Source organism: Vicia villosa, unplaced genomic scaffold (assembly GCF_029867415.1).
Source record: "Vicia villosa cultivar HV-30 ecotype Madison, WI unplaced genomic scaffold, Vvil1.0 ctg.000052F_1_1, whole genome shotgun sequence".
NCBI lineage: Eukaryota > Viridiplantae > Streptophyta > Magnoliopsida > Fabales > Fabaceae > Vicia > Vicia villosa.
In genome coordinates this window covers 962,549-1,034,637 of record NW_026704981.1, presented here as the reverse complement: position 1 = coordinate 1,034,637, position 72,089 = coordinate 962,549, and the positions used below count along the sequence as shown (strand labels likewise).

Sequence of the window (72,089 nt, the reverse complement as noted above, 5' to 3'; positions counted from 1 at the left end):
GCCTTTCAAAATCCTAAATGGGAGACTTGATTGAAATTGAAATGAAATGTAATGTTTGTTTGTTTGAATGTGGTGAGATAGAGGAAAGATCTCTCTATAGAGATAAGCTATGTCTATCTACTGTTTGAAAGATTTGATTTTTTTAACTGGCTTGTATGAGGCCCAAGCTTGAGGCTTTTTGATTGATTGATTATTATTATGACTCTGGGAGAAAACTCCACTGGGGATTAATTACAAGGAATTTTGTGTTCTGTACAAGGCCCAGAATTGAGGCTGACTTTACTTAGGGAAAATCTATTTTGATGGGTTTTATTTGGTGTTCTGTACAAAGCCCAGAATTGAGGCTGACTCTAACTAGGGGAAATATTATTTTCTGCCTTGTATGAAACCCAAGGTTGTGGCGGACTCTTAAATAAACTGAGTATGGATGACTCTATGGGAAAAGATCCTAGATGTTAGGAATCTTTGACACACGACATATGGTTTATCTGCCTTTTACAAAGCCCAAGGTTGTGGCTACTGAACAATGAAGGACTCACTAGGGGAGACTCTATTATCTGCCTTGCACAATGCCCAAGGTTGAGGCTGACTATTAACAGGGGAGTTTATTGTTTTTTGGTGCCTTGTATGAAGCCCAAGGTTGAGGCTAACTGTTTTTGTTGGGTTTTGACTCTACTGAAGGATTTATTTATTAAAAGACTGATTTTTTTTGGAAGCTAACCCTTTCCAGGGATTTTGACTCAGCTGGTGAAATTGTCTGTTAAAAGACTGATTTTTGTCATGTTTTTGGAGGCTGACCCTTTCCAGGGGTTTTGACTCGTTTGGGGAAATTATCTCCTAAGAGAAATGAATCTTTGGTTTTTGAAGAAGTGATTTTGGAGGCTAACCCTTTCCAGGGGTTTTTGTTCTTTTAAACAGGTTTTTATTAATTGATTTTGGAGGCTAACCCTTTCCAGGGGTTTTTATTAAGATGAAAGAATGATTTGGAGGCTAACCCTTTCCAGGGGTTTTTATTGAGATGAAAGAATGATTTGGAGGCTAACCCTTTCCAGGGGTTTTTGTTCTTTTAAACAGGTTTTTATTAATTGATTTTGGAGGCTAACCCTTTCCAGGGGTTTTTTGTTAAAATGATTGGCAGAAAGATTATCTAGTGGAGACTTCTTGTTTAAAGCCCAAGATGAAGGCTGACACTTACTGAGGATAAGCAAACATGGATCCTAGACTCTGCTAAGGAAAATTGATGAAGATAAGGGTGACAGAGATTGTCCATGTCTCTCATTCCAAAAGGTGTACTCAATGTAAAATTGAGACAAACTTAGCTTGTTTAAAGTCTGGTTTAAATTGGAAGAAACTCACCAGGGTATGTTAAAAGGTGACTAAAGACCTGTTCCTATGTTTATAAGAAACCTGATGGGTCCTTGTATACAAGCTCAAGAGGAAGCTAGAAATGCTTTTAACAAGCCTGTGGGTCCTTGTACAAAGCCCAAGAGGAGGCTAATCGAGGGTCCTTGTTATAGCACAAGAGAAAGCTATGTGGTTTTGAACTTATTTTGGCTTTAAGCAAATGGGTAAGAGGTTTCACCGGGAATAATTCCTCTTTGGGTGGATGTGTCCTATTTTTTTGGATTCTAAGGTTTTTGCCAAGATGTTTCACCGGGAATAATTCATCTTGGGGGTTTGAACTACAGATCTCTAGTTAGGAAAGAGCCTTCACCGGAAAGACATTCTCAATCCTAGGTCATATTCCTATAATATATATATATATAGTTTAACTGTCCTAGGGTTTACACTCAAACGTAGTTCTAATATATATATATGCACAGTTTATATTTGACAGTAATTTAAACAAAGACTGTAAATTGAAAGCTTGTAAAGCCTAACCTGGATGGAGTGGAGGCCTTTGAAGAAGTATGTATAGAGCCTCAACAGTAATTGGTGGATAATAGTTGAATATATATATATGATAAACAGTTAATGGTTTCTGAAAACAGGAGAAGTGAAGATGGACATAGGTCACATAGGTATCTGAAGAGTTTCACCGGGAATAATGCCCTTCAAATACCAGAAGAATATTTTGAAAACAGAAAGAGGATTTTGTAAATACGGTTTTGAAAATTGACAAAAGTCAGCTTAGTTAAGGTAAAGATAAAATCTATACCTAAATAAGACTTAAATAATTAGGGTTTTATAATAAAATTACTTACAAGATAATTAGATTAAAACAAAATGAATATATATATATATATATATATATATATATATATATATATATATATATATATATATATATTTAAAGTATTTAAGAAAACACTTAAAACATACTATTTTAAACCTAATTAAAATATATGAAATAAATAATATTTTTTTTGCGATTTTTTGATTATTCATAAAATAGGTATATTAAATAACATGTGTGTGAAAAATGAAGTGAAAATGATCTAATTTGATAGGTGAATTAATTGTATGAAGTTGTGAGAAAAAATGAAGGGGATTAGTGGTAAAAAAAATGGTTTTGTCTCCTCCAAGGTTTGAACACACGCCCTCTAGGTCACACACCCAAAACAAACACCACTGAGCCAACGCGCGTGTGGTGATAGTAAGCTGGCTTCAATGCAATTCATATAGTGTTCAAGTGTATAGAAGCAAAAAAGAAAATAAAATCAAAAGGTCTGAGGCGAGGGGGATTCGAACCCCAGACCTTGGGCATGAGGAGACTAAGAGCGCATGTGTGGCCACTGGGGCAAGTTATTCATTCGTTTATGAAACGCATATCATTAAATATAAAATAAACTCTGCCCTGGGATTTGAAATTTGCGCGCCACCACCATTGTCATCTTCTTCCTCAAGCTCTCAAATTTTGAATTTTCAGAACTCTCTCAACTCTCAACCATTCGCAAAGATGTAAAGACCAAACTTGCTCTAAATTCACTCACGATTCCAGATATGTAACTAATATGAATTTATATTAACTACATCTACTGAATTATCTAAAATACGTGAAGAACCCTAAAATTTGAAAATTAAATTAAATGGCTATACTGAAGCATAAATGACTGATGATAGAGGGTTTTTAATCCTCTTATGATGTTGAATAGAATGGTGTTGAGTTTTATCCAAAAAGGTACACGAATTAAAGAGGTGGAGTTGAGAAACTTACCTCTGAAAATGAAGATCATGAGGATTTTAGAGAGCACCTGGGTTTGTATGAATGATCCTAAAAGCTTCCTTGGGACCCAGTGATGCTAACTGGATGCTTGTTGTGACCTCAAACCTTCTGAATTGCTCTACTCGACTCCTTCGATTTGAGCTTCAAGTGAACATGGAGGATGATGCATCTGCAGTTACAGATGAGCTGCGACCATCTGAATAGCTTCATTATACTCTAAGGAATGTGCCTGGATGCTTAACCTTGCTTGGAACCTCCTGAATTGTTCTGTGGTCCTCCAACTGCAAGTGCTCCAAATGAGAGGTGAAGATGATGATTCTCCACGCCCAGAAGTGTTCCAGAGGTTTGGATCACCTCTAAATGCCTCCCTCAATGTGTTTGAATACTTACTTTCAAAGAGAGAGCTTTGGTTTGAAGAATCCGAGTCTTCTTGCCAAAGGACCTTTGAAAAAACTAAGTATGAAGAAAGAAAAGAGAAAGCAAGAATTCTGTTGCTTTGGTGTGATTTTCTACTGAGGTATGCTCTCCTATTTATAGGCAAATGGTTCAGTATAGTTGCAGAGGAGTGAGCTTGCTTAGTGAGGTTGATTTGGTTTTCTTGGCCATGAAGGAAGTTTGCAAATATCTCTTATGCAATGATGAGAATTTTGATTCCATTTGATCAATCCCCTAGCCCTCGATTTTGCTTGATCTTAGGGGACAATTCTGAGACAGAAATGATCTCTAATTGGTTGGTGAGAATATTCCTTGGGTGATTCATCAATTTGCCATAAATTCCCAAATGTAATCATTAAATAATCACATGATCTTGTTTTGGGAATCTTCCTCAATTCTTATGCTATGGTGAAAATGAATGCATGGCATGTTTTCAGATGTGTTATGGGTCGTGTAGCATCCATAAGTGAGGTCATGTGCACAAAATTTCAAAGTTCAAAAATGAGGCATGACCTATAATTTCACTTCATGAGGCCAAATTTGAACAAGCATAACTCCTAGCTCAAAATGAATTTGGAGAAGGTTGAGCACAATTTGGAAAGCCCTAAACATCTACTTCAAATCATTAGTTTGGGGTTTCTTCAGAATCATTTGGGAAAATTGTGAAAAATGAGCTCAAAGTTGGATGAAAACTAGGTTAAAACACTTAGAAAAATTTCTAAGTTTTTATAACCTAAGGCTTCAAAATTCCAAATCTCTTAAATGGTTGATCTTTTGAAAAAAGTTCCTATTTAAGATGTTGTTTTATTTTGCAAGATCTACAACTTTCATGTTGGAAGTTTTTTGAGTTGTGTAGGTGAAATTTTAAGTTCCCACAATGCCCTCAAAAACCCTAATTCCTGACTTTTTGCTCCTTGATGATTATTCTTGAATTTCTTTGGTCAAATGACTTTAATATCCATATATTGATGATATTGATCTTTGAAAGTCATGGTTTGACCAAAAATCTTAAAAGTCAAAGGTGATCCCATACAGTTGACTTTTTCCAGATAAAGTGAGATTTTGGATTTTTGTGTGGAATTAAGATCTTCTCCTCAAATGAGTGATGTAAATGGGTTATATTGAGGTAGTAGAGGTTCTTGAATCATGTCTTGAGTTTTGGATCCATACCCTGATTAAAAGTCAACTATCCTGGTGAATTAGGTTAAAAACCCTAATTGTCGACCAGATGAAATTGGTGACTGTGGATCTTGAATTGAGGTGTGATGTCCAGTGGATCTTGTCATATGAGCTATTTGAATATGATTGATGTCTTTGAATGATGTCTTGGAGCTTTTTAGGGTTTCCCAAAGGTGATCCCTGATTTCAGTCCTTGATAGGCTCAAAAACCCTAGTCTGGTGACTTGAGTAAACCTGTACTCAGATGACTGGGTGTCTAATCAATCATAGGTGAATATAAAAGTGAAGCTTTTGAGTCCTATGATTGTGTTAGAGACCAATCCTTCTATTGATTGATCCTTTGCCTGAGTTTTCTTGTCTTTGAACATCCTTGATTAAATGCCAAATGAAGAAGTGACTGCTCCGGGTACTTGCTTTGACCTGATGAAAATCCTGAAGATATGTCATCTCAGGGGGGTCAAAAATTAGGGTATGACAATTATCTGGATAGGTTTGTGGTTGTGTTCATCGATGATATATTGATCTATTCTAAGGGTGAAGATGATCATGTAGAGCATTTGAGAATTGTTTTGTCAGTATTAAAAGAGAAGAAGTTGTTTGCTTAGCCTTCTAAGTGTGAATTCTGGTTGAAGGAAGTGAGTTTCCTTAGCCATGTGATTTCAAGTGGAGGTACTTTTTTGATCCGTCGAAGATTTGAGGCTGTATCTCAATGGGAGCTCCTAAGCCTGTTTCTGAGATTAGAAGTTTTCTTGGTTTGACTGGTTATTACAGGAAGTTCATTGAAGGATTTTCTAAGTTATCTTTTCTGTTGACGCAATTGACTAGGAAAGGTCAAGCTTTTATTTGGACTTCGCAATGTGAAGCGAATTTTCAAGAGCTTAAGAGAAGGTTGCCTACGACTCCTATTTTGATTTTGCTGGATCCATTGGAACCGTTCGTTGTGTATTGTGATGCTTCTTTGATGGGTTTGTGAGGTGTTTTGATGCAAAAAGGACAAGTGGTAGCTTATGCTTCAAGCAACTTCAAGTTCATGAGAGGAATTATCCGACGCATGATTTAGAGTTGGCAGCCGTTGTATTTGTTTTGAAGCTTTGGAGACATTATTTGTTTGGGTCCAAATTTGATGTGTATAGTGATCACTAGAGTGTGAAGTATTTGTTTGATCAGAAAAGTTGAATATGAGGAAAAGAAGATGGTTGGAATTCTTGAAAGATTATGATTTTGGTTTGAACTACCATCCTGGAAAAGCGGATTTTGTAGCCGATGCAAGCATTGAGTAGGAAATCATTGCATATGTCAATGTTGATGATGCGAGAGATGGAATTTTTGGAACAATTTCAGGATTTGAGTTTGGTTTGTGAAGCGACTACTTCGTGTGTTAAGCTTGGTATGTTAAAGCTTACTTGTGGTATTCTTGATGAGATTAGAGAGGGTCAAAAATTGGATTTGAAATTGGTTGACATTATGACATTGATTAATCAAGGAAAAGGTGGTGATTTTCGAATTGACGAAAATGGTGTCATGAGATGTCGTGATCGAGTTTGTATTTTGGATGTTGCAGATTTGAGAAAGAGGATTCTTGAAGAAGGGCATAGAAGTGGTTTGAGTATTCATCCTGGTGCTACTAATATGTATCAAGATTTGAGGAAATTATTTTGGTGGCAAGGTATGAAGAAAGATATAGCGGAATTTGTTTATTCATGTTTGACTTGTCAAAAGTCAAAGATTGAACATCAAAAGCCGTCCGGTTTGATGCAACCGTTATCTATTCCCGAGTGGAAGTGGAATAGTATTTCTATGGATTTTATTGCGGGTTGGCCGAGAACATCTAGTAATTATGAAGGGATTTGGGTCATTGTGGATAGATTGATGAAATATACTCATTTTATTTCGATGAGAATGGATTATTCGATGGAGAGACTTGCGAAGCTATACATGGAGAGAATTGATTGTTTGCATGGTATTCCGTCGAGTAATATTTCGGATAGAGATCCAGGTTTACTTCAAGATTTTGGGAAGGTTTGCAAAGTGCTTTGGGTACTAAGTTGTGTTTGAGTTTGGCGTATCATCCGCAAACTGATGGTCAAACGGAGAGGATGATTCAGTCACTTGAAGATCTTTTGAGGTCTTGTGTCTTGGAACAAAGAGGAGCTTGGGATAGTTTCTTGCCTTTAATTGAGTTTACTTATAAAAATAGTTTTCATTCGATTATTGGAATGACACCTTTTGAAGCTTTGTATGGATGAAGGTGTAGGACTCCTTTGTTTTGGTATGAATCTAGAGAAAGTGTTGTGGTTGGATCCAAGTTAGTTCAATGGACTACGGATAATATTAAGATGATTCAAGAGAAGATGAAGGCTTCTCAAAGTCTTCAGAAGAGTTACCATGATAAGAGTAGGAAAGCACTTGAGTTCGAGAAGGACGAACATGTGTTTCTTCGAGTTACTCCAGTAACGGGTGTTGGTAGGGCTTTGAAATCGCGTAACTTAACGCCGCGTTTTATTTGTCCTTATAAGATTTCCGAGATAGTAGGTGAAGTGGCATATCGGATTGAAATGCCACCGCCTCTTTCTAATTTGCATGATGTATTTCATGTGTCTCAATTGAGGAGGTACATTGCGGATCCATCGCATGTTGTTCAACTAGATGATGTTCAAGGGATAACTTGACGGTTGATACATCACTTATGCGAATTGAGGATCGAGAAGTGAAGAAGCTTCGTGGTAAGAAACTAGCTTTGGGAAACCTAATTTGGGGTGGAACGGCCGATGGCAATATCACTTGGGAACTCAAGGATAAGATGAAGGAATCGTATCTCGAGTTGTTCGTTTGAGGTAATTTTCGAGGACGAAAATATTTTAAGTGGGGAAGAATTGTAACTTCCCAATTTTATTAGTTATTTATTTAATTAGTGTTATTTGGTGTTTTTAATAATTATTTGTTTTAATTAATTATTATGTGGCATATTGATTATTTGAATGTCTAAATATATGTGTATTTGTGTTATTTGGTTAATACAACTATTAATGAGATAATGTGTTATTGGGCCTAATTAGTAAAATAAGGTGTTGGGTAATAAATTAGTTAAGCCCAAAATTAGAGAGAAGAGATAGTAAGAGTTAGGTCATTTCACTTCTCATAATTTTGGCAATAGGGATAGAAGAGAGTAGAAGAGAGAAGAGGAATTGTGAGATTTCTTGAAGATTGGAGGAGAATTAATTTGAGGTAAGGGTTAGAATCCAAGTTCTTATATGTTTATATGATTGGGTAATGTTGGGTATGCTTTGTGTGTGATTTCTTACTTGCTCAATTTCATGAAGTTTGAAAATGTTAGGGTTATGTTAAACCAATGAGATTTGGTGATTTGTTCATTTTCAATGTGTTGTATGGATGACCCATAACTAGAAACATGAATAGGAACCCATAATATGTGATAAATTGCTGTTGTATTGAGTTTTGTTGGGATAAAATCGGATTTGGTTTGGTGTTGGAATGCTGAATTCGCTTCAACAATATTTTGTTTCTGGTGCGGAGCACCGGGCGAGCGAGCTGTTTCGCCGGGCGAGCGAGTTGCTTCGCTAGGCAAGCCAGCGCCTACATGCCTTAGCCAGATGAGCGTAACGGGCGAAAGGGTGGCCAAGTTTCTGCCACAGATCCCCGGGCGAGCAATGCTTTCGCCGGGAGAATATGCCCTGTTTTGTGAAAATTCAAATGTTCATATCTTTTTATCCGTGACTTCTTTTTATGCGCCATTTGAAGCGTATTGACGCTAATTTGATATTCTATGTGATAGAATAGGATTGGGTAGCACTTATTGAATTTAATTATGATGTTAATATGTGGATAACATATAATTATGAAAGTGTGTGTTATGGATGGATGAAATTGTGGCTAATATTCATTGGTGTATTATATGATATGATAATCGTGATATATGTGGTTGAATTGCAATACGCTATTTGATGCTTGAGAATTGGTTTGATGTCATGATGTGTAATGTGGTGCAATGTTGGAAAGATATGATTGTGTAGTTTAAGAGGTAGAGATCATCTTAAATGCACGAGTCTTGTTTTGTTGCACACTTACAGAAGCATGAGTCTTTGAAAGTGGCAATGTCGGGTAATCTCGCGAAGATTATTTGCTTGTCCCAAATCTAACGTCGAATGAGATTTGAAAGCTTAACTAGAATGGGGCTTTGAGGTGGTTATCTAGTCTGTAGAGAATGACAATCGGCTTGCCATAAATGATAACAGAGGGATCCACATGCATATTGCATAGAGTCACACTTGAGTCGCACGTGTTTGTGTGAATTGTTGTTGTGTGTGATTATGTGATATGATTTTGGATTGATGTTCATATATGTGGAAATTTTTGAATTGGTGGTGTATGCTTGAGTGTATTTCATTGTTGAATTACAATTGTTGGAATTGATAATTGGATATGATTACTTGAGTTTGGAACTGGGTTGGATGAGCTAAACATGTAAACCTTAATATGTGGTGAATGAGTGCATGTTTTGAGAAGAGTGATGAATTGTGAAATGTATTCTTGTTGTGTTGCATTTCCCATTATTATGTTTATCTATAATAATTTGAATTCTCACCTTTCTGTTTGAATGATGTTCATCGTGACATCGTGCAGGTTCCAACGAGTAGTAGCTCGTCCGAGGATATAGCTGAGAAGCTTTGGTTTTGTCTTTGATTAGGTAGATAGTCAAATTCTCTAGTCATGTAACACTTGGGAGGGTATTTAAAACACATGTTTTGGATTATTTGGATGTTGTTATCTTATCTTATTTGATATGATGTTGGGATATGTTGTTAAAGGCTATGTTGCCTAGATTTTAATCTGTTTTAACGTAATTGGATATGTTATTTAAAGTTGGTAGATGAATATAGTATGAGATATATTCATTAAAATGTTTGAGTTATAATTTTTCCGCGTGTGATATGCATATTTTAAGAAAGCATGAGATTTTCAAATTGTGTTACAATATGATTAGTGCATGTTTGTTATATTTGTTTTAGGTTTTCATTGTGATGAAAATAACATGTGACGCCTCTTCGTTTGTATGCATTACTTTACTTTGTAATTAATATGTTATATTTGGGGTTAGAAAAGGGGTGTTACATTTGTCCTGAATATAGGGAACTGTTGACTAGGTCTTGACTAGTCGTGCCTGGGATACTAGCCGTTGTCGGGGACGGGATCCCCAGCGTGCTTGGTTAATCCTCAGTCGTGCCCATTTAAAGGGGAGATGTCTTCCCTATCGACTCTTTGTGGGTTGGGCCAATGCTTATTGTGTCGGTTTATGCCAAAGAGTGGATTGGTCAATTGCAACAACTGGGCAAGTACAGAACAATATTAATACAATTATTAAGAGAGTAGTGAATTATAGTTAAAATATGAAGAGTTTTATAAATATTAAATCCAATGAAAATTAAAGGGAGATAATGGTTGAAGAAGTTATAAAAATGATTTGAATTAAAACATATTAATGATAGATGAATGATTAATATTGATTTCTAGTTAAAAAAATATAAAAACATATGCCTCTTCTACATTCCAAATTTTAAAAAATATAATAAACATTGTAATTTTATAATTTAGAAACTTAAAAAAAAAAAAAAAAGGTAAATATTTTTAAGAATTTATATTTTAGTAATTTATAATTTTTTCAATAAACTTAAGATAATAGGAATAAAAATTATAAGAATAAATTATAGAAAATGTATAATTTTTTAAACACTCAATTCAGTAATTATTTAAGGGGAAAAAAATAAGGGAAAAATTTATATAAGTGATTTTTATTTTAAATTTATTAATGGTTAAAGAATTCTTATAATTAGTTTATATTTAATTATGAATTAAATTTTAGAAAATGAGTATTTTTATAAATAGTCAATTCAATGACCATTATTACGAATTAAATTTTAGAAAAGGGGTAGTTTTATAAACAACTTCAATGACAATTTGAGAGAAATTAATGAAAAAGTTATAAAAATAATTTATAATTAAAAAATTATATATACACACACATATATATATATATATATATATATATATATATATATATATATATATATATATAAATATATATATATGTATATATATACACATATATATATATATATATGTATATATATATATATATATATATATATATATATATATATATATATATATATATATATATATATGTATATATATATATATATATATATATATATATATATATATATATATATATATATATATAAATATATATATATATATATATATATATATATATATATATATATATATATTTATATATTTATATATTTATATATATATATATATATATATATATATATATATATATATATATTATATATATTATATATTTATATATATATATATATATATATATATATATATATATATATATATATTTATATATTTATATATATATATATATATATATATATATATATATATATATATTTATATATTTATATATATATATATATATATATATATATATATATATATATATATATTGAAAAGGCTTAAATACACTTTTCGTCCCTGTAAGTTAGCGTGTTTTTGATTTTCGTCCCTGTAAGTTATTTTTTTGGGTTTAGTCCTTATATTTCAATTTCGCGTTCGTTTTAGTCCCTAAAATCAAAATCCGTAGGAAATTTCACAAGAAAATCCGCAGGTAACCTGCAGATTTTCCTGCGGATTTTGGCTTTAGGGACTAAACCTCGAGCAAAAAGTAAGATATAGGGACTAAAACTCAAAAAAATAACTTACAGGGACGAAAATCAAAAACACGCTAACTTACAGGGACGAAAAGTGTATTTAAGCCTATTGAAAAATACAATTAAAATATATTAATGGTAAAGGAATTATTAAAATAATTTATAGTTATATTATTGTTATTAACTTTTATAATTTTTACATAATAAATAAAAAAATAATGATTCCCACCAAAAAAGACAAACACCCCTATTTTACATTTTAAAAAATATATAAACTTTAAAAAGAATAAAATAAAGAAATATGTTAGTATAAATGAAAAAAATATTATTTTATAGTAAAGTTACAAATATTTTTATTTTATATTATTAAATAATTAAAACAAAATACTATATTTAAACTATCATATCACTCAGTCTTTAGTTCCATTTATTAATTATAATTTTTATAATATTTTATCTACTTAGATTGTTTAACAAATACTTTTGAGTTTGGAAAAATAATTTTATTTTATATTATTAAATTATTAAAATAAAACTTTTATAATCTTTAAACTATCATATCACTTAATCTTTAGTTTCGTTTTGAAAATAATTATTGTTTTAATATTTTATCTACTTTAACTCTCTAAATTATATTTTTTGATTTGGGAATTTTTTTTAATAATAACTATATCAATATGACATGAAAAACTTTAAAATATTATGTATAAAAAACAATTTTGAAAAATATAAAGAAAAAATACTATAATAATTATAATTTTTATGAAAAAAATCGATTATACTTTTTATTTATTATTTAAATTTAGTTTTGAAATGTGGAAGAGAGAATTTTTTAACTTATATTTTAAAAATGATAAATATATATTTATATTATATTTATGTTTTTTATTTCATATCTATTATAAACTATTTATATAAATTTATTTATATATTTGGATATTATATTAAATAGATACACCTTTTTTGGTAATTTTTTATAGATAAAATTGAATATGAAAAAGTGAGAATTAAAGTAAGTTAGTTTTAAGAGCTAATAATGTAAAAACATTACATATTAAATTATTGAGGAGTTACATATGAAATTATTGAGTCCTAATACTTCAAAATCAAAAAATATTTTAACTATTTATTTCTAAATATTATATACAAATAAAATAAAAAGACATGTATTTTTTTATTTATATTATTAAGGTAGTAAAATATTTTTATGAATGTTCATTATGATATAAATTATAAAAATTAATAAAAAAAATTATTTGACAGTTTTTTGTAGGTTATTTTTATTTACCTATTAAATTATATAAAATATTATATTATATAAATTGTAAAGATATAATTATTGGTTACGATGTTTTCCTTTCCCGAAAAATGTGATTCACAAGATAGAATCCATATGCCGTATTTTCTTGTCGACAAGTGGTTTCGAAGGCAGTCGTAAGGCACCGGTAGCATGGAAGAAGATATGTAGTCCTAAAAGGTATGGAGGTGTGAATATAATTGATATCGACCTTTGGAACAAAACTAATATGATGAGACTACTTTGGGATTAAGTGGTAAAGTAGATTCCCTCTAGGTTAAATGGATTCAAGCCTACTACTTAAGGAGCAAGCAACTAATGGAAATAGATATCAAACCTAATTAGAGCTGGATCATAAAGGCGGTCCTCGATCAAAGAAACTGTGTCAATAATATTAATAATTGGGAAGACATCATGAATAATAACAAATTCAATATGAGTAGAGTATTTAAGAATCTACAAAGATGTGATCAAAAAGTGGAATGGAAAGGCTTGATGTATAGTAACACTACGAGACCGCGATCTTGATTTATATTGTGGCTTACCCGCCATAGAAGACTATCAACCAAGGACAAATTATATAAATTTGGCATGATTGATAATAAAAGTTGCTACTTCTGCCCCGAAGAAGAATTTGTCGATCATCTCTTTTTTTAATGTCCTCCACTAGGAGTATTTGGAAGAAGGTATTGGATTGGATTCAGGTTCAACATAATCCAAAAGTATGGCCATTGCGGAAACGATTTACGAAATATGGAGTCTCCGAAATCACAAAAGTTTTGGGAAGGATATGGATAACATGAATATAGGTGGAAAAATTATAGATACTGTGATATATAGAGGATGGAATAATAAGAAACTTAAAAAAAATATAGTTATTCTAATGCAACAATAGATATGTAATAGCTGTGGTTTTTTCTTGTCTTCTTGATCTTTAGTAGCTGGATCCCTTAGGATCGCATGTAATTAATGATATTTTTTATATGAATCAAAGTTATTTATCAAAATAAAATAAAATAAATTATATTATTTTTTATATTTATTATTATTTTTGTTGGTATCATTATTATTATCATTGTTATTGGTTATTAATATAGTGTCTATTTCATAAATTTAATAATTATATATATATAAATATATATATAATTATTAAATTTATGAAATTGATACTATATTAATAACCAATAACAATAATAATAATAATAATAATAATGAGTGTCAATTTCATAAATTTAATAATTATATATAACAGACTATTGTATAATAGATATATAATTATAATCTAGTATCTACTATCAAGCATTTACTCATCAATTGTCCAAACTACCCATTATGCCCTTCTATTCATTTTACACCAACACTAATAAAAGGACATACGCGTGTTTACGGTGATTTCCAGTAAACAACCGCTAGTCCTCCAAACTATAAATATATACTTTGGTTACTCGCAGGATCGACTAGATTGATCCTAGGACATAGTCAAATAGTTGTCTTTTGAGATAATTTGGTTCATGTTTGTTGGTCTTTTGCGTCGAAACTTGGTTATAGTATGAACATGTAAGTAACTTGCGAAATAAACTAACAAAGAATGTACACAACTGATACGTAAACTAGTTATAAAGGTAAGTGTCACTTCGACAAGAACGTAACAAAAATGTAAACTACAGAAATGTAAAATGCAGAAATTTAAAGTGCAGAAATGTAAAGATTAATCGAAGAACATAAGGAAACTTAAACTACAAGAAAGACTAGGCAAAAAAGTAAAGGAAATTTAAAGATACTTTAATTCTGTAAGCAAAAATACAAACATATTAAATCTGTGGTGTCATACGTACATTTCTCAACGAACTTTTTCTCTTAACACTTGATACTTGAGCGATTTGTGAGTGATTTGTACAAAATGAACACACTGGATCCTGATACTAAGACCATTATTTATACTAATTCGACCCTAACGGTCCTACGCTAACGAAATGCCACGTTGCTCACATGCATACGCTTCGAATCCCTAGGGCACCATCTGTCCTTGATCGGTTACACATAATATTTTGAAATTCAAATCCTCCCGCCCGAATCCTCTTTCAATACGTGGCAACGTGATCTTTAACGAGAATGCAACGAAATACTCTAAGCTTCAGTACTCTTTGTATTTCGAGAAACGCTTAAGTCTCAAAGAAAATCTATCTCGATTCAGCTTCGATTTCAATCATCTTCATCATAAATAACATCCTCGTACATGGCCATTTAAAAGCCACTTATTCTCGGGAATGGCCATCGGAAGCCATTTTTTCTTCGAACTCTAACTCTTCAAGAAACATTTTCTTCAATCGAAATCTCCAGCTAACAAATTGCCCCCAATAAATGTCTATTTCGACAAACAAGAGAAATAGGCATTTCTTGTCATGATGAGTTTTCGTTTTACTCGTATTTTTAGAGTTCCAAGACATCTAACTAATGTCATAATCATTTATGACTTATCTTTCAAAACGTCTTGTCATTTTTAAAATGTCTCTTCAAAACGTGTGTCCCCATGTTTTGTCATTAATTGTGATCATTGCTCCTAGATACTAGGAGTAAGGCTAATAGGTGTTCGACCGCCATTAGATTAAATCATCTCTCGCCGCGTGTCCTTTTGACCTTTATTCAAAAAGATTTGAAAAAGTTCTTACTAAACCTTTAAATACTCAAGCTTTAGCCTTCAGGGTTTTTTCCTTTGTCACACAAAAAACCCTTTTTGGTTTCTAACCTAATTCTTGAAGCAATTTCATCTATGGCGTCTTCTACCATCCAAACCTCCACATCGGAAACCTCAAATGCTCTCCAATCTGTTCAACAGTTTCAACTCCCTACACAAATAGGTAACCAACAATACATTCCAGACCCAAACGTAGCAGAAACTCGTGCTATTTACGCTTCTCAGGTAATCATCCCTTTTGCTCTTTCTGGAAAAACTCATGCTTTTATGGGTCCTTTACCTGGAGATAGTAGTTCTTCTCTGGGTAAATTCTTTCCTACTTATTATAAGACTAGGCCCTTAGTTAGCAAGAACCAAATAGACAAAGAGGGTAGGGTTAATGAACTTTTTGGTCCCTATAAATATTGCAGATTTCATTTTTAGTCCCTCCAAAATTTTCCTTTAAGAAATCGTCCCTTCAAAATTTTTCGTCTAAACTATTGGTCCCTAACGTCAAATTTGCTAGAGATTAGCTACGACTTTAGCCACCGATTAGCTACGAAATTTGACGTTAGGGACCAAAAGTTCAGGAGAAAAATTTTGAAGGGACGATTTCTTGAAGGAAAATTTTGGAGGGACTAAAAATGAAATTTGAAATATTTAAAGGGACGAAAAAGTTCATTAACCCAAGAGGGTAACCTAATCTTAGCTGAAACTGCCAATGTAGATGATTCTTCGACTGAAGCCACCGTAGCCTTAGAGAAAATTAGGTTGAATTATGCGACCAACTTCCTCAAAGTGTTTAGATCAATCCCTTTAGCAAAGGATCCTGAACTGTATTATGCTTGGTTGACTAAGGTAGAAAACAAAAAGGCTTCATTCTGGAAAGAATTAGGGATTTATGATCTAATTCAATTATCCAAAACAGGTTTAGAATACAACCAAACCATGTTAGTAGTGTCGCACGCTCGCGAAAAATGAATAGAGTCTCCACCAATATATTTATCCCATAAGGGAAAGGAATATCAGAAAACCTAGCAAAGGAAGGAACAGGGTCTTGCGACCAGAGAAACTAGGTACGGGAGTCGGTTACGCAAGGGGAAGGTAATAGCACTCCTCGTGCCCATCGTACTCGATGGTATCCACCTATGTTTGTTTCTATCTAAAGGGCGTGTACTATATCTATGTCTATATGCGAGGATGCAAAATGTAGGGAAAATAAAGAATTGTACTCGCACGGGCCCTACCCCGCTGCCTACGTATCCTTTTCAGGAATCAGAGTTACCGTAGCTCGGCTCAAGATTTTCTGTTTGTTTTTGTGTTTTTTAGTTGGGCGGAGTTAACGTTCGCGCTCTTGCATAAGGGATCGACCTACGATGCGTTCGAGAGGAAATAACATTGCCCTTAGAAAGAAGAAAAGCGATTGGTTTGTGTCTTTTAACATAGATGAGTGATGAACAGTTCCCAATACCGGGCCACTCACCACTTTCTCTACTTTGTTTTAATTTTGAACCTTTATTAGGTGTTTTAAGTGTTTTTTGTTGGGTATTTTTTAAGGGGAATTTGTTTGCGATTAGAATCACATAAAAGTGTATAACGGTAGAGAAACATATTAGGGAATGAATCTCACTCATCTCTCTTCCATTATATAGTGATCGAGAAACAGATTAGGGAATGAATCCCACTCGTTTCTCTCCCACTAAGTGATTGAGAAACAGATTAGGGAATAAATCCCACTCATTTCTCTCTCACTATTAGTAACGTGTGATTCACATCTTTTATTTATTAAGTATTTTAAAAATTGAAAAGAAGAAAGAATGAAATGGGGCACTAATTCTAAATTCTAATCTACGTTGTACAAAGGAATCAAAATAATCTAACCTATACAGTTTATTAAAAGAAAAAACTACACATGGAATAGGCAAAGGAAAATCAATATACGGCAAATAAAATTGAGAACTATAACAAATAAATGGTATTCACAAACACACATACATCAATTAAATCTACGGAAAAAATCGAGACTAGAATTAATTCTTAAGTCTATTAACAAGTTGTTTAAAAGGTTTAAAATGATTAAGAAAAATTAACAAAAATCGTGGCAATTATTTAATCAACCTAAAATATCTAAAAAAACAAATTTTATGTACTTTTTTATATTTGAGTCAAAAGGAATTATGAGCTAAAAGTAAAAGAAAACAAAATTAAAATAAAAGTCTAACATCTAAATTGCAGGGGGTGTAACAGGGATTTTATTATGAACTGAAATCAATTAACAGCAAGCATGGGCCAACAATTAGGGGGTGTGGAAAGCACGAGCGTGCTAAGGCCCAATCACGTTGTGGTGGTGTACTAGTAACAAGGGAGTGCAACTTCAGAAAATAGGGTAAAGCCCAAAGCAGGAGGCCCAGCGTGCACTTCCATTTGATCCATCTTTTATTATTTCACTTTCATTTATTTTGTCCAGCATTTATTTATTTGATTTTATCACATAGTTATTAAAACGTGACATAAAAAGAATTAACATGTATCAACTGGTGCACCTAGTTTAAGTTGAATAAGACAAAAATTCACTGCTGGCCCAATCACGTGCGTCCACCTCAATTTCCACTCTTTTTTAAAAACACAAAATACCAAGCAAGTGGGAAGGGAAACCAGTAACATGTTGCCACGTATGCCAAACGGAGGGAAGTCATGAGGAACATGCAGACGCCGGAGCTAGGGCTCCGGTCGTCTTCTCCGACGGTCTCACGGCGAAGTTGCGTACAAATTTTCCATAAATCAACAAAATTGACACCTTTCCACTCGGTTTTCAACGTTGAGTACGGATCTGGTCTTAGATTTTATTAATTCTTCTTCTATCTCTGAAACCGCGCCTATTTTACACACCCTAACATCAACTAAATTCACAAAAAACCACACTAAGCATAGAAGCAGGTTCGCACTCATTCATAGCATTCAAATGCATGGATTATACGAGCAAATACGAACCAAACATTCAAAACGAAGCATGCACAGAGATGAATACAAATGCATCGATATATGAACTTGATTATGTTTCTAACATGCTGAGAAGGATTAAGAAACATACCTGATGCAAATCTCGAATCGAAGCATAAGCAAAGAAGATCCTACGCATGAATCTTGCGGATGGAGATGGCGTTACTTCGGGATATCGATCTGAGTTGAATCTTGCTAAGAACCGCAAGCCACTACACCGATAGTGGCCATGGGACTTGAATGGGGATGGTGATGACGTTCAAATCTGAGGAACGAGATTATGATGGAGGTTTGCAGTAGTAGGGAGATGATCTTGAGATGATGGATGGTGAAGATCAATGGAGATTGAGAATTGGTGAGAGAAGGAGTGTGATGCGGATTGGATCTGGCAGAAGAGTGATGGTGGTTATGGTGGAGTTGTGAGTTGATGAAGATGAAGATGAAGTTGGTTAGTGGTGGTGGAAGGTTGTTACAATTCAGTTATGGCGGTTGATGGTAAGAGAGAGATAAACCGAGGGTGAGGGAGGAGAGAGTGAGGTTGTGATCTTTGAAACTGAGAAAATGAAAAAAAAAAAAGTGTGAAAGTATGTAGCGTGTGTGGCTTTATATATTGTGCATGGGTTGTACGGGATTATAGTGTGGGTGAGTGTAGTTTAGATTTTCTCTGTGCATGGAAATTTTTAGTAGAACCCTTTGAATGTGCTTGGTTTTATGGAGTAATAGTTGATGATATGGTCATGCACATGAGCCCTTAAGTAGGAGCTTGGAGAAACCAAACATACCTCAAGTGATAAATTTTCACACACATAGATTCTTTTCCAATCCACCACCCAATTTAAGTTTGGGGTCATTAGGAAGAGTAGATGGAGGGGGTGAGTTTTGGTGTTGAAGATTTGTTGAGATGATGATTGGAGGAAGGAGAAAATGACTTGCACACGATGTGTCATGACTAGCCTGGATGCCTGCGCGTGGTGACTTCACTTTGACTAGCCATATTGTAACTTTCAAGCAGCTACTCCAAGGCTTCATATCTCAATGATTACACGACCAAAAACGATGATATTTTATTCATTAGATTTAGGGCATGGAGAAAAATAGCATGATATTAAATTCGACTCCTCATAATGTTTGTACCTCTCTAAATTTGGACCTAGATCCGGCACGCCACTTGTTTGTTTAAATGCTTGCATGTGACTCAGATTCTTGTCTGGCCAGATGCGTGACTTAGGCTTAGCGAGGAGGTGACTTTGGAGCTTTGTAATCTGTTCAATACTCACCCAATTAACTTGCTTCTTGGCTTGTTGAATAGAGGGTATGGAGGAGAAGAGAATAATACCATGTTTGCATCTTATGGATCATTGTTTTTTCTTATAATCAGCTTCAAAGTTGGCAAGCCACGTCCTTGTAAAAATGACTGCGCTGCCCAAAATTCCTGCCCAGCCTCATGACTTGTGTTAAATGAAAATCTCCAACTTTGAACCTTAATATCTTTTCAACCAAGCTTCAAATGGAAAAGTGTCCAACTACAAAGTTGTTCTCCTCCATGAGAGGAACAACTTTGATATTGGAAATTTCTCCAAAAAGTGTCATTTGCCACGTGTGAACTGATGGTGAAGTGGACTGCTCATCAAACTTTTAAGGCCCAAAATATTTTCTAAGTATGAAAACTTTCCTTTTTTTGATTTTTTTTCTATTTTTGGCAACCTTTGTCAAACTCTCGATTTTATTCATTCTTTGACTTTTCTTAACCGATTTTCCACCAAAAGTCAATATTCGAGTGATTGACCCGATTTTGACCCAAAAGTCCACTGTTCTGATTTTTCTCCGACTTTAATGAAATTCCCGATTAATCAGTTTCTAGCCAGTGGAAATCAACTGAACACCTCCACACAATCATCATGCCATCTCCCTTTATAGAATCAGCTCTTGATCAATGTATTCACCAAAAAGTCAATTGCGTTGACTTTGGTCAAGAAACCCTAATTCAGGATAATCAGATGAACAATAAGCTTGTATTTTCTAACCAATGCCTTGAGCTGAAGGAGAGAAACCCTGACTCAAGAAAGCCCTTAGAAGGATGATGCCACAAGGCCAGACCTCGGATCCTTATATTTAATTAGAAGTTCTTTGTGCCAGGAGCTCCTTTTTAGAACAGTATCCATGATATGGATGCATGAATTGGGCCATGTCCTAAATGATGTATGTATATGAATTATAAGCCAGATAAATAAGGGTAGGACAAATTTGGGGTATGACAAGTAGCATCGGTATATTTTTGGGATGCTTCTCACAATACCTTTCACCTTCCTTGTGGAATGATTACCCCAACTCTCTTCGACATAGCCGCTATGACAGGGCTTCGACCAACTGGGTAAGTTTTCGATCCCAACCATATGGACACCGATACCATTCAATTCAATGAAATCAAAGCCACTGACACTGCTTTTATCCAGAGATATCATTACCAAACGACTACTGAAGTCACAGATGAAGAACATATTGTATTTCTGGCACTCTGGCTTTCGAGATGCGTTTTTTGTTCTAGATCTCTCCAAGTGGCAAAAAGGTACCTTTGTATGGCTAACCAGATAAATTCCGGAAAAAAATTAAATTTAAGCCAGTTAATTTTAGGGTACCTTTATGAAAATCTTGGCGAAGCAACAGATCTCGTCAAAGATTACAAATCAGGATCTCTTCTCTTCGCTAGACCCTTCTGGCTACTACAACTATGGCTCAACGCCACCTTCGAAGCTTATCTTCCACGTAAAGGTGTTGTAGATGAAGAAGATATGGAAATCCGAAATCGAACAATTGAAGGGACTAGACTAGCCCACCTAACTCTTAAAGAAGAACCAGGAAAGCTTCGTGAGACTTTTCGAGCGTACATGATGATGTTCGCTAAACGTTATGAGTTTAGTCCTTCTATGGCTCCATTTGTGAAAAGAGCAGTAGGTCCTGAATGGTTCACACGAGAATTCCCAGCAACTTCTCCAGATCAACAAGCTGAATCCATGGTTATCTGGGAGGCTTTTCTGACACCTAAACTGTTGTATTATCGATTACGATCTCCCAAGAGTCATTGATGTCTTCTTTGTTACCAACCAAATCTCGTATCAAGACAATTTGGGTTGGTTCAACTCAAACCAAAATGTATGTATGAAAAGAGAAATCATATGTGTCTGCACACCATGCACTTATCTGAAGAAGACTATGAGTCTAAAATCTCCAAATATGTCGGCATCACGACCCTCTCTCCCATTTCCTTCGAGCCTGCTTTCTATTCTACCATAGATTTCCATCAACGGTGGACAGAGTATCATACCAAGCAAATCTTCGATGCTGAAAGTCTTTCACAAGAACTAACTGAAGCTTTTGCTGATGTGCAGGCGAACTTCAGAAAAGGTACTTCGACTCATATTAAAGAAATTCAAGCCTTTCAAAAATTCTTGGAAACTGTCTATAGGCCTAATGACCTTAGTCGGAACGTTCGTGAAGCTGCGGACACTTTGCGTGAAAAATTTTCCACTAAACTGGATAAGCTGAAATTGCCCATGTATGTTCGACCTGAACAACGTTATGAAGTGGCTTTCAAACTTTATCCTCCAAAATTCCCTCCACTACCTAGTGCTGATTTTGGTGTGGCTCTGAGTCCTCCTTTTCCAGACTGGTTTGTGTGTGGGAATGTCCCCAAAATCCTTTGTGAACAATCCAAAAAACGTGTTGAATGAGTGGTTCCAACTAAGCATGCCTTGGATAATTTCAAGGGACATCTTCATTTAAGTCTTGAGCACGTTCGTGTTTTGACTCCAATACCTGAAGGTTGGAGCTTGGACAATCCTTCGATTAACATTCTTTCCTCACCTATATACTGACTTTTATTCTGTTCACAACTGTAGGTCGAAAGAGAGTTATCAAGTGTAACACCCGTATTTAGTTAATTATTTAATTATATACATTCAAATTACTTAGAATTTAATTATTGAATTTGTGGAGTGTTGAGAATTGTTGACATGGGTTTTTATGATTAATTAGTTGATTAATTAATTGATTAAGTTGTAGAAATAGTATTGAAGAAATACTAAATTTACTATATGGACTTAATTAAGTGATGGTGGTAGTAAAACGTGGGGTGTGAATGTTAGGCCCAATAGGTTTAATGAAATTAGGTTAAGATAAGGATTAGGCTAATTAGAAGAGAAAAAGTCTTGGGGAATTGGTCATGGAAGTTGTAGAGAAGAGAGAAAATAGGAGAGAAATTCATTCCCGTTTTTCTTGCAGCAGTCTCACTAAATCGAAGATCCCCGATTCGTTAACCGTTGGATCGTCGCCAAATTTTGTGGGTAGGTTCGCAACACCTATATCTAACTTTTGACCGTTGGGATCTTTAAAATAAAGTCTGAGTTGGGAGATATCATCATCGCACTGTAGCTTCATTTTTGAAAAAAAAAATTCAGCTTTTGATTCTGATTAAAAGAGGCAAGGATTAGAAGCTAAGGATAGAAGGCTTCGATCGGTAGAATTATAGAGTAATCTCCAATCCAAGGTAAGGGGTGGGGTTCTAACTCTATAACCGGACTCATGATGAATGATATGTGGGGGTTAAATTCGTAGGAAATTATTCCTGATTAATTGTTGTGATTCTGTCGTGTTGATTCGATGAAACTAGTTGTTGTTGTGGTGATAATTGTTGTTGTTTTATGCGAAGTTGAAGGATGTTTCAGTGACGATGTATACCTCTATTTATTAGTATAGCGACGATATAGGCTTATGCCTTGTGACGATGATTTTGTTTGTTGTGTGTGTTTGTTGCATTCATATACATATGCATTTTTGGCGACGGCCTGGATTGGCAAATTAGTGACGAAGGCTTATGCCTTGATGCCTCTGTTTAACTGGCAATTGGCGATGGGGGCTGAAGCCCTGGGTACCACATGCATGTGCAGTTGTAGAGTCTCATTGTATGTGGCATGAGTGTGATTTAATTGTGATGTGATGTGACTTGACTTGTTGTTAAATTGTGATAATATGGAGTTGTAATTATAAATTGTTATACTAATGACGTGTTGTGACAGGTATTGTCTGGAAGATGAGAAATAGTTGTTATAACTATTAATATGTTGTTGTTATTGATTTTTGTTAATTATAACTGTCCAGGTTAATTGTTATTATAAATGTAGTCTGAAAGCGGTAACGTGATAATTTCGTATGATTAAATTCTAATATATTGTTTATCATGCGTTTGTTTATATTGGTAGATATCTTACCCTTTCTGAATGATGTTTCCCTACCATGGGAAATTGACAGGTACTCAAGATAGCGGTGAAAGTTTGAAGTGATTTTATGAAGTCTTTAGTTGCTGTTAGTCGAGTTGGTGTCTTGCTCTGATACGTAGCACTCGGGGGGATAAAACGATTGTTTTATTTATTAATTCTTTTGCTGAATTTTTATATGGTTTTGGTTTAAATTGTAACTTAAAGTTACCGTGCAATGATGCTACGACTTGATTTGAATAGTTATGAAGTTTGTTGATTCCGCTGCGAGTTAATTATTGAATTTAAACAAAGTGATTTTTTTTGTAATGATTTGATTATCGTTTTAAATTCCTGTGCTATGTATCTATATGAAGGCAAGTAAGTCGTAAATGTTTTTGAGATGACGAATATGTGATGCCTCAAATGGACTTGTTTGAAATTTATACTCTGATTTTATTATATTTTTCGGGTAGATTTGGGGTGTTACATTAGTGGTATCAGAGCAGGTCGGTCCGTCCGGCCAGAGCCGTTTAATTGTTGTTTATCCCTTAGTACGCGACAAGTGTGTATAACACTGTCGGTATTTGTTGCTTTCTGGTTGTTGCAGGAATTAGTTTGAGCGAAGTGGGGGAGAAGCTTTGCTTCTCGGATGTGGTTCAGTTGCAAGTTCGCAAAGAGGATTGTTGTCTTGGTGTTTCGGAAACTGAATTTCGGCGAAAGAATGTGTCTCTCGAGTTATAAAAAGTTTGGAAGTGAGGAGATATGTTAAGAGTTGTTTGGAATATGTTTAAGTTGAAGAAAAATGAGTTTTGGAGTGGAAATTCCGTAAGCAAAACGCAGGAAATTGTTGAATGTATTGTGAAACTTCAAAAATTCATAACTTGAGTTCTGGACATCCGATTTTAGTCCCGTTTGAAGCGTTGGAAAGCTAACGAGATGAAATTTATTTTAAAAATGGTTTCAGAAGCTGCAATAGACTTATTTATAACAGGATGATGTTGGAAAGAGATGGGATTTGCGGTTATGCTTGTTCTTGGAACTGGACTTGTTTGTTGGTGCCGCACAGGACTTCAGCGTCAAAGTTGAGTGAATTTAAGGAGTAATTAATAGGTTTATTGAAAATAAATTTTAAGAATTAGTGTACCATTTGAGAAGTTTTGGAGATACCGTAAAGAGTGTCGCTGCATGGCGTCGATGTTCGCACTTTCGAATAGCGTTGGAATAGTTTACAAGTTAGTAACGGTTATGTTGAAGAAGTACCGGAATTGTCGACATATGTGTAATCGATTTGAGATGTGTTAATGGTTTGTTATGTTGGATGGTTGGACGTGGAGGTGAAGTTGATGATGGTTGTATCGGATAAATTTTCGAGGACGAAAATATTCTAAGTGGAGGAGAGTTGTAACACCCGTATTTAGTTAATTATTTAATTATATACATTCAAATTACTTAGAATTTAATTATTGAATTTGTGGAGTGTTGAGAATTGTTGACATGGGTTTTTATGATTAATTAGTTGATTAATTAATTGATTAAGTTGTAGAAATAGTATTGAAGAAATACTAAATTTACTATATGGACTTAATTAAGTGATGGTGGTAGTAAAACGTGGGGTGTGAATGTTAGGCCCAATAGGTTTAATGAAATTAGGTTAAGATAAGGATTAGGCTAATTAGAAGAGAAAAAGTCTTGGGGAATTGGTCATGGGAAGTTGTAGAGAAGAGAGAAAATAGGAGAGAAATTCATTCCCGTTTTTCTTGCAGCAGTCTCACTAAATCGAAGATCCCCGATTCGTTAACCGTTGGATCGTCGCCAAATTTTGTGGGTAGGTTCGCAACACCTATATCTAACTTTTGACCGTTGGGATCTTTAAAATAAAGTCTGAGTTGGGAGATATCATCATCGCACTGTAGCTTCATTTTTGAAAAAAAAAATTCAGCTTTTGATTCTGATTAAAAGAGGCAAGGATTAGAAGCTAAGGATAGAAGGCTTCGATCGGTAGAATTATAGAGTAATCTCCAATCCAAGGTAAGGGGTGGGGTTCTAACTCTATAACCGGACTCATGATGAATGATATGTGGGGGTTAAATTCGTAGGAAATTATTCCTGATTAATTGTTGTGATTCTGTCGTGTTGATTCGATGAAACTAGTTGTTGTTGTGGTGATAATTGTTGTTGTTTTATGCGAAGTTGAAGGATGTTTCAGTGACGATGTATACCTCTATTTATTAGTATAGCGACGATATAGGCTTATGCCTTGTGACGATGATTTTGTTTGTTGTGTGTGTTTGTTGCATTCATATACATATGCATTTTTGGCGACGGCCTGGATTGGCAAATTAGTGACGAAGGCTTATGCCTTGATGCCTCTGTTTAACTGGCAATTGGCGATGGGGGCTGAAGCCCTGGGTACCACATGCATGTGCAGTTGTAGAGTCTCATTGTATGTGGCATGAGTGTGATTTAATTGTGATGTGATGTGACTTGACTTGTTGTTAAATTGTGATAATATGGAGTTGTAATTATAAATTGTTATACTAATGACGTGTTGTGACAGGTATTGTCTGGAAGATGAGAAATAGTTGTTATAACTATTAATATGTTGTTGTTATTGATTTTTGTTAATTATAACTGTCCAGGTTAATTGTTATTATAAATGTAGTCTGAAAGCGGTAACGTGATAATTTCGTATGATTAAATTCTAATATATTGTTTATCATGCGTTTGTTTATATTGGTAGATATCTCACCCTTTCTGAATGATGTTTCCCTACCATGGGAAATTGACAGGTACTCAAGATAGCGGTGAAAGTTTGAAGTGATTTTATGAAGTCTTTAGTTGCTGTTAGTCGAGTTGGTGTCTTGCTCTGATACGTAGCACTCGGGGGGATAAAACGATTGTTTTATTTATTAATTCTTTTGCTGAATTTTTATATGGTTTTGGTTTAAATTGTAACTTAAAGTTACCGTGCAATGATGCTACGACTTGATTTGAATAGTTATGAAGTTTGTTGATTCCGCTGCGAGTTAATTATTGAATTTAAACAAAGTGATTTTTTTTGTAATGATTTGATTATCGTTTTAAATTCCTGTGCTATGTATCTATATGAAGGCAAGTAAGTCGTAAATGTTTTTGAGATGACGAATATGTGATGCCTCAAATGGACTTGTTTGAAATTTATACTCTGATTTTATTATATTTTTCGGGTAGATTTGGGGTGTTACATCAAGGAGGCGGCTGCACAAAAGGATGCTGAAGCTTCAAGAAGCAACAAAGCAAGTGGGAGTGATTCTGTCACTACTGGCAAGAAACCAACTATATATATATATATATATATATATATATATATATTCTCACATTTTAACTTGTGCGTTTATTCTGAACATTATTCACTTTTCTTAGTATGAATATTCTCAGAGTTCGAAACCCCCACCAACTCCGAAACGGAAACCTTCGAACACTAGTGCTTCAGATGATGAAGACAAATCTCCTCCTCGTACCAGACAAGCTACGAAGAAAAGACAAAAGGCCACAATTTCTTCAGCTAAAGAAAAGGGGTCTGGGACTTCAACGCCTACCTCATCAAGCGATAAAGTACCATCTGATGAAAAACTTTTAAAAACCACTGGTAATGCCCCAGTTGTCGAAAGTCATAATTCGAGCCCAGATAATGTCCCTCCCAAGGTATCAAATCTTGGACTTTAATAATCCATTATGCCTAATCTTTCATGCTAAGTTTATATTTTACCTTGCATTTGTAGGACGATGCAGGCACAACTACTTCTGATTTCAAAGCTTCAACTCTCAATCTTGACTTTGATAATCCTCAAGGTATACCTTTATATGCTTTGAATTTATCAACAATTTTTTCGTAGCTTTTATCTTAATGTATCTTGATTTTTGTAACAGGTGTTCCTCAACAAAAATCTCCCAGCCTTTCTCCAGTTCTTGAGAATGATGAACCTAGTAACAAGGCTGCTTCTAGTAAACAACCGCTAGTCCTCCAAACTATAAATATATACTTTGGTTACTCGCAGGATCGAATAGATTGATCCTAGGACATAGTTGTTAGGAGTGAATTAATGGTAAATTCATATGTTAATATAAGTAATTTCTGGTCTAAGCTAATGCAAATTGTGATAGATCCATAGGTTTTTAGTGAGAATTGAACTGAAAAGGTTTAGTTCATGTGTAAAGCAAATCGAATCACTTGTGGGTATTATTGATGCAGGTTTAGAGCTGAACTGGAGCTTTAGGAAAACATGAAGAGGAAAGGAAGCTGGAAGTTTCAAAGGCAAAGCAAGAAGATGAAGTTTGACAAGGGCGCGCCGCGGGAGTTCTAGCCAGCGCCGCGCCAAAGTCTCTGTTTCTGATCGCGCCGCGCACATCCGTTGCCGCGCCGCGGCCTCGGCGTTAAAAGCCCAAAACTTATAAATAGAAGCCCTAGCTTCCAAGTGAAAAAAAGATCCTTTGTGAGCGAAATTAGGAGAGCATTCTGAGTTTGCAGTCAAGAACAACAATTGAAGGCCAATTCTTTACCAATCGAAGACATTCCATTGATGAAGATGAATCCCTCCATTAATTCTTGTGTGTTCTTCATGTCTATGGAGAGCTAAATTCCTCTTGTTGAGTTTAAGGTAGTGGTTAACCTATGAATATACAATGCCATTAATTATTTCCTATGAACAATTATTTGAATTTATTATCAATAAGAAACCTTGTTTTTACTTTACACCATTGTTGAATCTTTGATCGAAAGAAAGGATTTTAATTTTGCCCTAGGTTACTATATTAATTCAATCTCAATTTGCAGAGATGGAATTGTGATTGAGTTTTCATAATTATCGTTCCTTATTACTATTATCGATATTGATATTTGGAGAGATCGAATCTCATACCGGTAAAAGTTTATCTAATTTGATTTGCAGACATGGAATCATATTTGAGGATAAGTGAAGATAGTAATTCAAATGATTGTTCAATTGTGAATTAATTGATAAGTTGTATAGGAATAGGTTGATGAACCCTAAAGCTCAACATACTTCCTTAATCGTTAACAAACGTTCATTATTTGCATTTAAATTATTGTTTAAATTTAATAGTATCATAATCATAAAACAAATCCAATTACTTTTTCTAACTCAAAATAATTAACTATAGAACGGCAGTGATATTAACCAATCCCTGTGGATACGATATATTACCGAAAATATTTACCCACAAATACTTTCAACAATAGTCAAATAGTTGTCTTTTGAGATAATTTGGTTCATGTTTGTTGGTCTTTTGCGTCGAAACTTGGTTATAGTATGAACATGTAAGTAACTTGCGAAATAAACTAACAAAGAATGTACACAACTGATATGTAAACTAGTTATAAAGGTAAGTGTAACTTCGACAAGAACATAACAAAAATGTAAACTATAGAAATGTAAAATGCATAAATGTAAAGTGCAGAAATGTAAAGATTAATCGAAGAACATAAGGAAACTTAAACTACAAGAAAGACTAGGCGAAAAAGTAAAGGAAATTTAAAGATACTTTGATTTTGTAAGCAGAAATACAAACATATTAAATTTGTGGTGTCATACGTACATTTCTCAGCGAACTCTTTATCTTAACACTTGATACTTGAGTGATTTGTGAGTGATTTGTACAAAATGAACACACCGGATCCTGATACTAAGACCCTTATTTATACTAATTTGACCCTAACGGTCCTACGCTAACGAAATGCCACGTTGCTCACAGGCATACGCTTCGAATCCCAGAGGCGCCATCTTTCCTTGTTCGGTTACACAGAATATTTCGAAATTCAAATCCTCCCGCCCGAATCCTCTTTCGATACGTGGCAACGTGATCTTTAACGAGAATGCAACGAAATACTCTAAGCTTCAGTACTCTTTGTATTTCGAGAAACACTTAAATCTCAAAGACAATCTATCTCGATTCAGCTTCAATTTCAATCATCTTCATCATAAATAACATCCTCGGACATGGCCATTTAAAAGCCACTTATTCTCGGGAATGGCCATCGGAAGCCATTTTTTCTTCGAACTCTAACTCTTCAAGAAACATTTTCTCCAATCGAAATCTCCAGCTAACAACGCATAATTAACAAATTAAGCCTTCAAAAGTGTCTGCTTTTCTCATTTGACGTGGCAACTGTCTCTATTTGATTGGTCCAAAAATCTTAGTTCAAATTCCCTCCAACATTACGTTGAAATCTATCGGACAAATACATACTTTGCAACATTGAAGCTTTTCATTTTAGTTTCCTCTCATAACCAGTTTCCTCTGCTGAAGCATTTCATCTTCATCTTTAACCCAGGTGACATTCTTTCTTATATATGCATCTAACTTGCCATTCTACATTATTTAGGTGTTCTTTTTGAGAAAGCTTGCTTTTTTAAACATTGCATATTTCTAAAGCTTGATGGAAAAACATTTATCTGTTCTTCATGAATAAGCTTGGTTTTTTTAAACTTCCTCTTTTAGTAAACTTCATGAAAAATCTTGGTTTTTTAAAGATTGCATCTTCTTCGTAAAAATATTCTGCATAAAGAGTTTTACGTTTTTTTGATTTATTCTTCCATAAAATTCATTTCATTAGTTGGTTAGATATTTTTGTTGTTACCCATTTTACATTCCTTCTAGTTAGTACACAGAGCTTATGAGAGGACCGATAAAATATTTGAATCGTTATTTAGATTTTAGAGTTGAAAATGTTTGGTTCTTTAAGAGTTCTACATTATTTTGTTTTTCATCTGTACAGGTTTAGACTGTGTTTATTCATCCCTTAGCATCCTTTTTCTGAGTTTTGTTATTGACTTTATCACTACTTTTAGCTATTAGAACTTATTTATTGAGTAAAGGTTTAATCTTTACATACTTTTCTGACTTTTTATAAGATTTGTCACTGTAATCTTTATACCACCAAGTTTATTGAGTAAAGGTATCCTCTTTACTAACTGACCCATTATGCAAAAACTTGTGGATGCACTATTAAGAAATATACTTGTGATTTCATTTTGCCCATTATGCAAAAAATTGTGGATGCACTGTTAAGAAATATACTTGTGATTTCATTTTGCCTATTATCAAAAACTTGTGATTTGAAAGCCATATATTAAGCAATATATTGCCATATTTTGCAACTTATGATTTAAAGCAATATATTGCCATATAGCCAATATACTGCCTTACAGGATTTTAGTGTCAACATTTTGACTCATGCTTTGGATTTTGAATCATGCTTTACTGTCAAATGCTAAAATTGTGATTTCAATGTACAACCATATATTAAGCAATATACTGCTGATGAAGAAACTTTTTATACATTATAGTTTTGGATCAGCTGATTTGTCAAATGCACAACATCTTTCTCTATCACTAACTTGTGATTCCTCCATTCAATCCACAAACCAAAACTGGACTAGCCGTAACAAGGTCAAGAGTATTCGTGAAATTTATGAAGGAGGAAAGGCATATCCTTTTTTCATTTTTCATTCTAAATGAAAATCCTATCTATTTGGTAATTTGTTTGACAGTTTAGTTTTTCTATTATTAGGATTGTTTTGCAACAACAATTGGAACTACCAGACAATTCAAAGCATCGAGGTTCGGGTGGTTTTTTGAATCTTACCCCGGCTGCAAGTCTTCTATCAAGCCAGTTAACGGGAAATTTAATTGTCATTGTGGAGTTAAAGATGTGGAACGAGTTACAAAGTGAGCCATCTTCTTTTCTAACTTCGTAAGTATCAATACATTGTCATTGTTTGTATGCTCTAACAAGTTTGGATCCGTATTTATTGTAGATTCAAAATAGAAGTTGAAGTTGAATATGATGGCTTTAAGGGAACCTTTGTCTTTTGGGATAAGGATTGTATCCCATATAATATACTATCTGCTAAGGAATTAAGGCAACTCATTAAACCTCCTTTTGTAATTCACGTTTTGTATAGATCACTCCATTATATTTATTACTAAAACTACAACACTTAATTGATCAGTTTGGCCAGCTCACATTGACAATTTGTTGAATAAAGACATGGCATTCTGTGTCAAGTATCAATCCTCTTACCAATAGTTTTCAATTGTGACAATACTTAATAAGGATAATGTTTACAACAAACTTAAGAACTACCTAACCCCAGACGAGGTAGTACTTTTTTTTTAACTTTTCGTATGTTACATTGGTTACTAATTTCTATGCAATTTTCATGTACTGTTTTATACCAACATACCTCAAATGCTTGTGCTTTTGACATTTCAAATTGTCACCCAACCAATCCTCCAAAAGAACCAATTGTAAGAATCTAATACCGTATATTGAATTACTCACTCTTAGCAAATACTTGCTTATCTAATTTCTATCTCATCCTTAGATGTCACTTTCTATTGAACCGTTAATGTATGCTCAACCATCTGCCGCTGCTAATCATACTTGGAGTCCTTCTGCAAGCTCCAGTAGCACACCTGCCAAGAGGGTTGCTATATCAACATCAGTTAATAACCTTATTGATGCTGAGGAGCTTACTCCAAAACAGTCTGCCACAAAGGTCAAGCCTGGAAGAAAGGTCAAGCATATAAAGAAGGAGTGATGAGGGGTTCTATGTCTACAAACTTATTTCTTTTTTTGTTGGATAACTGTCTTCGTAACCCTTTTTGTACTTAATGATTCCAATCTGTTTGGAATTATAACTATTTGAGGTTGTCAATATGTTTTTTTTAGGATTGATCCAAACTTGTACTACTTAACTGATCAACTATGATTTATGTAATGAATCTATATTTCAACTTAATTTATGAACTTCACTATATTTCCTCCCATTTTCCAATCTATTATAACAACATTAGCCTCTTTTATGCCCCATATTTACTTATTATGCGGTCTACTGTATTTCCAGCCATATATGACACTTTCTGAAAACCGTGAGTATATGACAAACAACTATTTGATGATTGGAAATTATAAAAACTTTGAATACTAGAGTTACATAAATTTTCCATAGACTTAACCACATCTAACACACTTTGAAAACACCACATCTAGCACACTTGCTACTGTTACATCAATTTTCCATGTTCTTAACCACATCACTCTAATGAATACTAGAGTTTTAAATTGATGGTTACACTATATTATGAATACAAAAAACATTGACTAACATATGCAAATGAGATTAATGGGCTATTGTTACAGCTAAAACTATAGCTACGGTGTCAATTTTGTTCAACACACACAGTCCTACACACTTGCTACCAAATATGACAATTTTTTCCGTTGATAATGGTGAAGCAAGGCCAGACCCTTTTGTGCTTTTGAAACATCATCTTAGCATATAGATTACAACTGCTTTTGCTTTATAGCATTGGGAATCGGAACTATTGATATTTTTTGTATCTGTCTGCATCAACTGATACATATTATCTTATAGTCTGCAACATTGGAGGCTTGTGCTCAAAGTCGATGTGAACTCATCCTTAAATGCAAAAGAAGCTTTTGCCATGTTGTACTACCTAATTTTAGGTATATCCTCTACTCTATTAGACAACTCAGTTAACTTACAATATAGTTTATGGTGTAAAGTCATTAAGTACTAAAATAATGTTGCTTTTGCCACAAATCATGGTTGACTGGTACATTGCACGCTGTCCTTTTTCTGCTGCTACTAAGTTGATAATTAGCATACTCAAATTATGTTAAGATGTCCAAACACACAATATCGTTGAATACTAACTAAGTTGGTGAAATACTATTGAACAAGGATAACTCATTTGAGTTATTAAGGTTGCCATATCTGATACAAAATATTTAATTAAAAATGACCACTTTCAAAAAATTCCTATATTATTTTTATAATATTTTCTGTTTTCCAAATTTAAATTAATATATGCTTTATGAAAATATTTGTAGTTGATTTCAAAATTGCAATATTGCACTTATAATATTTTATGTTTACAAAATTTAAATGAATATATGCTTTATGAAAATATTTGTAGTTGATTTCAAAATTTCAATATTGCATTTATAATATTTTAAATTGAATATAGGCTTTGATGATAATATTGTTAGCTGAATTCAAAACTCCAATATTGCTTTTATAATATTGTCTGTTTTCCAAATTTAAATGAATATAGGCTTCATGCTAATATTGTTAGCTGATTTTTATTAGGTTAATCTGGATTAAACCTGGAATGCATTTTCCTTGCAACTTAGTCCTATATTCATCCAAAATTTAACAAAGACACAACAACTTTAAACTAACAATTACTTGCCATGGGGATCATATATTGAGCAAAAAAATTGAAGTCTATTAACCAACTCATATCTGCAAGGAAGGTTAATTACTACATCGTATCTTTCTTTATATTTCATTATTATTACCACACACTATTACATTTCTTCACAATTAAGGTTAGTTTCAACATTGTGTATTTGATAAGGTAGCTCATACATTTTGTACTTATAGACACAATTCAAGTCTAAATATGTGCATCTTTATTACGATGCCGTACTTATAATGCAAGTTTGAATATCTGCTACTTTCTTGGTGAAATACTTATGTTCATCTTTGTTATCTTGCCATTTATTTTTCCATTATGCCAAGGCCTGATAGCTTACTAATATGTCCATATTTCTGAGGTTGCCACCGCAAAAGTCTGAAATTATATGCCTAGAACATAGTCAATTTTGCTGTTTCTTTGATGCAATATTGTCTTCGCACCCTTTTTCTACTTAATGATTCCAAACTGTTTGGAATTATAACTGTTTGAGGGTGTCAATATGCATTTTATTTGGAGGATTTAGAACTGTACTGAATCTATTATGTCAGCTTCATTCATGAGCTTCACTATACTTCCAGCCATATTTCAATCTAATATAACAACATTAGCTTCATTTATGCCCATATTTACTTATTATGCAGTTCACTATATTTCAGATACCTTGGACAATTACAGAGAACACCACTTTTTGACAATATAATATTTGATGATTGGAATTCAATAAAATTTGAATAACACATTCTCCTCAAAAAAACATAGTTTGTTAGTGGACTGTTACATTTAACACACTTGCTACTGTTACATCAATTTTAAAGTTTCTTAACCACATCACTTTTATGAATATTAGAGTTTTAATAGATGGTTACACTATATTATAATACTAACAGCTACTACTAACATCATCATTATTGATCGACTCTGACAAATCATCTATACTCTCTATTGGTGCTATCTTAGATTACAAATAATAAAAAGTAACTAATTGTTATTTCCAGTATCGGTAACTGCATGGAGTAAAATTGAAGGCAATGTCAATGGATTTCAAGATTAATTATCTATGTGGACAATTATGGGAAAACTTAGTTGTTATTCCAATTCATATTTTTTTCCTTCTAAGACAACTTTCCTTTGTAATAATAGTCATGGGGCAACTCAAGTAATGTGAATTATTCCAATACTGTGAATTATTATTTTAAACTAAATTATCTCTATTTTATCTGCCTATGTATATGTGCTTATTAATTATTCCAATCCAATTTATTTGTTTTGCCACCACATTTCCCTTGAAATATATTTATACTTCACAAAACTGGCTTATATATATATATTCAAAACCAATTTATATATGCCTATTAATCATTAGTGTAGTTTTTTTTAATATGTTCATTTTCACTTTATATATGCATTTAGGTCAAACTTCTTTAGTACTCATTTTTCTTAAAGTTCATAAAATACTACGCAATATAAAAAATGCACCCGGATGACAGCACGGGTTTCTAACTAGTTTTTATAATAATGATAGCTAAATATATTATTATTATTATTATTATTATCATTTTTATTATTATTAGTTAAATATTATATTATTATTATTATTTATTCTTTATGTAAGGGCGAATTGTTAATAATATAATTAGAATTTTTATCCAAATTTGCTATGACGCATAGACTTTATTCTTTATATTAAAAAGATGAGTGATAACGAGGCAAACCATTGATTTTATTTGAGAATTTCTCGCCACCACCCCTAGATCTTTCACGCACCACTGATTTGACAAATTTTTTTGCAAAAGCATTTTAAAAAAAAATTAATTTCCCGTAGTTACATCTACCGAAGCGTAAACAAAGTGTTTCGTAAATGTATCTCTCCGGAACATTCTTTATAGCGCAATTTATATGATGTATACGATGTATTCTTTTGGTGTACTATTTTCCATTGCCTTAGAGTTTAGAATTTAAAAAAATTGAACATCAAATTATAGTGCAATTTATACAATGTATACGATGTATTCTTTTGATATACTATTTTCCATTGCCTTAGGTTTATGGTTTAAAAAAATGGAACATCAAAATATAACATAATGTTTTTGGTGTACTATTTTTCATTACCTTAAGGTTTAGGGTTTATGGTTTAGAGTTTAAAAAAATGGAACATCAAAATATAACAGAATGTTATGTAGGTACAACACTCTATTTTTAAGACGTACGTTCGGTAGATGCATCTCCGAAAGATCTACCGAAATAAATAGTTTGAATTTTCTTAATATTTAGGATGTTTTTTACGCTTTCGTAGATGTATCTACCAAGAAATCAAATTTTTTTAAAAAGTACTTCCAGAAATAATCTACAGAAATAAAGAACATAATTAAAATTTTACGCGGTGAATTAGAGATTATAGAAATCTTTATAATAATAATATAAAGTAAATAGGTGTAAATAAATATAAAATAAAAAGTAAATAGGCGTAAGTAGAAGCAAAAGGGTAATTGACATTATAGTTGACTCTTGTTGCACACCTTGCTTCCTTCCTTTGTCTTCCGGATTTCATTACTTTTCTTTCTCATTTCTGATTCTCTCACAGTTTGATTTCTCTTGTCCTAAATTTCCGTTACAATCTCATATTGTCATCAATCCAGGTTGAACCCTTTATCCTCTCGATTTCCATTTTCTCTCATCATCCAAACTGTGTTTGTTAGATGGAAGAAACAAATCAATCGCGTTACGTCAAGTTATCTAAAAATCAAACCACCGAAGATATCATCCCCGGTGAACTGAATCAACCAATTGAGGTTCCTCAGGTTTTGATTCTCTTATCTCTCTTTCCAGATCTATCATTTCTTATTAACTTGCAAATTTATGTTCAACCGTTTTTTGGCATCTAGAACACCTAATTATACTTATGTTCAAAATGATCATTCCAATCAACTTCACTAATAATTCCCCATTACCTGCCTTGTAATTAATTTTGATTCGATTTGTAGAAAATGTCACTTAAATGTTCAAACTTGGGTACATATTTTAGATTGAGTGAGTTTTTTATGCAGCAGATATACCTTTGATTATGAACTTTGAAACATTGCAGTTGGCTGTTCGCAAGTGCCCTGAATGTAGACAGCCATTACCTGAAACCTATGCACCTCCTGCAGATGAACCTTGGATGACTGGTATCTTTGGATGTGTAGAGGACCGGGAAAGTTGTATGTTAATACTCACAAATTCTACTTGATTTTCATAATGCAGTGACAGTATACATGCTATAGCAGAAGCTCCCATCCTTTTATATTCTTTCATCTTTCATTGCAGGCTTGACTGGACTCTTCTGTCCCTGTGTATTATTTGGACGCAATGTAGAGAGCCTCAGGGACGACAACACTCCTTGGACAAGGCCATGTATTTGTCATGCCATTTTTGTCGAAGGCGGCATTTCGTTGGCTTTAGCCACTGTCATTGCAACCTCCTTCATTTCTGGCATTGACCCGGGGACAACATGTCTCATTTATGAGGGTTTATTTTTTACGTGGTGGATGTGTGGCATTCACACTGGTCAAGTTCGGCAAACCTTACAGAAGAAATATCACTTGAAGGTACATGTGCTGTAAATCTCTTTCATTAGGACAAGTAGTTGACATCAAAGATGAAATCAGATATTCTCTACGAGAAATATGATAGGAAGTTATTCCTATCAAAGCTATAATCTAGGGTTTGTAATAGAAAAGGGGAAGAACAATACAAAACTAAAATAAAGATAACATTTTCATTTCCTTTGATCATTTTCTCATCTCTCAATGATTACATATATAGTAGTAGTGAATAGTAACTAAAGGCCCAATAACTAATTAAAGCCCAAACTATCCTAAGAATATTTTAGATAACATCATAATCTAAAATAACTCCCAATACATCAAAATACTAATAAAACCCATTTAACTAATAATACTTTATTCTATTAATCTCCCTATCATTGCCGCGGGGTTCACATGAACCTTGTCCTCAAGGTTCGAAAATAAATATGAGAGTGGAGATATTGTTCCCGGATCCCATTGAGTAACAAGAGTAAGAAGCCACCCTTTGGTAAATGCTATCACAAAACCACCGATGAATGTTGCTATCAGCTGCATAAATTTCCCAACCTTCTCATGATTAACCAATATTAAGTAGCTCAAATGGGAATTATCAGATTCATTACCAACAATAAACTTTGAATCTTTAAAAGAAACCTGTTGCCATTTGGGATAATTATAGGACTCATTAGTAACAGTCCCTGAAGAAGGGGAACAATCCAGATTTGTAGTAAACAAGTTAGAATTGTGATGGCCTTTGCAACTGATAACTGTTTCCATCCCATTTGGGAAATCAAACAATCTTCTGTCACCTTGTTCTAAGGCCCTAGGAGTTAAGAAACAAAAACTGTTATCAACATTGTGTTTCAACCAGTGACTTTGCTTGGGAGAAACAATTCCAATTAAACTTTGATCTTCAGCTTTAACCAAATCATGTGATGGCTTTATTAAAGAAGTACAGAAACTGGAAGTGGAATCATTCATGTCACAACTGATTGAGGACTCGTTTCGATACTTGGATGGCTGGGATGAACCACTTCCAAGAAGCACTATCTCCAAGTCATCTCTTCTTATATTTTCCAAGCAAGCGGGCGCATTACCATCTTCACACAACCATGGCTCCTCAACCATCATCTTGTTATCACGCCTGGGAATTAAATCCTCCGTTGTCTGACTGAAATCTTTCCAGAGCTGACTGACATGCTCAGCTGCTTCCACAACCTCTGGAATTTCTAACAGCAACTCATCGATAATTTCTGAGGAAGACACTTTGGTTGGAATAAAAGATCTATCCAACCCAAGATTAACATAGGGACGCAAAGTAAACTTGAGAAGATTTTTAGCACAAATGACATTAGAAAGTGCTGAAACATAATCCTCACTTGAAGCAAGAGAGACATGTTTTGAGCTATTTTGAATTGGGCTAGACCAAAATCCCGGAGCTGGAAAGAACTGAGGACATGAGACAGTAGAAGGGAAGTCACCAACAAACTTCACCCGATCACCTGCTTTAAGAGTACTGCCTTTTGACGATGCCGTAGAAACTTCTTGCTTCAGTATAAACTGTGAACTTACTGCGGGTCCACCTATAATTTGGGCGTGAACACTAGAAGTCAGTTTCTTATGTTGTAGTGCAGCAGCCTGAGCACTACTTCTCTTAATAAACACGGGTCTTTCAGGCCTTGAACTTTCTTTGGTAGCTTCAATTTGCGCTCCATTTATTGGAGCACCCTGGGTTTCGAAAATGCTCACAGGAGGAGGTATATTGGCCGTAGAGATACTAGTAAGGAGCTGCTGAAATATATATGCCTGCTTCACGTTCCGACGATCACATACATCCTTCACAGCATGAACAACCGCTGCAGCATACTCTTCTAAAACATGAGCAACAAATATATCAGAATCAACAGACTTTGAACCCTCATAATCTATTCCCAAACCACCCCCTATATCAAAAACTTTCATCTGGGCACCGAAACGAAGCAATTCACAATAGATCTGTGAAGCTTCTCCAACACCAGCAGCAAGTAACTCAGTTGTGGGAATTTGAGAACCAATATGAAAATGCAACAATTGGAGAGACATTTTTTAAAAAAATTGTCCTGCGTGATTCTGTTCTGCTCCAAACGTATATGTTTATGCAGTGAGTCAGTGACATGTCATTTTTTAATATATCATAAAACCATGTATGTGTTTTTTGAACTATTTAACCGGAAAGGAAACAATGATAGACTTGCTGGTCTCTACTCAATCTTACTATGAAATCCTGGAAAATAAATTGGTGTTCTCATTTTCTTTCTTCCAATGTTACAAAACTGGTGCTAACTTCGTGTTACATTTCATCTTTTGCTCTTATCTGATGTAATTGGCTGGTTGTTCTTTCTTGTTTTGGTATTAAATTCTTAAACTTCAGAAAGTTCTGGCCAACAGTGCTATGGTAGAGGTTTCACTCATTGTTAAGGGTTTGAATCCTGATTCATGTTAACAGAAAAACTTAGTTGGGAGGGGACTACCCTCCCTGCATGCCTTCAAATTTTCTGGCGGAGATTAGTCATTGTTAAAGAAAGGTGAATACTTTGCACCTATTACATGAGTATTAGGAGAAAAAATAAAGTGGTTTAGTTTAATTGCTCCCAAATTTTAGGTGGAACTTACCAACCCGGGCAATGGTTGTAATTTGAATTGAATAGAGAATGTCACAACCAGGATTAAATTTCATCAATAATACTTATAAACGATTTTGCTAACTTTTTCCTCTGATTTTTATACATGAACCTTATGATTGCAGAATTCACCTTGTAATGCATGCTGTGTGCACTGCTGCTTGCACTGGTGTGCCTTGTGTCAGGAGCACAGGGAGATGAAGGGAAGGCTCTCGGACAATAGTTTTTCTGAAATGACCATTGTAAACCCTCCTCCCATTCAAGAGATGAAGTCTACTGACGAAAAGGAAATTCCCGAGACATCTTCAGCTAACAACAATGAACACATTACTATGGAGATGCAGGCTATGTAAACCATTGTTAATACTTAATAGTGACAGAGAAAATAATTTTCCTTAGACCCTTGGCTAGAACTCATCATGTTAATACTTAATGATAACTTGGCTTCAGTACTTCATGTTGCATTAAACATGTAAGTCACATTTACACACAACTCATCGTGTCTGTTTTTTGAAGCCAAACTATACGGAATCCTCATTTTTTAATTTTATTATCTGGCTTTAAACTTTGACTCATCCTGTCTGAGTATGTCTGCTTTATTTTTGCTTCATGCTTGGCCGGGTTAGGATCTGATACCTTTGTCTTTGATGCCTTTGGTAACTTTGTGTGTATTTTTTTCTAGCAACTTATCATTTCATTATTTTATTAATTAAACTACAGGCACCAAAGGTATGAAACACTGCCCCATGCTTGGCCATTTGTTATTTTACTGTCAGTATTAAAAGTTGATGTTAGATGCGTATATAGGAGTAATAGTAATTATAGTAGTAATAATAATACTTAGCTTCTATACTTTATTGCTGCAGTGTTTGTTACCGAATAATTGTTAAAAATCACTTTATTTACAGATGAAAAAAACCACTTTAGTTTAAAAAATAACTATGAAGTTTATTTATTATATAGGAAGGCTAAACTGCCCATCAGATTCTTGACTTAATTTTAGCTAACATTGTTATGTTCGTGCTTTACATTTTTTTGGTTCAAGTCCTTTGCATTTTAAAATACTAATATTGTTAACATTTTTTAATTAGAAAAATTCTGAAACACTAGAAAACTTGTAAAAAAAACTCCAGTTTTCATAAGAAAATTGTTAAAATTATTTGATTGTGGAATATCCGTTGGTTGATAAATAAACATGAAGAAGATTTGATGTTGTAGTTTATGATTGCAGTAATTGATGAGAGAAATAGAAGATAATTTTTTTAGCTTAATTAGATTCGTGATCCCTTATTTAATTTTTAATTTTATGTTGATCTCTTCCATAAGTCAACAACGTCATTTATATTAGTTTTTGTCAAATAACATTAAGTTTTGCTTACTTGATATGTGTCATTTTTTCCTTTTAGATGGCTTATAATGACTCAACATTAGAGGATATATCATTAGTGGATATATTAGCTTCCTTCCATCAACATCATTCGAGCATTTTATTGTCCATCTTCTCCCCCAAGTATCTAGGGTTCATCGTATTTGTTTCAAATTTGCTCATCTTCTTCCCTATTTTCATTCTACTTCCTTCCATCCAAGCTTCATTTTCATTTTCTTCATTAAATCTTACGATTTCAAACACATCGTGTTCATTCTCACCTCTTTCCTAATATGCAAAATGGTAGGTACAATAAGTCTTCATCTCCATGTCCAACTTACCCTATAATTCAAGATCGAGCTGAAATTCGTAGCAAACCAACCAAAACTTCGGTTATGTTGAATTTGTACTAAGAAGACAAAGTGAATGTTACTATCAAGAGGATTGCATTCTTTAATTCGTGACTGACATTACAAATATGAATTTTGATTAAAAAAATTGGTGTTGTAGAAATTAAAAAAAAAAAACACACTGACAATAGTTTTTTCAAGTGATTTAATGATACTACTATTGATGAAAGAGATTTGAAGATTAAAAAGTACAAGAAGGAAATTTTAAAATTAAAGAATAAATTAGTTAACACAAGAAGATGATTGAAGATGTCAGTAACATTTGAAGTTGAATTTAGTATTAGTAGCAATATTTTTGGCTGGTGACAGAACTTATTAGGGCTTCAATCCATTTGAAATAGGATATTGCACTGTTATTTGAAATCAATGTTAGTAACAATGTTATTGTTCTTGTATTGTGTAAACGTATTTTGCAATCCTTTGTTTAGGGTATTTTGTATTGTCAACGCAATTTATGTTGTAATTCTTTATTAAAATTAATATAATAATATGTTGTCCAAATTATCAATGTTGTCATTCACCTTCACCGCATGATCCTTTTCATGAGAACTCTTGTTATAAGACTTGGTTAATTTCTCCATGATTCTCTGCATATGTTGGCACAAAGAAGATCTTCAACTTCACATTCAAGTACCTATTAAGAGAGGCAATTTACACATTCATCTGATAAGGGTTGAACTTCAGAATACATGATAGTCTTGGAGTCCATTTAGCACGGAGTTGATTCACAATGTTATCAACCAAGCGCACGTCCTAAACTCGCAACCCGGTTCAGTCCTAAGAATCTTTAGGTCCTCCACAAATTGAATTAGATATTTCTTTCCGTCAACCCAAAAATCCCCTACCTTATTTATTTTCCCATCTGTTTTATAGTGATCAAAATACGAGCATAATACAACCTCAATTTATTAGTAGTGTATTCGTCAATTTTCAACAATCTTCCTTTAACTGAAGCAAGTTCCCAAAAAACATATCACATTCCATGCATGTAAAGTTATAACATAACAATGCCCCCACACCCCTCTTCCATAAATCATCTCATTATTCTTCGACAAAGCACGGTAATCATACACTAAAGTACTAAAAAAATTGCCGCTTCATTAAAAACAGACATTACCTCCTTCGTCTTGATCGTAAAATACAAGAAAATTTTGTCTCCTCCCAACTGTGCCATCATAACATCATGAAACCCAACATTTGAAATACTTTTTTGAATAACCAAAACTGTAACACTGTTCCGAATCCTAGCCACTAGACCATCGGAGTTGTCAAAATGGGCTCGGCCCATCAGGCCGACCAACGAGCACTATATTTTATTGTGGATCAGGCTTAAAGAAACCTTAAAACACACAACCCTGTCTTTTTGGCCCAGCCCATCGGATCTATGTTTTTCATGGGTCGGGTCGGACCGATCAATCAGGCTTCAGGTTGGACCTTTAAAAATAAATTTATAAAATAATTTTAGTTAATTTGGGAGAAAAAATTGAGATAAGATATGATTACATAAGTGTGTTTCAAGTGAAAAAGAAAAGTTAAAGAGGATGAAGATATGTTTTCAAGATGATGTGATTAAAAAATGGTTGTGAGATGAAGAGAAAGTTTGAGTATTGGAGATCATATTCAGTTCCTCTCTACTTTTACATAGATATTTTCATTTGATGAATATTTTAAATATCACTTAACTAAATTTATGATTCCTCATTACTTATGTTATACAGCTTTTGCCCATTACATATTTTTTATAAATTTAAAACTATAATATTGAAATAAGGGACTGGCTGGCTCTCGGGCCACATGGCGTATTAGAAAATGGGCCTGGCTCATTTTTGGGAGTCAATGAAGTAATTGGGCCGACCCACTGCAACCCCTTTATATGTTTCGGTCCTCCGAATCCAAGCGGGCTGGGTCAAGTTGGTCCATTTGACTGCTCTTTATAGACCCAGTCACTGTCTTCAAAAGCAACCTCATAACTTCTACCCGTCGGTGCTACCTTTTCCTCCCCATTTTCACCCCCTTTAACTGCTTACGAATCTCGTTCACTAGCTCTGCGTACGAAGCCACCCTTGTAACGCCCAGAAATTTAATTAATTATTTAATTAAATATTTCAGAGTATTTTCAGAATTAATTGTTGAAAAATATTGAAGTTGGGAACTAATCGGTGTATTTCTATGAAGTATTATTTAATTGATGGATTGACGAAGTTGCGGAAAAATAATATTGGATTATAAATGAGAAATTTATATTGAATTAAGTATGGTAGTTGTAGTAAATTAGATGTGTGCTAATAATAGGCCTATTAAGGAATTTATGAGAAAATATTATTATTGATTGAGTTCAATAAAATAAGAAAATTAGGTTTTGTTGGCAGAATAAGGTTTTTGGAGCTTTTGGAAAATAGACCGTGAAATAAAGTTGCAGACAAAGAGGAACAAGGGTTTTGGCGAGAGGCACAAGGTTTCCGTGTAGCAAGCTTATATGAGTGGTGCTGTGGAATCGCGAGGAAGAGGTTGGAAGCTGCGACAAAGCTAGGAGATCGACCCGAAAATTATAGAGAGACCGTAAATCCAAGGTAAGGGTGGGGTTCAATCTCTATAACTAGGTATATGATAGACTGTATGTGGGGTAGGTTTGTATAAATTTGTGCATGAATTGTTTGTTGAATATGATATATTGGGATTATGGGAAAATTATTAGTTTTGTTAACTTTATTTGTCTGTGGATGTTGATAATATGTTGACAAATTTGTTCTATGATTCATTTAAATCGTATTGCGGTTACTAAGTTGTTGAGACTGTCAATCGAGGCTTTAAAACTGGGTAAATAGAAGAAAAGTGACAGAAGGAAGTTGCAGGAAAAAAATAATAGAAGAAGAAAGAATTTGGGGCGGGGGCCACACTGCTATGGGGTGGGCGCCCCACCCTTGGAACATATCTATGGCGAGGGCCCCTTAAATGTGGGATGGGCACCCCACCCTTGGAACATATCTATGGCGAGGGCCCCTTAAATGTGGGATGGGCGCCCCAGCCACCACATGTTTTTTTTTTGTTTCATAATTTTGCTCATTGTATCTCTTTAATTGGCATAAATAGTATATATATTTTAGTTAGGATAGTATATTCATACAGGTACAAGAGGTAGTTATTAGTAGAAGCATAAGGGATTAAAATAAATTACAGGTTGATATATTACGGTGGTAAGTTGATTAGTTTAGTTAGTTGCAAGGTGCTGCATTATAACAGTAAATTAAATTGGTGACAGAGTTAGTTCGGAAAATTATAGGGGGGTCATACTGCTTTTATTAAAGTTGATATCAGATTGAGAATTAAAATAGTAATATTAGCAAGAGGTAGCAGAAGTATTTTACTAGCAGGAAACAACAGTAGTTGATGTACACGTTTTGGTAGTTTAGCCGAAGAAATATGTGGAGTAGCAGCAAGAATAATGGAGCAGTGTAGTTAATAACATGAATATAATTTAGTAGCATTTGAGATTTAATATCAGGGGATTAAATAAATAGAAACGGTGGGAATTAGTAGTAATACTAGTGGTTGATGAAATCAGCACCGAATAGTAATATAAGTAGTTTTAATCGGTATAATTGTTAACCGAAATTAGTTGAAATTTGGCCGAAATAATTCATAAATGGTTGTAGTTATTTTTGGTTGGTTTAATGTATGGAAATGGTCGAATAAGTAGAAGTAAGCGGTAAACTTAGTTGTCCGAAATTAACCAAAATTTGTCGGGGTAGTTCGTATGTATTAGTAGGTAATTGGGGTTGGTTTATTTTGTTGTAATTATGTCGATTGAGTTGAATTGTAGGTACAAAATAATAAGTTGTTTTGTTTCGGTTTATGGACCTTATTGAGTTGCGGGTCCTATGACCAATGTTATTTAAGTTGAGCAGTTGTTATAAATTGTTGTTGATTAAGTTGTAGGCCTATGGCCAGTGTTAAAGCGACGGTGAGTACATCTGTTTATTGGTACAGTATTGATGTAGGATTATGCCTTACGATGATTGTTGTTATTGTGTGTGACTGTTGCATTCATACATTTGCATCTTTAAGTTGGCTTGGATTGGCAATTTTTAAGTTGGAGCTATGCTCACCATGTTGGCCTGGATTGGCAAATTAGCGACGAAGACTTATGCCTTGATGCCTCGATAAACTGGAAATTTTTAAGTTAGGAGTTTTGCTCCAATGGTACTACATGCATGTGCATAGTTGAGTCGCATTTTGAGTTGTGTGTTAAGGTTGTTGTTGTTACTAAGTTGTGTTAATTTCAGTTACTATGTTGATGTGTTGGTTGATTAAAGTTGTCTTGTTGTTGTTATTAAGTTTTTTGTTGCTTGTTGTTATATTGGTGCTATAAAGTGCTGAAATTTGTATGATTCAAATCTAATATACTGTTTATCATACACCTGTTTATACTGGTTGATATCTAACCCTTTCATTTGTTTTGTCGTTGCCTTTATACTGGTAACGTTCAGATATTCAAGAATGAAGAATTAGTAGCTGTCAGTCCAAGTCGGTTTAGTTGCTCTGATACGTAGCACTCGGGGGGGGGGGGGGGTGAATGATAATTGTCTCGATGTTGTTGTTACTACTCTAGTTGTTGGATAATTATAAGTTGAAATTTGTTTTAGCTGAATAAAGTTGTAAATGATTTCTAAGTTAAAAGTTGTGATTCCGCCGTGTAATTAATAAAAAGGTTGTTTTGCCTTGAAAGAATAAAATATGTCGTTATTTGTTAATCTGAATGCTATGTATCTACGAGAACATGCAATTACAGGTTTTCTATTATGTTGAACTGTGATATCCCATTGTTTTGTCGAAATTTTATCACTCTGATTTTATTATAAATTACCGGTTAGAAATGGGGTGTTACATTAGTGGTATCAGAGCAGGCCGGTCCGTCCGGCCAAAGTTGTCTAATATTGTTTATCCCTTAGTACGTGATAAGTGTGTACAACACTGTCGGTACTTGTTGTTTTTCTAATCACTAGTTGCAGGAGTGGGCTTGAAGATAAGTGGGGGAGAAGCGGTGCTTCTCGGACATGTTTCAGTTGTAAGATGTGGGTTCAGTATGTTGTGGACAACGGTAATACAAGTTGTTGAAGTTTGTTGTTTCCCGGATCCGAAGGTAACATGGATTCAAGGTTTTTGGTGGTTGATCAAGTGGAGCATCTGGAGAAAGAGGATGAGCAGGAATTGTTGATTTTTACTTCTCGAAGGATGAGGAGCAATGTAGTAGTTGTTGATATGCAAAGTATGGTGCAAATTCCTGATGTTTTAGAAGTGATTGTTAAGTAACCAGCTAATGGTTATAAGATGGAATTCAGGAAGTTGCTATGTTCAGCGTGGTTGATGGACTGTGAAGTTGTTGTTTAAGTAGCCTTGTGTAAGATGTTGACATAGGAACAATGATTAAGTGACGAATTGTGGTAGACCGTGTTGTGAAATCCTAGAGAGTAACTGAAAAAGTTATAGTAGTTATTGGAACATTCTGAATCGCAAATTAAAGTCGGAAAAGTGACGAATAGGAAGTGTTGATAGTGGTGTGAAGAAATTCTATCCTGATGTTATCATAAGGTGTGTATTAGTATGTAGCTGCAAGACGTTTGTGTTAACATGTTCAGATAATTTTGAAAGTTATTGAATTATGATGCTTTTGGTGATGTGAGTACAAGTTCTAAAGGAACACTATTGTAGTTGGTAACGATGGTTTATACTACATTATGGCTGTCGGATATCTATTGACAAATTGAGGGCTTGATCACCCTTAATATCTTGTTGATAGCAGAAGGACTCGTATTGGATGGTATAGAATTATCTTGCTACCTCAATGATGCTAAAGTGATGGACGTTAAAGGAAGTGTTGTTGCACCCCAAAATTTGCCCATCTGATTATTCTTAATTGGCTTATTGCTTTAACATCATTTGCATCTTAGGTCATCAATAAAATCATACATTCATCAGTAATTTAAAATATAAGATCGAGGATCTTTAATGTAAAGATTCCTTTATGGCTCTTAGTAATTATTCACATGCTTGTGGTCATTATTTGAACAAGATGTGTTGTATCATTCTCGGATTCTACCTTTCACCGATTCAAGGAGTTCACACAAGTTGATTGAGGTACAAGAAATGAATCGTGGTTTCTGCAATAAGCTGAGAATGAGTTTGTTTATCCTTTGATGCATCAAGCCAAGGTCTTGTGCATATCAAGTTTGCTTCAAATACAAAGTTTTATGGATTTGAGATTCAATCGGGACACAAATATTGAATTTGGATTTAAATATTATACAATACACATTTGCTTCAATGGTTTTCATTCAAGTTTAGTTATTGAATTTGGGAAAGAGAAAATCATTTTATTCAAGGTCACAAAAGTCAACATTCATTCATTCCAAGGCAATATTATTACAAGAAAATCCAGAAATGTGTGGCAAAACAATCATTACAATTTACATCACATAACCACACCCATATTCATTTCTGTCCGATTATACCTTACATCACAAGAATGTTATACAGTAAAGTATATACTAATTTCTAAGTCTAATCTTCAATTCCAATCTCCATCTTCTCTTTAAGCCAATTCCAAAACAGCCATAACAAAGACCTCCACTTATGCCATATACTTGCTGCCAGACCAGAGGTGAACGTCTTGCGAGCCGACACAGTGATACGTCATTAACAGCCTGTACCTGCATAACTTAGCCAAAACATCACAGAATCAAGCTCAAGTAAGAGCATAACATGATCAACCCATTTAAGCTAGTGTTCAGTGTTAGCCTTGAGTTCCTACAAGTCTGTTTCAGCTCACCTTCAGCCATATCAGAATACAATTGAAAGCGCATAAGGGTCATACACATATACCTAAATACACAGTCACAGGGACTGTTATATAAACATCTATGCGGAAAAATCACACAATCAGTTTCATTGGCATTCAAGGACAGGATCACTTCAAATCAAGTTTATACCTAACGGACTATGCATAAAGCAGTATGACTTTCATTCAATCAAAAAAAGCACAGAGTCAGCTAGTTTAAACTTAACCTTGTTCACCCTTGTCACAAAGCCAGTTCACAATTAACCTAACAGAACATAACCAATTTCCCTATAACTAACTTCCAAAAAGTAGTTACAAATTCAAAACATTTCCCAACTGATTTCGAACCATATGTCTAACTATCTAACAACCTAAACCACCTCTAACCATATATATAACTGTTCATAACAGTATCATAACTACCTTTCTTAACCACCTAACATTCAGTTTAACAAATTCAGAGCCATCCCCTAACTTACCAAACAGGACTCTAACCGAAAACTAACTTCTAACAGAATTTTAACCGCTTTGTAACAACCTATAACCAATTTCAACTAACAAGCTAACTGACTCATAACAGACCCATTAACTGTCACAACAGAAATCTAACTAACCTCTTAACTCTCAATCTCTTCCCCCCATCTAATAACTAACTTACCCTAATCTAATGGCCCAGATCAATTCATCTCCAATTGCTTCAACAATCACCTTCAACTATATAAACTAATCACTACTCATTCACAAGGTCTCTCCACCATTTTCTCATCTTCAACCTATCATCACCTTCAATCCTCTCTTCTTCATCTCTTCCCTCGACACACACCATTCATCTTCAATCACTCTCAGTTCCATTCCCTACACTCAAAGCTTCTCCATCAACCTCTTCAGAGCATTGATCAAGCTCTGAAAGAGGTGAAGCATAGCCTCACGCACCCTCTCTGAATCTCTATATTCAATCATCTTCATACTCTCCTTACAACTCTTGTCATCACTCAACAGTGCATAACGACATAACGCAACAATCTCAGAATTACATCAAGACCGAAGAAGAAGAAGAAAGTTAAATACAAGCGAGGATTCGAAGTTACCTGAATCAACATCTCCTTTCAACTGCGTTTATTTCGCGATTCAAGCACACGGATTCTCCCCTCTGTTTTCCGCCAAACTACACAATCGCAATCTTCACTTCAGGTGAGTTCTATGAGCCTTCACTCTTCATCTTCTTTGCTTGTTCTTGATACTGTTGTAAAGAGTAACGACCCGTGAACATTTCCCCCATGGTATCGCTCTTCAATTCGCCACCATTACCGTTTAATTGAGCTTTTAATACAACCTAGGGTTTCCTATTTGTTTAGATTTAGGGAAATGGAGGAGGAAGTGGGGAAAATAGAGGCTGGACTTGTGTTTAGGGTGAGAAGAAGAGTAAGGATTGGTGTCTGTTCGAGTGAAAGGCCGCGCTCCACCGCCTCCGGTGCGGTGGAAGACGATTTCCGGCGAGAGTATTTTGTGAGAGAAAGGACGATAGAACATGAAGAGCCACATAGCAAACCTAATTCCTCTTCCCTTTTTTATCTTTCTTAGTTTTAATTTAATTTTATTTTATTTGAAATAAAATCAGAATAATAGTTATGATAATCTGAAGTTGGATCACAAATTGTCCTTTGGGCCCGTGCGAAATCATTATCTACACCTCCTGGTCCATGGATTTCTTTCAAAAAAATTGCTATAACAAAAAACTCTGCTGGGCCAACACCCTGGGCCCAGCGCCTGCTATTCACCATTATAGATTCACTTTACACCCCTGTTTCCATTTCTTAAATGCTAGAATTTAGGTTTAATTAGATTTTTTATCATTTCTTTTAGGTGATAAAATTGTTTATTTCTAGACCTTTAACACAATTTTTGACATGAAAATGTTCATAAAAAAATATTAGTTTTAGGCTAATTCTTTTAATTATTTTTTTGGCTAATTAGAATTCAATTTCCTTCATAAAAATCATAAAAATAAATAGTATCTTTTAATTCAATTTCACACTATATTTTGAATCATTCATTTTCATGTTTGGTGCTATATTTTCAAGTCATTATTTTAGTCAATTTGTGTACTAATTTTGTACCATTGTTTACTTGTGATTTTTACTTGCAATCCTACTTGTATGTTCCCATAGATTTAGGACCTATAATCTTCATGACCATTAGGCTTAGTCTTTCCTTTTAAATCCTAACATTTAGGTATAATCATAACATTAGGCTAGTTGATCATTTTAGGCTAGTTCTCTTCTCCTTTTTCTTTTCAACTTTAAAACATTAATAAAGGACGACGCGAATCATGCTAAATGCCTTTTTTTTAGTGTGAAAGAAATGATTGGGGCGTAGGCCCCGATGTATGTTCTTTCCCACTTAGCGGAAGAGAAATGATTGAGGCGTAGGCCTCGGTGTATTTCTTAACCGTTATTTAGAGAAACGATTGTGGCGTAGGCCTCGATGTGCATTCTCTAAATATTCAAAAATTGTATTTCATTTAGAGAAACGATTGTGGCGTAGGCCTCGATGTGCATTCTCTAAATATTCAAAAAAACTCTTTTTATGGCATGATTCAAGTCACAAATTAATTTCCCTTAAAAGACACCCAACCAAAAACATTTCAAAATATCTAATAAAGGCTCAAACCTAAACAAAGTAAGGAAGTGATGCGAAGCCTTGTAGTGGGTTTTCGTCCATCATGGAATTACACCTAAAAGACATAAACCAATTTTCTCTCTTCTCTCTCTTGCCTCCGAGGCATTCCTTCTCTTGCCTTCAGGGCATTTTTTCTCCTAATCGGACACGTTATTTCCGCTCCATTCCCAGCTTAAGACTCCAGAGGTCGAGCAGCGGAGTGTGAATGTAACTGTTCAACTAAAAAACACAAAAACAAACAAAAAATAAAGAGCCGAACTACGACGCTCTGATTCCTGAAAAGGATACGTAGGCATTAGGTCGCGGGGCCTAAGCGAGCACAACTATTTATAAACCTTATTTTCCCCGTGTTTCTTTTCTTTCATTTGCATGCATTCCCTTGCATTAAGCTTTAGATTTATACACCCTTTAGATAGCAACAAACATAGGTGGATACCATCGAGTACGATGGGCGTGAGGGGTGCTAGCACCTTCCCCTCGCGTAACCGACTCCCGTACCTTATCTCTGGTCGAAAGACCTCGTTCTTATTCATCCTAGGTTTTCTGATATTCCTTTCCCTCTTTGGGATAAATATATTGGTGGCGACTCTGTTCATTTTCGCGAGCGTGCGACAGCTGGCGACTCTGCTGGGGATGTGATAGACCTGTGCTGGTCCATTCTTAGCAAGTCGATCCTAGCTTACGTTTGTTTTGTTTTCTTTGGGTGTTTACTTATTGATTTATTGCTTTATTGCTTTATTGCTTTATTGCTTTATTGCTTTATTTCTTTATGCTTCGCATTCTATTTTCCTATACTGTGGATTACTGTTCTGCTGTCTGTTGGGATGGGTTGTTTCTATGAGGTAAAAGGCCCAATACCCAGGCCAGAGTTGACACATAGGATACCTAGGATAGAGTGGATAGTCATGATGCCGATGAGATGTCAGGTCTTGTCTAGTGCAATCATGAGACCCACGCCCAGTCGAGGTTCAAATGGGGTATCATCGTTGGCATGTAGATGCAACAATGGTGGTATCTCAGGAGAACTGATAACGCTGGTTGCCATATTGACCTACCCTGACTTAGACTACACCCGTGAGTGGGGAGGGAATCATATTCTTTACAAGTACAGGTACATGTTCTGTCGGTGACTATTGGTTCTCCTGGTATTCAAAAGGACGTCGAACCTGTGATCCTGGAACATTTGACTTATACAGAAGTTTTATATCAGTTATCTATTAGAATCAACGTCGAACCTCTGAATCTGGAGGATTCGACCTTATTTGACTTATGCAAAGGTTATCTATCAGAATCAACGTCGAACCTCTGAATCTGGAGGGTTCGACCATCTTTGACTTATGCACAAGCTATTTATCCAGAAAGCAACGTCGAACCTCCGAATCTAGAGGGTTCGACCATATCTTATTGACCATGAGAAGCTGTTATCCAAGAAGCCTTGATCCTTGATCCTGATTTATGCTGCATTTGCATCTTCATTAACATTTTTACATTCATGCATGTGCATCCATGGTTACCAAGACTCTTACCACTCTTCCTCTCCATCAGATCAGTCAAAACGATTCCTCCACACCGATATCTGACAAGAGCTCACAGAAGAAGAATCATGGAGAACTATGAACAAGATCAAGCTGCCATTAGAGAAGAGATGGATCAAATGAAAACTAAGGTCGATGCTATCCTGGAAGCTATCCAAGCCTTGCGAACTGAAAGGGTTCCTGCTACACAAGAGATTCCCGTTGTTGGTAACCAAGCTGCTGCTAGCCAACTTGAGGTCATTCCACCTTCTTCTACTCCATTTGAGTTCCAAGCAAGGACTAATGCTACTCTTGGGATGCCATTCAACTTCATGACTGTTGATACCCTTGGAGCTCCAAACCAAGGTGGGACTATACCCGTGACTTCTGGAGCAATGACTATGGCTGATCCCGTCTTCCCATTCCCTGTGCCACCTTCTCAAACAGAGATTCCTATTCCTGCTTTCTGTGGTACTCGTTCTGCTAATCCAGAAATGCAAACAATACCAACTGCTGAAAGAGCTCGACCCGTTGAGAAATCTGCTGAGAAGTACAAAATCCTTGAGGAAAGAATTCGAGCCATTGAAGGATTTAGTGCCTATGGGATGGATGCTAAGGATCTGTGTCTAGTTCCTAATCTGGTTGTCCCTCCTAAGTTCAAGACTCCCGACTTCCAGAAGTACAAGGGTCTGAGCTGTCCGAAGAGCCATATCATCATGTATTGTCGTAAGATGGCTTCTCACATCCACAATGACTCATTGCTCATCCATTGCTTTCAAGATAGCCTGTCTGGGGCATCTTTGAACTGGTATATGAACCTGGAGCGTAATAGGATCCGATCTTGGAAGGATTTGTCTGATGCCTTTCTCAAGCAATATCAATACAACATTGACATGGCTCCGACTAGGTTGCAACTACAGAATCAAGTGCAAAGAACCAATGAGACATTCAAAGAATATGCCCAAAGGTGGAGAGAAATGGCTGCTCAGGTTAATCCACCACTTTCTGAATCCGAACTGGTTGACATGTTCATGAACACTCTTCAAGGACATTACTATGAGAGAATGGTTGGTAGTGTTTCTTCTGGTTTCTCCGATCTAGTCAGGATTGGTGAAAGAATTGAGAATGGTTTGAAAATTGGTAAGATCCAGAATCCCGCCAATGCTGCTGCTGCAAACCAATATGGGTACAAGAAACCTCAGGGTAACTTTGTCAAGAAGAAAGAAGGCGAGACCAGTGCCACCTATGCTCAAGATCAAGCTCCTTGCTATCAAGTGGCCGCCACCGCCCCTCAAGCTTATGTGGCACTTGTTGGTCAACAAACTTGGGTCCCTTATCAACAATATGTCCAACAACAACAACAAGGTTTCCAACAACAAGGTTATCAGCAGAGACAAGGTCAACAGAGGCAGAATAGGCCTAAAAGGGTGTATGATCGTGTACCAATGACCTATAGCCAACTTCTCGCCGCCTTGCTTGATCAAAAACTGATTCAATTAGCTGAAGCTAGGCCTCCTCCTGATCCTCTCCCTCCAAATTACAAGATTAATGCCAAGTGTGAATTCCACTCTGGAGGATCTGGTCACACCACTAAAGAGTGCAGAGTTCTCAAAGACAAGGTTCAGGATCTGCTTGATGCAAAGGAGATTACATTCACACCTGCGGCACCTAATGTGGTCAACAATCCCATGCCACCTCACAATGGAGCTTCCACCAGTGGAACATGAAGACTTTTATGTTTGTCAGGAAACATTTCATTTGCATTAGAATAAGGCCAAACTTGCCATTGTATAGATTTCTTTAGTATTTTCAATTGTACTACTTTTGTTGTTATCAAGTACTATCCATTGTAAGAAATTCATTCTGTTTGAATAAAAAATAATGTAATATACATGTTTTTCTCAAATCATTTCATCTTGTCATTATGTTCATTGATACTTCACTCATTTGTCTTAAGCAAACAAAAAAGGAGAATGATGAAAAATAAAAAAATACATGAACTACTAACTGTATGCTTTTGGAACAAAGGTCCTGCTGACGATGTACAGGCATTGTTTCAATTCCTAAACACCGGAGTTATAAGGGAGTGAAACCTTCGTCAACCCCTTTGAGCCTAAGGAGTAGTAGTTTCTTTTCAAAAAATACAAAACCCTCAATTTTAACCAGGGGCAGGGTAGTCTTCAGCTAGTGCGACTGAGCGCTCAACTTGCAGGTATTCCATCCGAGGATCCACCATATTCCATCTCTCACAACAAAAGAAGAAGAGCACTATCCACAATGGATGTCTCTCATTCACTAAGAAGAAGGCAGTCACAACCTTTTCTTCAAGTCATTCACAAAAGTCATACAACTTGTTCCCGAACGAGACAAAAAGAATGAAAAGAAAGTTATGAACCATGAAAAAAAAAAGAAAGAAACAAAAGCCCGCTAAGTCAAAAAAAAAGAAGAAAGGAAGAGCTTTGAAGCAAATGACTTAGGCAAAAATTAGGGCATATCCCGCTGGACAACGAAAACCAAATTCAAAAGAAACTCTTTGTCCAGGCAAAAGTTAGGGAAAGTAAAAAACAAAGCAAAAGAAAAATCCTCCAAGGGACAAGTTGTTGTGACCATCAACAAAAGAATCAAAGGGTGGCTGCCACCTCCGCCAAAGCCATAAAGGATCCTCATCCATCACAATCCTTCCTGAAAAGTGAATACTCGTGTCGAACTAGCTGAACGTAGGACTGGAGAACATCACGAAGAAGGGGTGGGTTAAGTAGAACTTGAGCCTTTATCCTTTGTTTCTCAAACCGTGAACCCGGCCACGTTACAACCCTCAAAAGTCCTAATTGAAGCAGGGTTCGTTCCGAAAGCATACTAACTGTAAAATCATGTCAAACTGACTCCTAATGTTGCTGTGTCATTTGTGTTCGTATCAGTACAACATTTTGACAAATAAAACTTTTTCTTTGAGATTAACATGTGCATTGCATTCTCATTATCTTTTTCAAAACAGAATTGTCTCTAATTTGAAAGCAAGTACTTGATACCAAGGAAAGTTCAACATTGAAATCCCATCGAGTAATCTTACAAAGGTAAAGGTTGGTCATCCACTAAGCAAATATGTGAAGAATCCATTTGGTGGAAGAGTTCCTTTCAATATGGGGCATCCATTCCATGATCGACACTGGGGCAGTCCATCGCAAATCTCCATGATTCAAGCATTATCAAAGTTCTATCTCAAGAGATCATACAAGCTGAGGCAAGCTAGTAACAATTCATCTCTTCATCTTCAATCAAGTGTCAGATATCGAGACAAGTGTCGAGGAGTCAAGACAAACACCTCACCTTCACAAGGGCTATCCTTCAAGCAACAACCTTCCTGCAAGGATTCCTCCATCCACTCCTTGTATCTTGGAGACAATCATTCCATCCATAGTCATACATGCATCATGCATATCATTGCATTCTCATTATCATTTTTTCCACATGATCCAATCATCAATAAAGCAGGGGCATCCATCCCACCTTGATTTTCAAATAGAGTTTCTGAACTCCATCCAATCTATTCCTTACCAAAGCAGAAACCCTGATCAATCAGTACATTGCATATAGAATTCATTACATTGCATCTCCAAAAGTGCATAAATCAAATCAAGCATTGCATGTGAAGCGTAAGCCAAGTTACTCATCAGAGGAGGTCCCTACAAACGATCAATTGATATTCCACTGGATCACTCAGAGTTACCATTGTGGTGTCACCTTCCAAAGTCAACCATGTCCATCTTTCCTCAACTCAGAGTTGATGTTTTGTGTTCAACCCAGAGTTGATCTTTCTATCATCTTTTAACTCCGAGTTAATTATCTTTTCCCACTCAACCCAGAGTTGACGGTTATCCTTATTTCAACCCAGAGTTGATCATTTCCTTTTCCCACTCAACCCAGAGTTGACGGTTATCTTTTGTCTTTTCCCACTCAACCCAGAGTTGACGGTTATCCTTTGTTCAATCCAGAATTGATTATCCTTTTCCCACTCAACCCAGAGTTGACGGTTATCTTTTGTCTTTTCCCAATCAACCCAGAGTTGACGGTAATCCTTTGTTCAATCCAGAATTGATTATCCTTTTCCCACTCAACCCAGAGTTGACGGTTATCTTTTGTCTTTTCCCAATCAACCCAGAGTTGACGGTAATCCTTTGTTCAATCCAGAATTGATTATCCTTTTCCCACTCAACCCAGAGTTGACGGTTATTCCTTATTGATTTCTCCTTTTTCCCACTCAACCCAGAGTTGACGGTTATCTTTTACTCAATCCAGAATTGATTCCTTTCTCACTCGACCCAGAGTCGACGGTTATCTTTTATCTTTTCCCACTCAACCCAGAGTTGATGGTTATCTTCTTTCTTTCCCACTCAACCCAGAGTTGACGGTTATCTTTTATTCAACCCAGAGTTGATCCTTGTCTCTTCCCACTCAACCCAGAGTTGATGGTTATCTCTTGCCTTTTCACGCTCAACCCAGAGTTGACGATTACCTTTTAGTCAACCCAGAGTTGATCCTTGTCTTTTCCCACTCAACCCAGAGTTGACGGTTATCTTTTCTCTTTTCCCACTCAACCCAGAGTTGACGGTTATTCCTCGTTAATTTTTCTTTCCCTCTCAACCCAGAGTTGACGGTCATCAGTTGATCTTTTTCCCACTCAACCCAGAGTTGACGGTTATCTTTTATTCAACCCAGGGTTGATCTTTTCCCACTCAACCCAGAGTTGACGGTTGTCCTTTGTATTTCCCCACTCAACCCAGAGTTGATGGTTATCCTTTTATTCAATCCAGAATTGATTATTCTCTTTTCCCACTCAACCCAGAGTTGAAGGTTATCATTTGCCTTTTCCCTCTCACTCAGAGTTGACGGATATTTCTTATTGTTTCCTTTCCCACTCAACCCAGAGTTAATGGTCATCTTTTGTTCTTGCCCTCTCAACTCAGAGTTGATGGTTACCTCTTATCCGACCCCGAGTTGACTTCCCTTTATTCTTCGACCCAGTTTTGATCTACTTTTCTTTTTCAACCCAGAGATGTCGTTTATTTCTTTTCTAACCCAGAGTTAATTTGTTCGACCCAGAGTTGATACGTTCTTCCTCAGTAGAGTTGACACCTTTTCTTTTCCCCAGTGGATCCTCTCTTTCATCAGGCAAATTTTTCAGGTTCCATTGATATTTAATCTTCTTCTACCTTGAATGTTCGAAAGGCTAGCGCCAATCTCACTTTCAGGTTCAAGACGATTAAATAGGGGCAGCTGTTGCACCCCAAAATTTGCCCATCTGATTATTCTTAATTGGCTTATTGCTTTAACATCATTTGCATCTTAGGTCATCAATAAAATCATACATTCATCAATAATTTAAAATATAAGATCGAGGATCTTTAATGTAAAGATTCCTTTATGGCTCTTAGTAATTATTCACATGCTTGTGGTCATTATTTGAACAAGATGTGTTGTATCATTCTCGGATTCTACCTTTCACCGATTCAAGGAGTTCACACAAGTTGATTGAGGTACAAGAAATGAATCGTGGTTTCTGCAATAAGCTGAGAATGAGTTTGTTTATCCTTTGATGCATCAAGCCAAGGTCTTGTGCATATCAAGTTTGCTTCAAATACAAAGTTTTATGGATTTGAGATTCAATCGGGACACAAATGTTGAATTTGGATTTAAATATTATACAATACACATTTGCTTCAATGGTTTTCATTCAAGTTTAGTTATTGAATTTGGGAAAGAGAAAATCATTTTATTCAAGGTCACAAAAGTCAACATTCATTCATTCCAAGGCAATATTATTACAAGAAAATCCAGAAATGTGTGGCAAAACAATCATTACAATTTACATCACATAACCACACCCATATTCATTTCTGTCCGATTATACCTTACATCACAAGAATGTTATACAGTAAAGTATATACTAATTTCTAAGTCTAATCTTCAATTCCAATCTCCATCTTCTCTTTAAGCCAATTCCAAAACAGCCATAACAAAGACCTCCACTTATGCCATATACTTGCTGCCAGACCAGAGGTGAACGTCTTGCGAGCCGACACAGTGATACGTCATTAACAGCCTGTACCTGCATAACTTAGCCAAAACATCACAGAATCAAGCTCAAGTAAGAGCATAACATGATCAACCCATTTAAGCTAGTGTTCAGTGTTAGCCTTGAGTTCCTACAAGTCTGTTTCAGCTCACCTTCAGCCATATCAGAATACAATTGAAAGCGCATAAGGGTCATACACATATACCTAAATACACAGTCACAGGGACTGTTATATAAACATCTATGCAGAAAAATCACACAATCAGTTTCATTGGCATTCAAGGACAGGATCACTTCAAATCAAGTTTATACCTAACGGACTATGCATAAAGCAGTATGACTTTCATTCAATCAAAAAAAGCACAGAGTCAGCTAGTTTAAACTTAACCTTGTTCACCCTTGTCACAAAGCCAGTTCACAATTAACCTAACAGAACATAACCAATTTCCCTATAACTAACTTCCAAAAAGTAGTTACAAATTCAAAACATTTCCCAACTGATTTCGAACCATATGTCTAACTATCTAACAACCTAAACCACCTCTAACCATATATATAACTGTTCATAACAGTATCATAACTACCTTTCTTAACCACCTAACATTCAGTTTAACAAATTCAGAGCCATCCCCTAACTTACCAAACAGGACTCTAACCGAAAACTAACTTCTAACAGAATTTTAACCGCTTTGTAACAACCTATAACCAATTTCAACTAATAAGCTAACTGACTCATAACATACCCATTAACTGTCACAACAGAAATCTAACTAACCTCTTAACTCTCAATCTCTTCCCCCATCTAATAACTAACTTACCCTAATCTAATGGCCCAGATCAATTCATCTCCAATTGCTTCAACAATCACCTTCAACTATATAAACTAATCACTACTCATTCACAAGGTCTCTCCACCATTTTCTCATCTTCAACCTATCATCACCTTCAATCCTCTCTTCTTCATCTCTTCCCTCGACACACACCATTCATCTTCAATCACTCTCAGTTCCATTCCCTACACTCAAAGCTTCTCCATCAACCTCTTCAGAGCATTGATCAAGCTCTGAAAGAGGTGAAGCATAGCCTCACGCACCCTCTCTGAATCTCCATATTCAATCATCTTCATACTCTCCTTACAACTCTTGTCATCACTCAACAATGCATAACGACATAACGCAACAATCTCAGAATTACATCAAGACCGAAGAAGAAGAAAGTTAAATACAAGCGAGGATTCGAAGTTACCTGAATCAACATCTCCTTTCAACTGCGTTTATTTCGCGATTCAAGCACACGGATTCTCCCCTCTGTTTTCCGCCAAACTACACAATCGCAATCTTCACTTCAGGTGAGTTCTATGAGCCTTCACTCTTCATCTTCTTTGCTTGTTCTTGATACTGTTGTAAAGAGTAACGACCCGTGAACATTTCCCCCATGGTATCGCTCTTCAATTCGCCACCATTACCGTTTAATTGAGCTTTTAATACAACCTAGGGTTTCCTATTTGTTTAGATTTAGGGAAATGGAGGAGGAAGTGGGGAAAATAGAGGCTGGACTTGTGTTTAGGGTGAGAAGAAGAGTAAGGATTGGTGTCTGTTCGAGTGAAAGGCCGCGCTCCACCGCCTCCGGTGCGGTGGAAGACGATTTCCGGCGAGAGTATTTTGTGAGAGAAAGGACGATAGAACATGAAGAGCCACATAGCAAACCTAATTCCTCTTCCCTTTTTTATCTTTCTTAGTTTTAATTTAATTTTATTTTATTTGAAATAAAATCAGAATAATAGTTATGATAATCTGAAGTTGGATCACAAATTGTCCTTTGGGCCCGTGCGAAATCATTATCTACACCTCCTGGTCCATGGATTTCTTTCAAAAAAATTGCTATAACAAAAAACTCTGCTGGGCCAACACCCTGGGCCCAGCGCCTGCTATTCACCATTATAGATTCACTTTACACCCCTGTTTCCATTTCTTAAATGCTAGAATTTAGGTTTAATTAGATTTTTTATCATTTCTTTTAGGTGATAAAATTGTTTATTTCTAGACCTTTAACACAATTTTTGACATAAAAATGTTCATAAAAAAATATTAGTTTTAGGCTAATTCTTTTAATTATTTTTTTGGCTAATTAGAATTCAATTTCCTTCATAAAAATCATAAAAATAAATAGTATCTTTTAATTCAATTTCACACTATATTTTGAATCATTCATTTTCATGTTTGGTGCTATATTTTCAAGTCATTATTTTAGTCAATTTGTGTACTAATTTTGTACCATTGTTTACTTGTGATTTTTACTTGCAATCCTACTTGTATGTTCCCATAGATTTAGGACCTATAATCTTCATGACCATTAGGCTTAGTCTTTCCTTTTAAATCCTAACATTTAGGTATAATCATAACATTAGGCTAGTTGATCATTTTAGGCTAGTTCTCTTCTCCTTTTCCTTTTCAACTTTAAAACATTAATAAAGGACGACGCGAATCATGCTAAATGCCTTTTTTTTAGTGTGAAAGAAATGATTGGGGCGTAGGCCCCGATGTATGTTCTTTCCCACTTAGCGGAAGAGAAATGATTGAGGCGTAGGCCTCGGTGTATTTCTTAACCGTTATTTAGAGAAACGGTTGTGGCGTAGGCCTCGATGTGCATTCTCTAAATATTCAAAAATTGTATTTCATTTAGAGAAACGATTGTGGCGTAGGCCTCGATGTGCATTCTCTAAATATTCAAAAAAACTCTTTTTATGGCATGATTCAAGTCACAAATTAATTTCCCTTAAAAGACACCCAACCAAAAACATTTCAAAATATCTAATAAAGGCTCAAACCTAAACAAAGTAAGGAAGTGATGCGAAGCCTTGTAGTGGGTTTTCGTCCATCATGGAATTACACCTAAAAGACATAAACCAATTTTCTCTCTTCTCTCTCTTGCCTCCGAGGCATTCCTTCTCTTGCCTTCAGGGCATTCTTTCTCCTAATCGGACACGTTATTTCCGCTCCATTCCCAGCTTAAGACTCCAGAGGTCGAGCAGCGGAGTGTGAATGTAACTGTTCAACTAAAAAACACAAAAACAAACAAAAAATAAAGAGCCGAACTACGACGCTCTGATTCCTGAAAAGGATACGTAGGCATTAGGTCGCGGGGCCTAAGCGAGCACAACTATTTATAAACCTTATTTTCCCCGTGTTTCTTTTCTTTCATTTGCATGCATTCCCTTGCATTAAGCTTTAGATTTATACACCCTTTAGATAGCAACAAACATAGGTGGATACCATCGAGTACGATGGGCGTGAGGGGTGCTAGCACCTTCCCCTCGCGTAACCGACTCCCGTACCTTATCTCTGGTCGAAAGACCTCGTTCTTATTCATCCTAGGTTTTCTGATATTCCTTTCCCTCTTTGGGATAAATATATTGGTGGCGACTCTGTTCATTTTCGCGAGCGTGCGACAAGTGTGAAACTGGATTGAAGTTGACGAACTATATGGTTGAGGGAAATGTTAATAAAGGAGGTGAATTAAAATGGATGATCAGAGTTGCGCAGCTGAAGTGTGATGTGTCAGAGTACTGTGTTTCTCTTAAATCATGTTGATTGTATAAGGATGCTCTGATAGTTGATTGGTTGAGGACGAGTGACTTTAAAAAGCGTAGTACAGCGGCAATGGCTTGAGTCGTATCGCAAGGATTCTTGATTTTATTAACTAACAGTAAAAACGATAATGGAGTTTGTTTTAGAATCAAATCATAAAAGAGAAAATAAAAAGTGATTATTGAATAAGTGATTAAAACAGGTTAATCTGCCGGTTCGATGTCCAACTTATCACCGGTCTGTATAATTTCAATTCCCTGAATGATTTCAATTCCTATTCGATTATAGTAATGAGTCAACAAACGCAATTCATACTATAACGTGTAAATTCCTAATTTCCGAAATTAAGCAAACAGATTGAAGTATTGTGAATTAAGCAAACACAATTGCGCGGATTAAGCAAACGCGAATAAATTATAGGAACAACAATTATCAAATCAAATCAATATTTATCCTATGGAACTTGAATTAAGAAAACAAGACATAGAGTACAATATTGAAAGGAATGAGCAATTTAATTGAAATTGATAAAAAACCTCAAAGTATTTGGAATTCGACTCTAGCAGATTTCACCTTCGGATTAGTTCTCCATTACACGATCGTACAAGCTTCAAAATTATTTCGTGAATAGTAAAATACGTGAACAGTACCGCGGCTAGACCTAGGTACCTAGAAAGAATCAGCCAAAAGCGTTTATGACCCAACTGGGTCAAATTACAAAACCCACACCCACTACTAACGACCAAAAATTGAAAATAAACTAGTGCTGCAGCTTCAAATGCAAATCTGAAAAATATAAGCTCCGAATATGACTTCGACTCCAACACAAAAGTTGTAGCTCTTTCTCTTAGCTTTTCGACGATTACTAGAACGCGTAAATCGGATTCCCGGAGCTTCAGTTATGATCGTTTCCGTGCAGACTGCTTAAGCTGAAAAATAAAGTGCGAAAATCAAATTAAACCAAAAATAAACTAAAATAGAAAACAATATAAAACATAAAAATATATAAAGAAAAACATAGAAATGCTTAATACAAATATGAAAGAATGTGCATTAAAATGCACTAATCAGTGGTGTGGTTAATACTCGAGTTATACTGTTAAGTTGGCATTATAGTAATTTGGTTTATGTTATAGTAATGTTGTTGTTAGTTGCCGGAGATGATGATGGGGTTTTGGAAGTGAGAGTGATTGTGTCGATTGAATTTTCGAGGACGAAAATATCCTAAGTGAGGGAGAGTTGTAAAGCCCAGAAATTTAATTAATTATTTAATTAAATATTTCAGAGTATTTTCAGAATTAATTGTTGAAAAGTATTGAAGTTGGGAATTAATCGGTGTATTTCTATGAAGTATTATTTAATTGATGGATTGACGAAGTTGCGGAAAAATAATATTGGATTATAAATGAGAAATTTATATTGAACTAAGTGTGGTAGTCGTAGTAAATTGGAGGTGTGCTAATAATAGGCCCATTAATGAATTTATGAGAAAATATTATTATTGGTGGAGTTGAATAAAATAAGAAAATTAGGTTTTGCTGGCAGAATAAGGTTTTTGGAGCTTTTGAAAAATAGACCGTGAAATAAAGTTGCAGACAAAGAGGAACAAGGGTTTTGGCGAGAGGCACAAGATTTCAGTGTAGCAAGCTTATATGAGTGGTGTTGTGGAATCGCGAGGAAGAGGTTGGAAGTTGCGGCAAAGCTAGGAGATCGACCGGAAAATAATAGAGAGACCGTTAATCCAAGGTAAGGGTGGGGTTCAATCTCTATAACCGGGTATATGATAGATCGTATGTGGGGTAGGGTTGTATAAATTTGTGAATAAATTGTTTGTCGAATCTGATATATTGGGATTCTGGGAAAATGATTAGTTTTGTTAATTTTATTTGTCAGTGGATGTTGATAATATGTTGACGGATTTTTTCTATGATTCATTTAAATCGTATTGTTGTTACTAAGTTGATGAGACTGTCAATCGAGGCTTTAAAACTGGGTAAATAGAAGAAAAGTGACCGAAGGAAGTTGCAGGAAAAAAATAATATAAGAAGAAAGAATTCGGGGCGGGGGCCACACAACTATGGGGTGGGCGCCCCACCCTTGGAACACATCTATGGCGAGGGCCCCTTAAATCTGGGATGGGCGCCCCAGCCATCACTTGTTTTTTTTTTGTTTCATAATTTTGCTCATTGTATCTCTTTAATTGGCATAAATAATATATATATTTTAATTAGGATAGTATATTCGTACAGGTACCAGAGGTAGTTATCAGTAGTAGCATAAGGGATTAAAATAAATTACAGGTTGATATATTACGGTGGTAAGTTGATTAGTTTAGGTAGTTGCAAGGTGCTGCATTATAACAGTAAATTAAATTGGTGACAGAGTTAGTTCGGAAAATTATAGGGGATTCATACTGCTTTTATTTAAGTTGATATTAGACTGAGAGTTAAAACAGTAGGATTAGCAAAAGGTAGCAGAAGTATTTTACTAGCAAGAAACAACAGTAGTTGATGTTCACGTTTTGGTAGTTTAGCCGAAGAAATATGTGGAGTAGCATCAAGAATAATGGAGCAGTGTAGTTAATAACAGGAATATATTTTGGTAGCATTTGAGATTAATTATCAGGGGATTAAGTAAATAGAAACAGTGGAAATTAGTAGTAATACTAGAGGTTGATGAAATCAGCACCAAATAGTAAAATTAGTAGTTTAAACTGGTATAATTGTTAACTGAAATTAGTTGAAATTTGGCATAAATAATTTATAAATGGTTGTAGTTATTTTTGGTTGGTTTGATGTATGGAATTGGTCGAATAAGTAGAAGTAAGCGGCAAACTTAGTTGTCCGGAATTAACCGAAATTTTCCGGGGTAGTTCGTATATATTATTAGGTAATTGGGGTTGGTTTATTTTGTTGTAATTATGTCGATTGAGTTGAATTGAAGGTACAAAAGAATAAGTTGTTTTGTTCTGGTTTATGGACCTTATTGAGTTGCGGGTCCTATGACCAATGTTATTTGAGTTGAGCTGTTGTTATATATTGTTGTTGATAAGTTGATTAAGTTGTAGACCTATGGCCAGTGTTGAAGCGACATTGAGTATCTCTGTTTATTGGTACAATGTTGATGTAGGACTATGTCTTGCGATGATTGTTGTTGTTGTTGTATGTGACTGTTGCATTCATACATTTGCATCTTTAAGTTGGTCTAGATTGGCAAATTAGCGACGAAGGCTTATGCCTTGATGCCTCGATAAACTGGCAATTTCTAAGTTGTGAGTTCTGCTCCAACGGTACCACATGCATGTGCACAGTTGAGTCACATTTTGATTTGTGTGTTAAGGTTGTTGTTGTCACTAAATTATGTTAATTTCAGTTGTTGTGTTGATGTGTTGGTTGATTAAAGTTGTCTTGTTGCATTCCTTTTCTTTTTTTGCTCCTTACATCCACCTCCTTCACCTTTTCCAACTCCTTCTTCCTCCTAATCCCAAACTCGGTCTCCCTCCTCCCATTCTCCCTCGTAAATTTTCTTTCATCATATCTTAACATGTTTTCTATTTCTCATATCAACCTTCTCAAACCTATCATAACGAGCCACATTCGCGTACAATTTATAATCTCCAAAATAAACATTATTTAAAGCCTGGCTCAAATTTTCCACATCCCCTCATTAGCAAATCGAGCAAACTCATACAATTGGTCCTTCGCATTTTTCTTTTGAGAAACAAAAACATCTATCAGAATTCCACATACCTTTAGTTCCCTTCTCAAATCAACATACTGAAGATGATATAGTATATTAGAAAAATAAAAAGAGGTAATTGTTGCTCGAGGTGGTTCCACACTTACGTTATTCATACTAAACTGATTTTTGTCATTGCACCTACGAGTAACAGAATCTGCATGACTCAATTCCCTACGCGTGCGTGATCTTCCCTTATAAGTAGCAATTATAGACTAATCAAACTTGTACATACGATGAATTGCTCCATCGTGATTGCCATAGCCACCATAATTTATGTTGAATGCACGATTAATTTTCCAAAGTCTAACATACATGTGATTCTGTCCAAAGCATGCAAGTCTCTCATCCTGATTCCTCCCTGGAATGCAACTCCCATAAACATGTTTTTTCATTGTGTTTTCAGTCGTTTCACTTTTCGATTTCGTGCCCTAACCTCAGTCTATTCCCCCTCTTCCCTTTTGTGCCATCCTGACTAAATTCCCCTATCTCTTAGAGCTTCGCTGCCGATGATGAAGTTGCAACGACCGAAGACCAATTTTAGAATATCTCAGTCACTCTCTCAAATCCTAGTGACTTCTGTTATGGGTGTAACAAAAATCAAACTTCATGAAACTTGTATCGTTGCGCGAGTGTGGAAGTGGATGTTCGCTTATTGTAAAATCTCAGTTGGGTGTAATTTTGCATTTTGGAACTCCAACCCCCTCGTTTGTATAAGAGGGTAGTTGTGTATGTATTCGTGGGCGGAGTATCTCTTATACTCCTTTTAATCAAATTTGCCTATTGAAAAAAAACCATGTTAATTTCATTTTTATTAACTATAAATTATAAATAGCAACCATTTTATATGTTAATTAAAAAAATTACTTTATCATTGAATAACTATTATATTTAATCTATATAATAGTTCAAATATACTACATCTGTCTCATAATAAATATTTTATTTGAATTCCGCACCGTTTTTAAAAAAATAATTTGATATGTTGATTTTAATGATAAAATTAATATCATTTACTAATAGCATCTTCATTCATATTACGCAACCAATATGGTGGTTAAAATGGACCCTACTTAATATAATACATTATTTCACATTTTCCAATTATTTAAATCAGCTAACTACATTTCTTAAATATCTATACTACTTGTCTAAAATTCTAAAATGGATCCCACTAACCTTAAAATATATTAACATTGTTTTCCTTTTCATTTTATCTTTTAATTAAAAAAATTCCACCTGTCCATAATACTACGGTGCTCTGCAGAGAATCTACTGCACAAATTTGCATCTCCTTACAAAGTATATATTTAACAAATTCTAACACAATTATGTTGAAATTTGTGTGGACTTCGTCGATGTGGGTTCTCTAAAATACTCATATTTATTAGGGTTAAATATGTTTTGGTCCCTATAAAATTATAAAATTTTGTTTTTGGTTCCCATAAAAAAATGGCATGTTTTGATTCCTACAAAATTATTATACATGTAGTTTTAGTCCCTACTATTAAACTAATGAGTATTTTTGCATGATTATTTAAGAAAATTTCTTTACCCACCTCCCTATGGGGGTCACCCCCAGCGAAAACCCCACTTTACCCCTGCTTCGGAAATGCATTTCCGAAGTTTTTTTTTTTTAAATTTTCTCAGACTTCGGAAGTGCATCTCCGGAAACACCAAATGGGGGGTGTTTTCGGAGATGTACTTCTGAAAACACCTTTTTTCAGATTTTGGGGGGTTTCGGAAATGCACTTCCGAATTATGCAGAAACTGTGTTTTTTTGTTTTATGTTTTTCGAAACAGTCTCGTATTTTTAATTAAACTGCAACGCCAAATAAAATAAGCGACATATAAACAGAAAATACTAATATGATAAATCAAATCCAGATAATATATACAAGCCGATCCAAATAGTAATAGTGTGCGAAAGATACAATCCGAAAACAAAAAAAATAAACCCGGACTCCTACTAGGTATGCCTAACCCTCTCTCCCTGGGACCTCCTCTGCCGCCTGTATGCCGCCGCACGGCCCACATCAGTGGCGATCATCTCCATCACGGCGACAGCCTTTGGACCGCCCTGATGAACGACACCTCGATCCAACGCGTCCTGCCCAAGCAGCTCTATCCGCTGGCAGATCGGCAGGAGATCAATGGCGTGGTCATCCTCGGCCTGCTGGTTCTCCAGGATCTCCTCGTGTGCTTGCCTAGGAGCACCGGGAGCATGGGGTCTCAGCAGAGGATGTGACACCCGGTAGAACCATGTGACGTACCCCTCCACATTGTGCCAGTCCTGGGTGACCCGAATGCGACGATACTCCTCCGGTACCACATGACGCTCCCAATCCTCAAATATGCCAGTGAGCTGCACTCGAGTCACCGTATCGGGAGCAGCCTCAAAAGGTGACCTGGGTATCATCTGCACATACCCAAATTGTCGCATGCACCGCTCAGGGAGATACCGCACCATGGTAGTGGTCCCGCATGCCAATCAGCCAGAATATAAAGATATGCCGTCAAAGGGGACAACATGAGTGTAGTCGCTGAATGGCCTCCAAGTGACATCATCGTGCATCGTACGGTCGAGGTACCCACGGTATGGTCCCACTGCATTGTTCCCCCTCTGGAGAATGTATCTGGCGGCCCTGGGCATGGTGTCATCGTACTCAGGATCAATGTGGAAGCCGTGGATGCGGGAGAAGTAAGAGATGATCCAGCTCTGAAACACAAACACGATAATGCATTAAAAATAAATACGAAACAATTAAAATGAAATGTACCGTAAGTAGTGTGCAGGATCCGGTCAACTGCCTCGTCCTCCAATTGGAGGCCTCATTCAGCTTCTGGTATAGGTATGCCAGAGTAGTTGCCCCCCAGTTCCACTGGTGAACGGTGGTCAAGTCCATGAAGTAGCGGAGGTGGTCACGTCGACGTACCTTGCACTCTTGTCCACAAAGACTGCAGCGCCTACCACAAACATGTACCAGCACCGGAGAGCGCAGCCACGATGATAATGTGTAAATAGGTCGTCACCCGCATCCTCGGCTTCGGCCGCCGCCACCAGGTGGTGCTCAAAATAAGTGCTCAGTGTGGTGAACCGGATATGAGGCCCAGATGTCGTGATGCACTCATAGTCAGCAACTTTAGGCTCCATACCCAAATAGAGCGCCATCCACTCACTGGCTTCGATCCTCTGGATCCGGGAGTGGTGCAACAGCGCCCCCCTAATCGGCAGGTGGAGAAGACACTACACATCATGCAAGGTGATCGTCATCTCCCCAACCGACAAGTGGAAAGAAGACGTCTCCCTGTGCCACCGCTCCACAAAGGCCCCCTGAATGCCATGGCTGATGTTGGTGTACCCCGTCATGCAGAGCCCACTAAGCCCTGAAGCTCTCACCACGTCGTTAAACCACTCAGCAGTTGGTTTAAACAGACTGAAAACCTTCCGGGAGTGGTTCACCATTTTCAAAGGCTCTCTCTCCTGTTACAAAAAAAACAAATAAAAAAGTATGTTAAATAGACCGTTAAGAAAATATTGAATAAACGGCTAAATTATAAACGGTTAAATAATATAGTCGGGCAAATTATAAAAAATATCTCTCCCTCCCAGATACGACGAGCGACGTGCTCGTGGTAGGTAAGCAGCACGGAAGTGTCACTGGGCCCTCCCGGGTAGCCCTCCTCCTTCTCATCCTCCTCCCCGTGTGGAGGGTCAACATCCGGTACCTCCTCCGCCTCGTGGTATGGCACTGCCTCCTCCTCCTCTCGCTGGCGGAAAGAAGATACCCGAGCCAGACGACTCCTCGATCCAGATGTAGAGGTACCCTCGTCCATCTCCACGGGAACTCGCACACGTCGTCCCCGGCCCTTCCCCCGTCCCTGCGTCGACGCCAGCTGCGCCGCCGCCCGCTCGCGTTTAGCCGACGCAGTCTGGGTCTCTCTACCCTGTCTGATGCGTGCTTGGTTGCCTGACATGTTCCTGAAAACAATTGAAATCGATTAATATGCGAGATAACAGATAGAACTAAAAAAAATTGCATTTTTGATACACTTCGGAAGTTCATTTCCGAAACTGGGAATGGGGGTGTTTTCGGAAATGAACTTCCGAAACACCCCTACGAAGAAGTTTTCTGCAACTTCCATGGCAGACCCCAAAATCCTAAATTAAACTACTTTTTTGCATTCTAAACAACCTAATTATCAGTACCAACCTATCTTAATGTGATTTTTTCAATTTCTAAACACCCTAATAGAGTAATGTATAATGGATCTAAAAATTGAAAAAAATTGATAAACTTACCAATTAGTGTTTGAGATGATTTAGGTTGAGATTGGAAGACGATTTTGGCAATCTCTGATACTTCACACTTGCTTTTTGCAGAAATTTTGAAGAGAGGCTGAGTTTGGAAAAAGATTAGGGCAAAATGAATGGGGGAGGGGGGCTGTTTTGCTTAATCTGCAAAACGCGCAGTATTTCGAAAATGAACTTCCGAAATGGTATTTTCGGAAATGCATTTTCGAAATAAGACAAATTTTGAAAAAAAAAGGCGCTTTCGGAGATGCATCTCCGAAAACACCTTTTTCTTGCATTTCGAAAATGCATTTCCGAAGTCAGGGGTATATGTGGTTTTTCACCAGAGGTGACCTAGAAGGTTGGGAGGTGGGCAAAGAATTTTCCTTATTTTATATAGACATGTTTAAAATGTTATGAAAAGTTTCTTGAAAAAAAAGAAACTCAAAATTTGATTTCTAAGTCGTTGTTTTCATTATTTTTATCATTATTTTTGGAAATTTAAAAAATTTATGTTTAATTCTTCTCATTTTAAAAAAATTTAAAATGTTAAATAAATATTTTACAGTATTTTTAACATGTATAAAAATTATTAAAAAATTTAAAAGTTAAAGGGTGATTAAATAATTTTCAAAATTTTAAAAAAATTACGTGAACTAAAATTACATGCATAAAATTTTATAGAGACCAAAACATATTATTTTTCTAATAGAACTAAAAATAAAGTTTAAAATATTTATAAGAAAAAATATATATAAATCATTATTTATTATTCATTATAGTTAGTTGTTAAAAAACATAAAAGTTAATAAATAGAAATATAATAATAAATATTATATTGGTTTTTAAAAATATTTATTTTAAAAATTAAAAAATTTATAAATAAGATATTTTTTATGAGATGGCGAGGGTACTAATTATTAAATAAAATTAAGAATTATTTTTTTCTTATAACACACATGTTAAATTTGGAAATGAATATTACGTAGAAGTATTGGAAGTTTAAGTTTATCTTAGTAGAGTAAAACAAATTCTAGTCAGACTTACTAACCGTCTCCGCACGAGTTGTTCAGTTAAAATATTATCGACTTTCAAGGACGGTTTGTTGCGAACCATTAGTATCATTTTAAAACAACTTAATAATATTATCTTTCTTTTTTTTATTCAATTATGTTACTATTCTTTTACTTACTTCTTCTTATCGTTTATAACTAAAAAAACAAAATAAGACCCCATCCATGATTACATATTATCTTATTATTTGAATTTTTTGACTAGATGTGTTATTTTATTATATATAGAAACAGAAAGTAACAAATTTTACGCAATGT

The 72,089-nt window shown here is 35.3% G+C and overlaps 1 protein-coding gene across 1 annotated transcript; it reads left to right on the top strand.

Annotated features, from left to right (window-relative positions):
- Positions 1 to 36,525: 36,525 nt before the first annotated feature.
- LOC131623130 (cell number regulator 6-like) lies at positions 36,526 to 40,976 on the top strand. The gene is made up of 4 exons (XM_058894140.1): positions 36,526 to 36,837; positions 37,122 to 37,236; positions 37,343 to 37,623; positions 40,388 to 40,976. The coding sequence occupies exons 1-4, from the start codon at positions 36,736 to 36,738 to the stop codon at positions 40,613 to 40,615; spliced, it is 726 nt and encodes a 241-aa protein (XP_058750123.1). The 5' UTR covers positions 36,526 to 36,735; the 3' UTR covers positions 40,616 to 40,976.
- The last annotated feature ends 31,113 nt before the right edge of the window (positions 40,977 to 72,089 follow it).

What these genes read in the sequence shown, in the direction of transcription:
- LOC131623130 (XM_058894140.1), top strand. Translation starts at nt 36,736, where the DNA reads ATGGAAGAAACAAATCAATCGCGTTACGTCAAGTTATCTAAAAATCAA. An exon ending in TGTAGAGGACCGGGAAAGTT is followed by an intron (nt 37,237 to 37,342) that starts GTATGTTAATAC and finishes CTTTCATTGCAG; the next exon opens with GCTTGACTGGACTCTTCTGT. An exon ending in AGAAGAAATATCACTTGAAG is followed by an intron (nt 37,624 to 40,387) that starts GTACATGTGCTG and finishes TTATGATTGCAG; the next exon opens with AATTCACCTTGTAATGCATG.